Source organism: Achroia grisella, unplaced genomic scaffold, assembly GCF_030625045.1.
Source record: "Achroia grisella isolate CSIRO2021 unplaced genomic scaffold, CSIRO_AGI_Agris_v1 utg900, whole genome shotgun sequence".
Taxonomy (NCBI): Eukaryota; Metazoa; Arthropoda; class Insecta; order Lepidoptera; family Pyralidae; genus Achroia; species Achroia grisella.
The window spans coordinates 3502311-3574399 of record NW_026713059.1 but is presented as its reverse complement, the minus strand read 5'-3'; the positions used below and the strand labels follow the sequence as shown (position 1 = coordinate 3574399).

General features: G+C 31.3%; 7 protein-coding genes across 7 annotated transcripts in view; 1 reads left to right on the top strand and 6 right to left on the bottom strand.

Annotated features, from left to right (window-relative positions):
- Positions 1-26727: 26727 nt before the first annotated feature.
- LOC131853307 (lipopolysaccharide-induced tumor necrosis factor-alpha factor homolog) lies at positions 26728-31291 on the bottom strand. The gene is made up of 3 exons (XM_059204165.1): positions 31212-31291; positions 28029-28169; positions 26728-26943 (listed from the first exon to the last, which is right to left on the bottom strand). Exons 2-3 carry the CDS (start codon positions 28160-28162, stop codon positions 26841-26843), a joined length of 237 nt encoding a protein of 78 aa, XP_059060148.1. The 5' UTR covers positions 28163-28169; positions 31212-31291; the 3' UTR covers positions 26728-26840.
- A 4152-nt stretch (positions 31292-35443) lies between these two features.
- LOC131853352 (lipopolysaccharide-induced tumor necrosis factor-alpha factor homolog) lies at positions 35444-39087 on the bottom strand. Its single transcript, XM_059204220.1, has 3 exons — positions 39072-39087; positions 36994-37300; positions 35444-35546 (listed from the first exon to the last, which is right to left on the bottom strand). The coding sequence occupies exons 1-3, from the start codon at positions 39085-39087 to the stop codon at positions 35444-35446; spliced, it is 426 nt and encodes a 141-aa protein (XP_059060203.1).
- Positions 39088-43510: 4423 nt separating this feature from the next.
- Positions 43511-47095, bottom strand: LOC131853413 (lipopolysaccharide-induced tumor necrosis factor-alpha factor homolog). The gene is made up of 3 exons (XM_059204295.1): positions 46729-47095; positions 44734-45064; positions 43511-43634 (listed from the first exon to the last, which is right to left on the bottom strand). The coding sequence occupies exons 1-3, from the start codon at positions 46739-46741 to the stop codon at positions 43532-43534; spliced, it is 447 nt and encodes a 148-aa protein (XP_059060278.1). The 5' UTR covers positions 46742-47095; the 3' UTR covers positions 43511-43531.
- Positions 47096-51889: 4794 nt separating this feature from the next.
- On the top strand, positions 51890-52699 carry LOC131853351 (uncharacterized). The gene has a single exon (XM_059204219.1). The coding sequence runs from the start codon at positions 51890-51892 to the stop codon at positions 52697-52699; it is 810 nt and encodes a 269-aa protein (XP_059060202.1).
- A 7236-nt stretch (positions 52700-59935) lies between these two features.
- On the bottom strand, positions 59936-63157 carry LOC131853415 (lipopolysaccharide-induced tumor necrosis factor-alpha factor homolog). Its single transcript, XM_059204297.1, has 3 exons — positions 63083-63157; positions 61199-61505; positions 59936-60348 (listed from the first exon to the last, which is right to left on the bottom strand). Exons 1-3 carry the CDS (start codon positions 63093-63095, stop codon positions 60246-60248), a joined length of 423 nt encoding a protein of 140 aa, XP_059060280.1. The 5' UTR covers positions 63096-63157; the 3' UTR covers positions 59936-60245.
- A 1655-nt stretch (positions 63158-64812) lies between these two features.
- On the bottom strand, positions 64813-67242 carry LOC131853414 (lipopolysaccharide-induced tumor necrosis factor-alpha factor homolog). The gene is made up of 3 exons (XM_059204296.1): positions 67170-67242; positions 66130-66436; positions 64813-65035 (listed from the first exon to the last, which is right to left on the bottom strand). The coding sequence occupies exons 1-3, from the start codon at positions 67183-67185 to the stop codon at positions 64930-64932; spliced, it is 429 nt and encodes a 142-aa protein (XP_059060279.1). The 5' UTR covers positions 67186-67242; the 3' UTR covers positions 64813-64929.
- A 2448-nt stretch (positions 67243-69690) lies between these two features.
- LOC131853417 (lipopolysaccharide-induced tumor necrosis factor-alpha factor homolog) overlaps positions 69691-72089 on the bottom strand; it is a 4482-nt gene continuing 2083 nt past the window's right edge. The window contains exons 2-3 of the mRNA XM_059204300.1: positions 71311-71524; positions 69691-70520 (exon numbers count right to left, since the gene is read on the bottom strand). Of these exons, the coding sequence (XP_059060283.1) occupies positions 70418-70520; positions 71311-71524 (317 nt within the window). The 3' untranslated portion in view covers positions 69691-70417. The remainder of the gene's footprint in view (positions 70521-71310; positions 71525-72089) is intronic.

The window sequence follows — 72089 nt, the reverse complement described above, 5'->3', positions numbered from 1 at the left end:
CTTTTAATAGGTTGACTTCACTAATAACTTTCCAGTATGCATCACGCTGGTATTATTTTGTATTTATTTATTAGTTTTCCCAAGAACGTACGTCAGTCGTACATTATAATAGTGTCCTTATTATAATGTACGACTGGCGTACGTTCTTGGGAAAACTAGAGAAGAGACACTGTACTTTATAAGAGTTGATTACATTACATAATAATGTTAATTAATACAGCCTATTTTCCACGAGGCCATTATGATTCCATACTGCCATTTTGAATACTCACTCATATTAATGTAAATATCGTATTCTTAATTTGAATTATTTATGACTGATCCCACTTAATTTTCTCATGGTTGATATTAATATTTTTATGGAATAAAATGTTAATTATAATAAAAGTAATACGATAGAGAAATTTACTGTTTTTTTATACATCATCATCATCATCATCGCAGCCCGGAAGACGTCCACTGCTGGACATAGGCCTCCCCCAAAGATCTTCACGACGATCGGTCCTGCGCTGCTCGCATCCAATGCCTTCCAGCGATCTTCACCAGATCGTCGGTCCACCTTGCTGGAGGCCTTCCCACGCAGGCCTATTTCCCTTCTTCCTTCTTTTTTTATACATTTTACTAAAAATCATACGTATGCACATTATGTAGATATATTATTTTATAATGCAGAACTAAGGCACCTTTATATAACAAAGAGGTATTATTTAATTAATAATTCGTTGAAAGCAGAAACAAAGTACTATAATCCTGTTAGAGATACGCACGCTTTGTGTCCGCGGGTTTATCTGGGTTCCGTAGAGAGGGATCACTCAGCATTAGAGAAGACCATGGGGGTAAAGAGGGTGTACAGTCAGCCACCAAAATACGTGAGCAATTATTTGTGAACAAACAATTTATTTAATTATCGTTGCTGGTCTCTAGTAAAAGTAACGTTCAAATATTGTATTTTTATGTGCAGGTGCGATTTTTTTATTTAAGCGTTAGATTATTATTATTGCCATAATTTTTATAATATCTTTTTATTAACATCGTATGTATATATTTTTTTTTTAAGGATGATAATGGAATGGTACCTCCGCCTGCGCTAACGGTTTACGCTGGCGGGGCACCAGTGAAGGATGATAAGATGAACATGAGGTCAGGTCAGTTAGCTCATCGTGACAAATTCACCAAGAATTTATCACGATGGTTTACAGGGGGAACCGCGTGGAGGTCAACGTGACAAGGTACATTATACATCAGAGATACGGCAGTAGGCTCGCCAAGGGTAGATTCAAATATAGCCTGCGAAATATGAGCAATATATTTGAATCTACCGGGCTATATTTAATATTTAATTATAATCTATTCAGTGTTACGTCAGTCTACGACGTTGTTAAATGACAATACCTCAAGCTGCTCCATTTGTTATAACAGCCGTATAAAAAGCTGTATAAAAAATATTGTTAAACATTCTTTAATATACACAACGTATAAATTTTGTGACTCGATTCCAAACAATATAACCTCCATTTACCACCATATATATTGGGTATAGTTTCCGCTAAATGTTGGGTTTACTTGAGTTCCCGAATGTACCTACCTACCTACGTTAGATCTGCATTAATATTCTAACTTCGTCGATTGTGTTTTGTTTTCATGCGACAGTGTTTTTGTTTTAATTAGTTCGCTGTTTCGGACTATCGCTTTGGGTAATCGAGTCTCTCTAATTTGGATAGGGTACGCTTAGATTTGAATTGTTCAATTTAAAATTCAATGACTGCTATTTTACTATTTACATTAAATTTAAGTATTGCAATATGAACATCCAATATTATTATAAGAATATCGATACTTAAAGACTAAAGTAATGAAAAATATCGGGCCCATTGGCTATATCTTCCATCATCATCCACAAAACTGCTTGTGTGCTCGGTTGCTACATAAAATAATTAGACTTAGATACGTTTCATTACGTTATTCAATACGTTTCATTTTATATACCAATTTCATTCTGCTTGTAAAATGTAAAATAGAACCTTCACTTTTAATTGAATGTATAATTATATAATAAAACCGCAATAGATATATGTATTTGTATAATGGATCTGACTTACCTAGAAAAGATAAAGGTCCCCAAAATACTTAATTTTTAATACCATAGTTTATTATTTTCTGTCCATCTGTCCCCATCTGTTTTCTGAATAACCTGTAATAAGTACCTACTCTAATGTTTCACTTTTAGTTGTAGGAAAAATGGCACTTTTATTTTGAATCAAGAGGCAAACCTCGCCACGGTCCCCTTTTTCATGGATTAACCGCTACAGGTACCACCTTGGGGTAGGATAATATAATTACAGACAATCGATGGCTCCTCCCTCAAGACATCGAGGACTGAGGGCCCGAGATGTCGTGCTGTGATATTTATAAGTACAATTTACCAAGTCACGCGGGGTAGCCGACCATAAAATTCGCATTTTAGCAGTTTTTATAAAAAATGTATCATGTAACGCCTAGTCTAATTAATGTAGCCGATAGAACAGATCTGCTTAAAGTTAAAAAAATATTTTATTTGTGATAAAAAAAATTAACAGTTTCATTCAATTTCATTTCCAAGTTTTTATGTATGTATGTATAATAGTAGTATAGTAGCAAAATAATTGTAAAATTATTTTCTATAATGATAAAAGGAAGCAGTATAACAATATGAAATGCATCATTTCATATTGTATTTGTATTGTATATTCATATTATATTTTTAATTTAAATTCCTGATATGAACATAAGTTTCGTAACCACAATTTTGCTATTTCAAACTGTCAGGCGTTTGACAGGAACTTCTAAAAGCTTAGGCTATAATTGCATAAAAACATGACAACTGAAATAATCTATTGTCTGCTTTCATTTCTGGTCACAAAAGCGTATTTCACACAATCACTATGTCTATATATTATCACTACATCACACAAAAACTCACTATTTTTATTTTTATTATAAGCGGAAATTTCAGCAGAGATCATGCCGCGGAAATGCGACTTTGAAAAGAAAAACACCATTCATCATAAGAAGAGGCTCAAGGGATTCTCGAGAATATGCATTCAGAACGGAACCAAATCTTTTTCCTCCAGTGGTTCACTTCGACATTGTGTCGTCCGATGACGAATGCGAACAACTGAATAGGCGCCAGTGAGTGGTAAGTAATATGAGGGCAGGGCTTTTTCGTATAATATGACGTTTTAACTTATTCATTACATTTGATATAAATACTAAACGTATTTTAGGTACATACGGTTTAAACTTATTGTGGAATCACTATTTACCTATGTACCTTCTTATTTTACTATCAATATTCATTAATAGATACATGAATGTACTACACGACTAATTTGAAATAATTTAAGGTATGATAATTTATACAAATATTTCAATTCTTGCATATATGTTAGTCAATTATCTGTTAATTATCAGTAGGTATAAATAGGGTGGTATGATATCTAAACAACCAGCCTTTTTCTAACATAACCTTTTAGCTACAGTTCTGTCATGACCTAACCTATCCAGCATACGATTATACACAATCAAACAGCATTCACTGTAAATGACGTTGTACATATTCCAATAGATCGAGGGATAGAAGGGGGCCGGCTGTTATGATAGCACCTTGCTGAGTCATTTCCTTGTAGACCCCTCAAGAGGTCACTAACCTTGACATTCACAATGCAACTGAAATGTCGATACACAGTTTACAAAATGGAAAGCTTCACTGAAATCCATATGGTTTAATCAGTCTTATAATATCTTTTTCAAATACCATAAAATCGCTGCCCCAGCCAGACGACATGTCCAAATAAAAGGGTTGAACGTTGAAATCTACGTTATTGGTATACGAACCCTCTAAGGGGGGTTGAAATCCAAAATATACGACCGTTTAGCGTTTTCATTTAATCCTTTATTTACGTTGTTCGTCAGTCTAAATAATTTTCACGGGCCGGACACGCCGCAGGATTAATTTGAGCACAGAAACCAAAATGGCGGCAGGTGGAGTGAAGTTTCGAAGGTGAGCCAACGGTTGCACCCCTAAATGAAGCCTAGATTATCACGTGTTGCATAATACAATGTTCTTAAGGGAGCTCAGACCTGTTTTTGTTGCCTTTGTATTTAAGTTGTTTAGGATATTTGAAGATATTAATTCACTATAGAATACATAATAATAAGTAATAAATGTTACAAATAGTATATTATCTTATCTGTGCCAAATAGTGCCAATAGATACACTTTTTAGTTTAGTTTATTGCTTTACGACACAGTTGTATTTCTACGTTAACTATAAAACAAACAGACAAATAAAAATAGTAATATTGGGGGTCAATTATGTAACGAGGTTATTAGGAATTTTCAGTTGTAGTAGATTACAATGTTTGTGAATTTAAGTGTTAGTGGTTTGATTTTCTATGAAACACATGAGAATTACAAATGCGGGATAAGTGGTACGGTTAGCAATTGTAATTGTTAACATGTCCGTACATAACTGCAAAATTGCAGATTTATATCCATTATAATTGAGAATTGTTAATATCTAGTTACAAATTAAGCACCTGATACAATATAAATCTATAACAATTTCGAATAAACAAATGATGTTAATAACGATTCTGAATGTATTCTTTTAACGAACATAAAAAGAGATAATTCTGAAACCTTTGTTCATGTTTGCCCCTTTTGTTTTGTTTATATTTATTATAGAAAAATTATGTAATAAATTGACTAAATAACTCACATTTCCACTAAGTAATAACACAATGCAATAAGTAATATCTCAGAAAATCTTGAATGGTGTTTATGTCTAAATCGACAAAAAATCGTCGCAAGTGTTCGCCTCCCCTTACTTAGGGGTCCAAGTTACCCCAGTGCGACACCTGCTGCTAGCAAGATGTTCGCTGATGTACTAAGCCGACTTACTTTTTGTTTTCGCCATTCGTGCAAGTATCCTGTAATTTTCTTACCAACTTCCTATAAACATAAATGAAAAATTTCTCTTTTTTATTGCTAAGACAAATGAGATAAATTCTTACAATAACAATTTTTTTTTTTTAATTATTATGCTGGACGCATGTTAGGTCGTTTGAAATGATATGGTGATACAAATTATCTGGTGAAAATCTTTTCACCAGATATTTTAAAATTTGCAGCAGATACCACTACAGGCTATAGCACTATGGACATGACGTCATTATGTGATGCCTGCAATAATTCATGAGGACAATGATGACATGCCTCTTATCCTGTAATTTTACTTTGTCTCACCTTTAAGTTGCTTGTATGAATATACTAGTATATTGTACTCGTTTATTGAACATTAATTAGTACACCCATTTACACTACTAATGTCCATTATCAACATTACCTCCTCCCTTATCTGCACTTTAAAGCGATATCAATTAACGTTTTTTATTGAAAGTCTTCGCACCTATTTTAATAAAATTCAAAGATGTTTTAAGTTTTATCAACATTAAATAATAGGTATATAGTCAATTCATATTTGACGGCCTCAGCACACCGCTTTACTACCGATGGTCGCGGGTTCGATTCCTCACACGGTGCAAACATTTGTAATCATGACTATAGTTGTATGGTTGTTTGTATCGATCTGGGTTTTATCTATATATATATATATATATATTATGTATGTATTTACAAAAAAAAAGAGTATCTAAGTATCTATATCAGTTATCTATTACCCATAATACAAGATCTGCTGACCGTGGTACAAGTGTTAATTGGTCAGGGTTATTTATTACCTAAAATCTACTACATACTTTATTACTACCAGCAGTGCCCGCGGTTTTACCCGCGTGAAATTTATAACTTATATGTTATTCTGAGGTATAATCTATATTACTGTAAAGTTTCATCAAAATCCGTTGAGTAGATTTTGCGTGAAAGAGTAACAAAGATCCATCCATACTTACAAACTTTCGCGTTTAAATATTAATAATATTAGTAAATAGTTTGGATTTTGGAAAAAAAATGTTCAGGTTATTTTAATATCTTAGGCATAAGTGCGTACAAATGTACAGGATGAGAGAAAAAATATTGTTCAGTCCTCTACAACCGAATACGGTGCAACCTTAGTAGTTCCATGTATACAATGGATGGCTGCGAAGGCGTTGCAAGTGCAATTTTCGCACCCTCCTCTCACGTAAATGATACGGGCTCGTGATTTCCTACTGGTGAAAAATTAGTTTGAATATAAAACAATTGCTTATGTAACTTACGTTCATGATAATAATTGAAAATCAGTAACAAAACAGGCAATGTGCTCAAATTTAGATTCATTCTAATAACGAGTTTTTGTATCTATGAATATAATTTTCTTATTTACGAGTGTAGTAGTAGTGTATGTATTTACGTATTGATACCTAAATATACTCGGTTCACTATAGAAAATTGACATATCATTTTAATTATGTAGGTAATTAGATTTCGTAATTTCATTATTCATTAGATTATTTCTTGTAAAGTGCATGTGTTTTTAATCACAACAAACACTTAAATATTTATTTTATATTATATCTAATCATAATACTTACTGTAGAAATTAATATAAAACTTGTCCCATACATCTAATTATAAATTTAATTCTCTATTTTGCAGAGAACAAAGGCAAATTAAACGACAGTTTAATTTAGTAATAAATAATACCCTTACATATCGTATGACTAATGAATTAAACTCAATTTGCGGCTGCCTAATTAATAAAACGATTATCTGTAATGATTAGAGTAATAAATGGGTATTATCAATTTATTGCTTCCCACTAAATCACTACACGTCACCTGTATTCATTGGACCAGTATAAGTAGAGCTGGTTATTTCCCGCAAGTATTAAATTTGTTTAAAATTATAAGGATCGAGGCGGGCCTCAATAAAGTGGCGTAGTCGACACCTCTGCTGCGGTATTAATGAAATTAATTAGTTCAAGATAGCGCCTCAGCCCTCGGCTATATGCATAACAATTATTTATAGCTGTACAATTTCTTATATTTCACAAATACATTTTCAGACCTCTCATTTATAAATGAGGTTTACTCGAAGATAACCAAGTATTTTATATCTTTTCATTTCAGACAGAGCAATATCATTGGATTATAATAACATTAGCATTACAGGATCAGCAAGTTAGAATAACGAAGGGACCTATAGAGTGAAGAACCATTAATGCAATCCCGAACAGCCGGTTTACCTTGTAACTCTAATCCAATGACATTGGATTGCGCGATTTCGTTTATATTTTAAATTTATATACAAGCAACGTATTTATTACTAACGTCGTATTTACTGAAAAAAAACTAATTTAATTTGTTTGAGATTACATTTCAGAAAAACAATACAAAAAAGGATTGAAATGAATCGATATTACAATTAGACTGCAGAGTGAACCTACTGGTAAACAAAACTGTATTGCAATCCTCATGCTATTTAGCATCTACGTCAGACTTATTATAGAGAGAGAGAGTAAAATTAAATAAACCATAAGCATACATTTAAAAAACATTCCAATATTTTATCAATCATATCATATGGGATTTGCTATAAATGAAAAAAATCCTAAATTGGACTAAGTTTTTTATGCAACCAGTTGACAGTCATAATTTATATGTCATAATTTTTGTATAAAATGTCTTATTAGATCGACAGCTCTCTTATGTACAAAATCATACTAGATGGCGACGAATTACAAACTTTTTAAATCAGCAAGGAGGATCACATGGTCAATCCACTCATATTGTCATAAAAACTACGAGTTTCAAGAGCATGCACTTAAGAATGTTCAAATATCAAAATCAAAGTCTACACTGTATTATTGTAAGAGAAATTTACTCTTTCTCGATAACATTCATAATTTATCAATTTCCCCTACTGCACACTCCCGATTGCATTGTCAATCACCGCTTCGTGGGAAGCCGTGGGGACTATCACGAATCGTCATCAACTGTATACAGTCGAATATTTCCGGCTCTCTTACACTTTGTAGTGAGAAAGAGACGTGTATACACCAAAACGTGTTCAGTTAGCACCGGATATTTGTTCCGGATCTTATTTACTGCTCCAACAGCTTGTTGACGCGAAATTTCATTTTCATGTGCATATTAATGTGTGTGTGTGTTAACATCTGAGTTTGAAATGTTTACATACGTTGCCGCGGAATATTGAGTTGCTATTGTTAATATTAATTTGATGTCGCCTTCAAAACTTCTGTCGATTCGAGTTAATACTATTAAAAATGTGAAGAGATTTATGAACATTAAATAAAGTATGCTAAGACGCTGTTCCTATGATATTTCTGTTAGCAAACAACTAGCCAAAACATGACTGTGTTATATTTCAGAAACAACCAATTGTTGGTAGACCTATGCTATGGCTATGTAATGGGTACCATTGGCAGTTGAGTATTTTCAGAGAATCTGAAATTTATTACCGTTGATATTAAGATATTAAAAAAATAAACAAACTTCTATCTTAACATAGTTTTCAAAAGTCATTAAACACAAATACAATTGATGTTGAAATATTTGTAACACAGTTTTTGTAAAATCATCAAAAACGCGATACAAACTTCTTTTCCAACACGGTTTTCAAAAAAGCATTTTATTAAGAATTGAGCTAAAAAATCGTAACCTGGCATTAGAGGCCTAAGGACTTTCTTAGTTAAGAACTTCCTTTACTTCTTCTCTTTATATATTTTTGTACAAAAGTATAATACGTAGTATTTGAATATGTTACATCTTCAGAACCCTCGGTATTCGAGTTGAATTCGCACTTTGCCAATTATGGATATCTCAAGTATCTGTACGCAAAGTTAATAAATAGTACCAATAAATGATTTTCAGTAAACAAGTCCAAACAAGCTCTCTAACAAGCCCGCAAAATGACTGGGACCAACTACGCCGTTAACCACTGTTTGTAGAAGAAAATAAACTTCAGTTACTTACTCGGTGCAACCGCGAACTTTTCTCTTTTTTACCAAGTTGGTCGACGCAATCATTGCTCCTTTGGAATTTGTAAACAAAAATAAAATACATTCCCTCTAATTGCCTATTGATATTTTTGTATTGCGTTGGTATACTTACGTAAATTAATGTTATTGATATTTTTAGGCCACACATGGAAGAAAATTCTCTATAGATAACAAGATATTTAGAGTGGTTATTATATGATTTTGAGAAGTATATATTGTATAAACTGATCATCAAAGTGAGGATATTTTGAAAGTAGCGTACACCAGGATATATAATAGATATACCTGCATCTGACTAATTCTATCTATCTGTAGAATATATTTTTATTTTTCCTGAGGTATATTTTATAACAAGTCCTAAGTCTCACTATTTCTATTTCAGCCAGGAAGCAGTATTTTAGGTAGGATGAGATTAGACAGTGAAATTACAGGCCATGATATCCGGAATGGCAACGTTTAATATTGGGTATCATATAACAACGTAGGTACTTGCGTGGGCCTGACAAAAGCGTTGCTAAATATTATCAGATGAATTTGTTCGATATTGAAAAATAAATTTTTCAACCGAATCTTATGGTAAATCTAAAGGTATTTATTTTACCGATCTCGACGTTTCGACTATATTGCACTAGCCGTGGTCACAATCTAACTTCAAAAAAATTTTTTTTTTTATGTATACTACGAGTATGCCATATTACAGTGGTACCATACCTTTACTAATAGAATGCAGAATAAAGCAAACAACCACGGTTGCATTCCATATATTTCTATGGGTGCCCATCAAAGATGTTTTTAGAGTGCACAAAAAAGAAAAAACGATACCCTCCCTTTGTGGACCTTGTCGGTCATGGCACTGATACATAGTCCGTATTCAGCAATGAATGCACTGACACGGTACCACTTGACGGTGACTAATTTAAGTACGAGACTAAAATGTGAATACATTCTTGCTATGCCAAATTTCTGAATTTGCAAGTACCAATTCTATTTTTTTTTTGACGTAAACAGACTATGTGTAATGTTTTATAGTATTTTTAAAGATTATAGTTTTTTAGTATTATATATTTAATACATTACGCTATTAATAATAACAAATTATGTGTTTTGTTCTTTTTGGGTCTAGTTATTCTTAAATCAATAATACCAATAGAAACCGTAGCAGCGGCTCCCAAATCTCATTTAGATAAAGTTAATAGGTCTTTTATACGAAAGGGCATAACATTCTACAATATGATACAAATTAATATTTTGGATCTACGATTTAATAAAATTTTTATTAAGTATGTAATTGCTTAAAAAGTATTTATTATACTGTAAACTTTGTTATTTGGAAAATTATTGTCCATGGTTATTATGTTAGTCGTTTAGGCACGATATTTTTAATACATAAAGTAGTCATATAAAAAAAAATATTGGTGCTAAGTTAAACAAAAGTAAATAATTAATGAACAAGTAATATTTTTGATAATGGTCTACCGTGAGTAAACATTATTAGTATAGTTAAACTTTTTATTAATGGGAGATAATAGATTAGTATCTATTATCTCCCATTAAAGTAAAAATAATGTTTTTGGGTTGTATCATGGTTTATCTCTTATAACTTCCATATACAGATGGCGAACGGTTTCATTTTTATTATATGTATTATAGTATAGTAGGCAGTGTTTTGTCATATTTAATCAAAGGTCCGTTAATCAATCCGCCGCCCGCATACATGTAGGTAATCAGAAAGTTCAGTGCCACACGTGTAGCATGAAACGATCAATAATATAATTTTTTCCTGTTGTATTCAGAGTTCTTTGACTTTCATAAAACCTAATTGATAAGATTATCTAATAGTATTGATAATAATAGTTGTGTAGGTACCATAAATTAATATCAAATGATTAATACTATGTACGATTGCCTTCCTTATTTACCATTAGCATGCATAATTATAAAAATTAGTATTTTCCATTACGGTTACAGATAAAATAATATAGGATTAATGTTTAAGAGATTTTTATTCCCCATACTTTGACGGCCTCAGTGGTCTAACGGTTTATCACACCGCATTACTTTCGATGGTTGCGGGTTCGATTAGTACCTAAATTCTTGTAGAATTCAGTAAGATAGGCTAACCGACCTGACTTCATCCTATCATCCTCTATGTGATGTAATTATTTGCGCTACGCTAACTATATCAATATATGCATAATAACGTTAACAAGGTGTTCTAATATTCTATATATAAGTACATAAATACTGCCCTCGTTATATTTAAGATGTAAAAAATACTACCTTTTTTGGTGTAAACAAAAACCATAAATGACTTGTAAACAGCAGCTGTGAGCATTACAAGGTCCATCATCAGAATGACTTACAAGCAAAAAGGTGTGATGTCGTAAATACTTATATCGTTCGACAGTAACCGTGTTCAACGACATAAAAATCGTCGTAAAATCGTGCAAGAAACGCCACACACTCTCAAACAGTAAAAATTCACGAGCACTCGATATTTGGGACAGCATCTTTTAAAAGAGTCGAGACAGCGTCGTGGCTTTGTGGTTTACCTACTGCCTATCATGGATTCCAAACAAACTGACACCACAAAACTTTGTACGCACCACATAAATATTTTCCTCTAACTTTGCAATAAACCGAAATTAATTCGAAAGTTAGTAATAGCCTTGCTGTCTGTAGCGTTAGATTCAAATATATCTATTTGTAATATAATTAGAGGATCTTAAATGTTTCGTTCACCTAATTTTTAGCTTGAATTGCAAACAGATCGCCCGCTTGGTGGTAAGATATAACCGTTGCTATACATGAATAGCATCACAGACATTATATTATTTATTTTATTACATAAAGCATCCATTTAAAATAAATATTATACCTTCATCTTCGTCCCTAAGAAATTATGACAGATCAAATCCAAGGAGTGAGGAGATTTCGCGGTTTGGGCTTTTCACGACGAGGATGCCGAATCCCTTGAGCCTTCGTTGGAAAGGCGAGCGGTGCGTATTTATTCTCCCCCACTTTGCTTAGAAAAGTTTCGTTTTCGTTCGCTTTTCCCGCTTTCACGCAATCACCTTCGCGGTAACATCGTTTGCGATTGATAGCCTGTTTAAAAATCTCTTTTTCTTTAAACGTTTCTTTTTCTTCTTGCGAAATGTTTGAGGATATCATTAATCAATGTCCGGCGAGTTGGTAACTAATTTGTTTAAAACAACAAAATGAATGCTATTTTAGATTTCTAGTAGATACATATGTATGTTAGTCTCTAACTTGTATTTCATATCGTTGATTTCAAAGTTTTTCAGTTATCTTCAATTGGCATAATGCCTACAAAAACATCAAATCAAATAAAAAAGTCTTTGATTTAACGTGTTTTTTACGAAAGTCCAGTTTTGTAATACTTTTTGTTCAGTTCCCCCAAATCAGTCCGTAGATTCAATTGAATTTGTTTTTATTCTTTGGAATAGTTAGTGCCAGTTAGTGAATATTGTTTACTTGTGTAGGTGTATAAATTTATATGAAAATCTCATACATTACGATTAGCGAACAACTACTGTTATTTAAGTAATCGTTTAGTGAGTAACAGGATTTGCTCAGTGAATATGATTCAATAGAAGTTATCGCTTAGATAAATAGATAGATAAAACTTTTATTTGCTGTAAAGAGCAGACACAGAAGGTGTAGTAATATATATAGAAAATAAATACACATCGACATTGATTAGTTAATAGTTACAGACAGTTCTTTGTGGAAAATTTACCAGGGACTAACCACAATGGTTTACAAGGTTCACTACTAGCAATGGAGTCATTATTTTGAAAAATCACTTAAACACATAAAAAATGTTGTATACTTATTGTATATAATATCTGCCAATTGTATAAATATATATAAATCAATTAATCAAAATGTTTGAGTAATAATTTCTGACACAAAACAAATATTGTTACACCTAGTTTATAATGTCAGATTCAGCGATTTGAGTTCACAAGATTTTACCTCAAATCATAATTCCACTTGGGAATGGCACGATAACAATATCAGCGAAACACGTAAGACAAATAGCAGTGGGTAGAAATGAAATAATGCTAAATAAGCAATATGTAAAGTGTCGGAGACGGAGTGCCGGAATCAATATTAGTCTACAGACTAAGTGATAGACGTCAGCGGATCTGTGCTGTTACTATAATTGGACCACACTGAAACCAACTACTACAGAGATACATTAGAAACAACAGAATGGACAAGCAGGTTGATGATGTATATATTTGATTTTTTTAGTTTTAAATGCTGTTGGCCGTAGCTGTATAGTATCACGTAAAAAATACAAGATCTTAATAGAAGTTTTGAGAGCAAGCAGTGGTTGGTAGTTTTGGAATGATGTTTGAAAAGGTTTGAACTGACGCTCTGTTCAGAAGTGATAACTACGTGTCCATGTTACAAATTGATAATAATAAAGATAATAAGTTAATAAAGTATATATGTTACACATTCTTGGAATAAAATAAAATTAATATATGCATTTAATACAGAAATATTCAGCCAACAAATCTAATGTTTTTAAAATTAATTTTAAAATTTTAAAGTAACATAATTTTGAAAATTTAATATGAAATATTAATATTAATAGATAGATAGATAGATAGTATATAATATAAATTGCCTTAATTCTAAGATTTTTTTTCTTATGTGTTTAAGAATTCATGATAAAGTCTCACAAGATCTACATTTTACTTATTTTTATTATATTATACTGAATATTACTGTTCTTAATTTTAATTCAATTAACAAGAGCTATTAATATTACCTATTGTGCGTCTTATACGCAGCCGCCTCTAACTTGAACCAAGCTCCCAAAGGTTAGGTTAAGGGTAAAGAAGCAAACAGCTCCAGGGTAAGTAAATACGCTGACGAAGGCGCGGGTACACCTCACTGCTTATATCCAGATCCAGGCGGTTTTTATCTGTCACAGCCAGCTGAAGGGACAACGTTTTAGTAAACCCTTTGATAATGTTGATTTTGTGATTTGAATACAGCCTGCTTATTTGCCAGTTGACATTGGGATTCCTCCTAAATCATTCATTAATTTTAATGTCCTTATTAAGGATTATCTAATAAAGTGTCAAAGAAGTTGTTTATAATCTTGTATTATGTTATCTGTTATCTTACTAATCTTATAGATATATATGGGAATTTGTGAACGCAAAAACTACTGAATGGATTTTAATGAATCTACGATAGTATAGGTTATACATCAGAATAACACAGGCTATAAATTTCACGCGGGTTACACCGCGTGCTCTGCTAGTCTATAATAATATTTTGTCTATCTATCTGCCTGTATGTTACCTTTTCACATCTTAATAGCCGAATAGATCTTAATTAAATATAACATATAGACAGATTATATGACAAGGGTACAAAAATTTGTGCAGACGATTAGTGACTAATCGTATAATATATATCGTATAGTATAATAGGTAATTAAATAATTACCGTATTCCACAGCATATCCGTATGTAGAAAATATTCTACGTACTCTCCATTAAATTTTATTCATACCGGTTTAGCTATTTAATCCGTGATTAAGTAGCTAATATTATGATATTCATATTGTAATATTGATTTGATATATTGTCTCCTTAGTTACACTATACACTCGTTGATAGGATATTAAAAATAACCTATAAACAAGTGTATAGACTAAATATTTGTAAATAGAGTAAATATCGACGAAAATTTAGGTTAGAATTTTATTAGATTCTACTACCCGTGTGAAGTCGTAGCGTCTCGCTAGTATATAATAAAATTTATGACTCAAATCGTAAGTTAAGGGCTATCAGAATCAGTACAATCATCACTAGACGTCACGTCAGCAATATAGAACGAGAGGGAATGTCAACCCTATCATAACGGCCTATTTTGTAGGAAATTCGATTGGGGTGAATTGCTTTTCTATGTTCTACCGATGGCTCGTAGTTTACTGACCAAATTAAACGTGCAATTGTTATTTAGGAACTTATTACACTAACGTCAATAAAAGATCAATGCCTAACTCATATTTCTATATAATAAATGATTAAATACTACACATTAAATTTGAGTAGGTTGTTAATGAAGTAAGATTTTTTTCTCCATATTTATTTAGGAGCTTAGCACAATAGTGAACATGTTAGCTACGTGTTTACTTCTTAATAAGTTCATTACATCTAAAATTAAAATTACTGTAAAGACAAATATTAGCTACCTTTATCTACAAATTTGTAAATTAGTACAGATTATTTCGATACAGGTTCTGATAAAATACTCTGAAAGATTCCTAAATAAATTTTAATTAAATTTATTTTTTTCAGTAAGATTTGTCTTTCAGTGTCATTCATGACGTATAGTAATGAAATATAGTAAGTAAATGATGAATACCCGACGTACTCGTAAGTCGTCTATTTTATGGCAGAGGAAATTTTTGTATGAAAGTTTTCCTTTATCATAATATAGGTTGAGTGCGTGAGTACTTCTGTCGTAACAATAAATTTTAGACATTAATTTTCTGTAAATTTACCAAATAAAATAAAATAAATTATATACGGAAACTTATATCTTAAAGTCACACTATCAAGCTGGAAATAGAAAAATGATCTCACAAAACTTTCTACCCCAAAAGGTCCCACAATCGATTCAAATACATACAGTCGCCGGGGTCAATGTTTGAGGAAAGAATTTTCATTAGCAAGTGTAAGAATGACCGCTGTACCCACGTCACCCCAATAGGTATGTTGTCCTGAGCCATTACTATACCCTCTGCATGTTTTTATACCTATGAAGTAAAAACAGCTTACGTATTCTAAATTCACTTTTGAGTAGGTTACCAATTATCTCATGCTCACTCCTTACTTGTCCTATTACAGGATAGTGTTCTAACAGTTATTCCTGTTTTTGAGTAGCTAAATTACCGATGGGAATTCACAATTAACTACAATTTTAAATCGCTTCATACCACGAGCTTTCTTTTGCATAAGTTTCAGACAAGGAAATGTAATTCTGAGCAAGTAGAATATACTTGCTCAGAATCCCAATATAGATTATGCTTTGTAATTCGTAAGTTTAGACTAAAAGGATAGCGAAAATTAACTCTGAGCAGGTCTATTCTTAAGTCCTATCCCAATACTTGCTTTGTAATGCGTAAGTTTCAGTCTAAAAGAACAGCGAAAACTAACTTTAAGCATGTTTATTCTGGAGTTTAATCCGAATATAGATTCTTGCTTTGTATTGCTTGAGTTTTAGATTAAAAGAAGAGCGAAAACTAACTCTGGGCAGGTCTATTCTGGATTCTAATCCCAATATAGATTCTTATCCGATAATTTTTTGTAATATTTGTACTATTCTTTTAAATTGCAATCGAGGTTAAAGTGAATAAAGCAATAAATATCTCTGTTACTTCTTTTGTTGTCACGTAATATGGAATTCATACATTGTGAGTATACAATTCAAGAGTATAGAAAGGTGAGATAAGGAAAAGGATGAAAAAAAGCATTGGAACTAGTATCTAGAGTAGACTAGCAGGTAGTTCATCTGCTTATTTCGTATTCCAGTCATGTGAAAAACGACCGTCATAAAATGTTATTAAAATTTAGCATCTAATAAAAATAAGTATCGTGAATATTGATAAGTAATTTTATATTCCAAAAACCTGTGTCATTCCAAAAACTTTATAAATAGATTAAAGAGTAACCAGAATAAAATTAAAATAAACACTGTACAGAATTGTTAATTAAAAAGGTAACGAAAGCTTATTTTGAAGTAATAAGTTTTAATTAATTTTCAGACAACTTACATTAAATCGAAAGTTTGGTCTGAGTATGTGAGCGGCGGTGTTTGATCAACTAACAAACAATATTTGCGATGGTAGCACAAGTTATTCTATCGTGGTCTGCTCGACAATATTTGGACTACGCCCTTCTACGATATGATTCCGCTATAGGAATATCGAATAAAACACAACACTAGCCGTATATTTATTTAGGTAGTATTAAAAATACTTTCTTTGTAAACATAACCATTTTATTATTTCTCGTCTCATCTATATTTGTTTCCTTATAGCATTTATCTTGACGTTTTGGATGTACATTTTAGGATTGGTATAGGATTATGATATTTTATCTACGGGATCAGTACAAAACCTGTAGAGAGATTGATGGACAGTTGGTCTTTTAAAAATTCGGCAGCGACACGAGAATATTATATATTAGACTAGTTGGTGCTGTGGGAATTGTTTCTGTTGTTATAAAATCACCTGTTCTCTTAAGGTATATATAAACAGTGGATCTCAAGCAATATGTCATTAGTAATCGATAATGACCAGCACGTGCCTAATGCGTATTCAAGCCGACCTAATTGGATTTGCAAACCAATTAATACTGAACATTCTCCTCATTATGTGTGCACACAGGTATTATAAAGTCAATAAGTACGTGGCAATTATATTAATAATTGAATCATGTACGTAAATAGAATACCTGTGTTAGTTTTCCGATATAGGTACATATTATATTATTACTTTTATTTGTTCGTAATGTAAAAATCTGAAAATTAGAACCAATTATGAAAATTATAAAATAATTATCCTTACATATAATAAAATCGGAACGAGACGAAAACTTATATATATGTATACATATATGTTTGTATATATGTATACAAAATTAATGTCACGGTACAATTCTACATGCATAATATTATATATTTGTAACCGTTATATGCATTGCAATGCTGTAAAAGCAAAAAAAGTCTTAAAGCAACTTAACGAGACATTGCATTTATATTTTTCAATCCATTTTACATCATCCTTAAATTTACCTTCAGGCCTTTATAGGTAAAATAGATTCTGCGAAATGCTGTAATCATAAAATGATGTTTTTCCGCCGTTGATTTGGTGGTTTTTCCGAACTATTCAAAGGCCGTCATAATTGATACCCGTTTGAATGGGACAGGCAGTTGATATGCGGACGATATATTCTCTCTGCTACTTTATTCATCATAAACAAATATATACAAAAATGTAATCTTTTTCCTTATAATATGCACGTAGCATATATATTCATATACTAATAATTGCCTACGTATTAAATAAATCACCAGAAACTAGCAGGCTGAGCCTATAGATTCAAACAGTAATGCCTAGCTTTGTTCAATCACCATGGACTTACCAAATGGCGAGCAATCAGCTATGAATAGTGCCCTTACACTAATGACTTGAAAGCATTGGTCCTGCCTAATCAATATATTGTATACGCCACCATTAGTTTGTGTTCGTATTTTGATCCGTATTGTATACTTAATACACTGGTATTATACTCCAGCTTTGTGGCAATTAAATAAGTCCATTCTGTAATGAAATTGAATAGGTATTAATGACTAGTCTTGCTTCGCACATAATAGGATATTCCTACTGTAAAATGGATCCTGTATTTTATGTTAAACCATACAGTCGTTTCGGCTGATCACTTACCTATTTCAACCGCCAATCAGATCGCTTTGTGAGATTCGGTTGAGGCAGTGAAATTACAATATAGGAGTCATGAAATCTTAATCTTCCTGAATATCAATGCTTGAGTGGTATCACAGTATTTTAATTATATAAAAACAATTACACCGACAGACGGGGAAAAAATATAAAAATAGTTATTTTTCCGTGCATGAATCGAATGTGCATCCGAATCTGTTAAGCCGTTTTGGGGATTAGCTTGCACAAACGCAGGGATAAAGACAGAAAGTTTCACTATGACTGGTTTGTTTCTATTAAGTATTTTGATACAGTCCTCCAAAAGTATTTTATCTCATATGTCTTCCATAGACAGACAGCGATCAGCTACATTTTGTTATATGTATAAAAGTCATTGTACAGCTCGTTTCTTAATACAGTAATAACCTGTATTCATAGAATTCAGACTACATGCAGAAAAAAGGATTAGGCAGGTATAATTATGTAATTAATGATGTCATTAATACAAGTATATTCATACATACCGACCTATATTGCCTTTATTTTTACCTGCTAACACCTCAGTTATATGATATATAGGTATGTTTAACAATATAAAATGCGATAGAACTAATTCAATATTTATATAGATCGATAAAATAACCTATACAGTTAAACGACCTGATAAAGTTATTGTAATTATGTGAATTGTAGACTTGTACCTTTACTTTAATTCACAAAGTTATGAGTACTCCGGGAAGCCAGGGAGAATTTAAATTAAATTAATTTAAATTAAAATAATTATATAAAGGTTTCTTCTTATATTTATATATTTGGAATAGGTATTCATTTTCCTATATTATACTATACGAGCTTCCGGCTTAGTACATCATGTATAACTTGTATAAATCAGATGTTAAATATTAACAACTTGTAATTTACATAGGTACGAGTATAGTATATGTATGTTTCCATGTATTTATGTTTGCTAATTAACATATTTGCCCCGGGACATGTTTAGAGAACGCCCCATTGTGATTATCATGCCGTGGTTCATAATAATCAAGAACCTCACATCAACCTACTGAAATTTATTGACATTAGTTGCAAATTCCACATATGTATTATGTAGACGTAAAATATTCATATTGAATTATTAGGCGAATTCCTGGTATCAGTAAAAGTGATGTAAAGAGTTATTTTGTTATTTTTTCTAAAATATCTATTTTTAGCTCAAAGATCGTAGTTAATAATAATTATCTCTGAATCATGAAAAATATTAATGGCGGCATATAGGAATATACTAACATAATAAATCTGAAGAGTTTGTTTTGGTTGGTTCATTGAATGCAATAATCTTTGGAACTACTAGGAAATGATTTTATTTTTGTGTTGGAGAACCCATTTTTCAAGAAAGGTTAGGTATAACATAAATATACACAAAATACCCAGTAACGATGATTACAAGCCTTATTAATAGATATATAAATAAGCTTCATTCAACACTTGATATTAAAACTTTTGAACAGTCATACTTTTATTGTTCTACAACTCATTCGGGACACAGACTCATCACAAGAAAAACCACCAGCTATAATCTTGCGTGTTTGCTTTTCAAATAAATGTTGTTCAACGTACTATGTTGAGATTATATGTGAATACGAACTGCCAAATAGCAACATTAATAAAAGTAAATAAACAGCTACTTGAGTAACAAAATATATACATATAATTAGAGCAGACCAGGTCCCAAGCTACGAGTATAACGGTTCAGCCAGCCATCATTGCACTGAACCATATTTTAGAGAGCCCAAAGACCCTCCCACCACGCTGCCACATGTCTGGACATTTAAGAGAGCATGACTGAATCTTGACACTCTACCGTCGTGGTACATGGGTGAACGTGGACAACAAGTGATATTACTAAAATATAACTAAACTATGTGATATTTACACAATACATACACATTAATAAGGAGGAGGCATGCGATAATTAACTATTGACGAATTCGCCACAATTGAGTTACTGATTTCGTCGTCATCCTATCATGCTTCAATGATACCGCTAGTGTATACTGTTAGCACAGGTTAACTTCCATAATTTATTTATAAAAAAATATACAATATTTGTATTTCATGCTTACAGTTACTTTTTATGAGTAATATTTTTCATATATTTTGTTACCCAAATAATTGGTGCTGTTTGCATAATTCAGTTCAGTATTTGCAACACAGACAGTTGCATCCAATTTAGCAAATACCTTCAAAAATACCATCAAGCAAGCCAGCCATGGAGCTATTGGTATGAGTAAACCTCGTTCGTAGTTGATACAAGCAATTATGTGAGTTCAGAATCGCTTCATCCATATGAGCATAGTTTGAAATTGAGTGAAGTTAGTGAATTTTTCAAGTCGATTTTCCTCTTGTACAGTATGGTTAAGAGTTTTTTTATATTTTTGAGGTTCTACATTCAGTAAAATTTGTATGTATGTATGTACGTGTATGTAGTTATATTTATATATGTATAATTATTTATTTATATTATGTATTATAGTTTATAAGTATATTCGCATATATATTTATATATAATTATACTAAAGTTATCTTCTTTTTATTTTAATATTTCTTAGATTTGTATTTCCATTTTTTTAATGCACCGCCTACATGTTTGCCCAATGGTTGACTGGGAGAAAATGCCTCTAGGTGTTAAGTCCGCTATGTGCACCTTTGTTGTGCATTAAAGTTTTAATAAATAAATAAAATCAAACATTTAAGAGCAATCGATAGTCGTTGCATTTTCTCATCATCATCATCATTACATATAATAGTATAAAACAAGTCCCTGTCGCTGTCTATCCCTATGTATGGTTATGTCTTTAAAACAATGCAACGGATTTAGAAGCGGTTTTCTTTAATAGATAGAGTGATTCGAGAGGAAGGTTTATATATATAATACATACACACCTGGGCGAAGCCGGGGCGAGTATCTAGTATTATATATACTTTCTTGGTAGTGCTGTAGAAATTATATATCTAATGGTATTAGGTGACAGAAAGTGGATTAGTAATGGGGTTGACCTTCACCTGGTTTTCTCTGTAAACAATTATAGTTAAATCCTTCTGAATTGACCTCGATGGACTAATGATCTGACTCATGCTCATCCATTACTAGTGCCCCGCTAGGGTGTACCTTTAAGATAGGAGAGTGTATCATTTAATTATAATCAGAAATTAAAAAATGTGTGGATCCATATTTTTAAATATTTTTAACTTGGTTGGTTATTATTGTATTTTTGTTTCAGGTTCTCAATAGACATTAGTACAGTCGAGCCTCTGCTCAGATGGTTTATCCGTTCTATTCGGCAATGATAGTGAGAATGATTAGTCATAAATCTACAACAATACACATTATTGCACTTGTCTTACGACTATTCTTATAAAAAAATACAGTAACCGATAAACTTTTTACAATGTGACCTACACTAACGGCTGCTTATTGCAATTGTTTTAAGAATATTTTTGTTATAATATAATAATAATCTTACATTCATTTGTCTTAGGCCCATTCTCGTAAGTAATAACTTACAAGAATTATCATAAGAAAAGTCCATACATTAACTGAAGAAAACTTTATAAAAGTCATCCGTTTATATACTTCTATCTCATCTATATTAGCCGCCAAGTAGCTTATTTTTTTAAATACGTTTCGGTTTTAGTTTGAGATATAGTAGTAAATTTAATTAAACGGTGCTGTTATATTATAATCCTCCCGAATGGCAACTATTGTAACCGCCGTCATCATATGATAACGTGATATTTGTATGTTGTACCTACTTATATATTTAAGCGACAGTCAGTATTTGTCAGCAGGGTGACCATTAACTTGTTTGTCATTCCCATTATATAAAAACTTATATAGGACTGTGTAAAAAGTATAATTGATTATTCTGTAAAGTTACACATATATACAAGATGAAGAATATAGAGAGATTTAAAAAAATAAGTTTGTAATGAATATATAAATATATATATATTTGACACTAGACCATAATTTTTTAAAAAGATGGTTGCTAAGTACTTGTCAACGCCGAATAAAAATAATGTAGAAACTATTAACCAAGTCTTTATGCGCTTTCTTTATACCTAAGATCAGTTAATTGTCAGTATTTCAATTGTATTAAGTGCTTTAGTGTAGTATTATATTGATGTATATAAAATGTAATAAATTATTGTTCAGCACTACTTCTCTAAACTGCATGTTTACATAAATTGATAGTAAACTGTGATTGGTAATACATTTAAAATTATTTAACCTTATCACATATTTTATTACTATTTATTAGTCCTAATATAAGAAAAAAAATTGAGTACTCTACACTAGAGGGTATACTGTCATGAAGATATGCCTAGTTAAGTGTAATGTGTGTGTATGATAGAACATGTAGGTACATGTAGGTACATATGTGTATGCTTGGCTAACTCCGTCGATCCAACTCTGTGAAATGATTTGGATAGCTATTTGCTCTGTCAGCCATAATGCATTCTGCCTTTGAACCAACAATAATGTTATTTGAGCATAGCATACACCAAGAGTTTCAATCCATCTTCAATGGACAAACTTCTCACTACCCAATTTAAAGTCTTGTGGCTTACATGAATGCAGTAGAACAACATTCATAAAATGTAATGCAATATTGCAAGTGCAAACTTCACTGTTATTTTCAGCTTTTACGTTAAAAATCTAACATGAAATTTGCGGGTAGTAATGGATGACAACATAAAAAGTTTACCGTAAGTAAGTTAAGTTGTAAGACGCTGGTTGGACGATATTTGTTAAATTTAGATTTAGGCCGACTATCATTCAGTGAAATCCATATATAAAATACGTATAATGTAATGAGAAATTGAGAAATTAATTCTTGATTTAATTATTTTAGAAATATGAAAGCGTAGCGGTTTTTGTATTGATTGCCACATGCATTCTTATGTAAATGTGAATACTATAACTATCAAATGGCAATTGTAAGTAGCTTTGACGTGGTCTAGTGTTTTGAGTAGTCATGCTCACTAAAATGTCCAGACTTGTGGCGGCGTGGTGGGCCGGGTCATTGGGCTCCCTAAAATATGGTCGAGCGCAGTGATGGCTGGCGTATCCGTCATACTCGTGAAAGGGTGCTGCTTGTAGGGACTGGTCTGCTCTAATCACTATGACTGATTTCCTCTTATCAATTGTTTAACCAGTTGGTTATATATTCAATATTTTTTCTATTTGAGTATTTAATTGAATTACTGCTAATTGGTGGTTTGTATTCACACACTTAAACTTAAAAATGTAAAGTAATAATAAAATTATTTAAAAGAGCAACACGCTAGTTTCTTCCTCGTTCCTCTTGTGATGAGACAGCTTTTCGAATGAGCGTTAGATTAAAAAAATATAATGACTATTCAAAAGTGTTTCAATGTAAGTTTACTTGAATAAATGCTTTTCTATTCCATTCTATTCTTTCAGAAACTGTCTAATGTATATTTTTTACCGATTTACGACTAAACATTGGAGTGGGTATTATTTAATATAGATAATATAGATTAAATTATGGGTATTAAGGCTACGTTTTAGTGATAAAAAAGCTTATGAAGGCACTGGTCAGATAATGTATATACCATTTCGTGCAACCTCATCTACAAGCTGATTTTTTCGTCAAACATTAGTTAGAATTCATTGAAAATTGAGCCCACAAGAGAAATACCATAAAAATGTTGGTTCCAAAGTCTATCTTTTATGGTGTCACTATTAACATTACATATCTTATCTATACTATTTTATACACAGACAACTATTTATATTACATATTTTCAACTACAACAGCGGGTGTGCCTAATAGATAAAACTACAGAGATAGATACACTATGTATTTTAAAAAGAAGACTCTCTAATAATAATTACCCTAAACAATCCATACAGTGCCAACTAGTCTCAAGCTAATCAGAGCTGGGATATGGGTACTAGACAACTGACATAAATACTTTTTTTTTGTAAATACATACATACTATACATAGCAAATACCCAGACTAATACAAACAATTATACTTACAAATAAAATTATGTACTGTGCGAGGAACTGAACCAGCTACCATAGAAAGCAAAGCGGTGTACTAAACTGCTAGGTCACTAAGGTCATCAATGTAAAAGATGAAAAAAAACAATGTTAGTATTTTATTCGATAAAATGAATGTCCCAATATTTGTTTGTTCGTTGCGATTAAGAAGACTCAATTGAATGTCAAATTTTTTAAATTAGGCTATATGCCAATTAGTTCATCTCAGCACTAATATATGACTGGTGAAACAATTAAGCGTAATGAACGGGGTAATAAATTATGGCCTTGATGATATTAAAAAGACGACATTAATTTCTCTTTGTTGGTGGAACAATCGAATGGAAATAGAAATGTACTCTTTACTGGACTTGTTCTTTTTTGCAAAGGGAATGGCAAACTAGCAAACTAGTAACCTGATAGAAAGTGCTATCCATCGTTTATATGTACAGATACATGAATTGAACTACGAATATCCCGTTATCATGTGATGACCTTAGTGACCTCATGTTGTTGCCATTCCCGAGAACTAAGATGTAATGTTCCACTTCTTCTACAGGATATAGAAATTCAGGTAGTATCTAACAAAGTCAAAGTCTACCTGAATATGGTAGTCGACAATCCATGACAGTCGTTCATAGGCTTTTGAGTGGTAACATTTTTTCCTACAAAAGGCACAGACTCATTGGTCTTAAAAAATGTCAGTATTACCTATTCAAAAAGACAAAACTTTTATGTATGTACCATAACATGTATAAAAATATGCTATAATTAGTTGAATTATTTTTTTAATTAATTATTTTTGTTTCATTTCCTACTTCTTTTAAGCAATGTATCGAGAATTTTATCCGTAAGTTTACATGTTTATAAACATACACTAATTCGAAGCAAGTTTTTTTTGAGACATCTCTGATCGAATCTATGTACCAAATCCATTCCATTCAACCGTTGAATTGTGAAAGGGTGCCAAAAAACGAATTAACAAACATACAAACCTGTTTAAGAATTATAAGTTATCATTTTGTATTATTTACTGAAAGAAAATTATATAAAATATTACTTAATTAGTAATCAATTTCTATCATCGAAGAATTCTATTAGACTGTCAAAATAATATTTACCATTGCTAATAATACTAGCAATGGTAATAATATTTTTACATAATTACAATTCTAAAAAAAGATTAAATGTTGATTTAAAAAAAAACTTTATTTTCTTATTACAATTACAATAATCTTACTTATTATTACAAATGCAGAAAAAATATAAGTACCAGAAACATTTCCTATAGGAATGTAAATAAATGCAAAAAGAATATGTATCAGTATATAATAATTTGAATCTTTTGTATCCTTCTGACTGCTAAATTCGATCTTATTCGTTATAAGCACAGTGTCTAGAAAATAACCACTAGTCCACCACGCTAGTTTAATATCTAACATGTCAATTGACAGCAGATTTCCTAAAATATTATACACTTACTATATTATACATATTTAGTATGTGTATAATACCATTTTATACATACCTATAAGGCTTTTATTTAGTCACTTCGCACTGCTCTACGAAAATTACCGTAGTTTTAAGGTTAGTAGTGACTTATATTTTTAAACAGTGTAAACTTAGATATAAGTTTATACTTAATACTGAATACCTATGATTTATTAATGCATACCTTTATTAACTCGGACTAGATCAAAATTCTCATTTGCCAATTCACCAATATTCTACATTGATATAGTGTAAAAATACCAATATTAATTTAATTAAAAAAGTTAAAAAAAAATTACTAGTACCTAATAAACGGCATAATAGTATTTCATTAATTATAATTATAAAAACTTTCGGTAGAACAAATTTTGCATATCTAGTTAATCTTTTTCTTATACCACGATAGCATACAGCCCATCGAATGGTAAACAGTTACCATAGGCTATGGACGCCATAAACACCAGGTTGTTTATTCCACAACATTGCGGAATCTAACTAGTGAAGTTTCAGATGATGATGATACCATCTCTATATCGGGCTGCTTACAAAACAATTTTGACTAATTGTTTTATAAGATAAGTAATCGTAATAAATTTATAGAGCGATACCATCTCCATATCGGACTGCTTACAAAACAATTTTAACTAGGTGTTTTATAAGTAATCGTAATAAATTTATATCAATGTGAATTAATTCATTAAACAATGCAATATTTATTCCAAAGTCTGTGTACTTAGTTAGTTTTAAGAGTAGACCGGCGGTTCTTGAATAAATCTAGCTCGAGTAAGTGCCAAGGTAGGAGTTACAATTTGGACAATAATGGTTAGCATTCCGACACGTATTCGTACAATACGGAATACATACACATGGCCAGCATCTGAAATAAAGAATTTAAATTTAGAATCAACTTTGACGTCATTATTTATTACTATAACATATATGCAATGTGCGATATACTCAAAGCTTATGGGAATTATAAACTTATAAGCCTAACTAATGAAAATGTATGTATATTATGTTGATATCACGTTTTCAGTAAAAAATATATTTATCTTTTCAACTGTCTAGAAATGTAAACGCAGTTGAAATCGTGGGCACCACAGGTGTTGTATAACAAGTTCGAAAATTTGTTACATTATTTTTAATGCCAATAAAAAACAGGGCAGTGAGGATAAACTCTATTTATATTCTATTAATAATGACTTAAAAATCATCATTATAACTTAATGTTATTTTATATAATTTAATTCTAATTGTTTAATTAATATGATATTTAGCAAAACGTATCCGCATTTATCTTGGTAATGTATGGTAAAATAAAAAATGATACAGGAAAATTATTTTATTTTATTATAAAATTAAATTGACTTTCTACGTTAAAAGGTACAGTACTAAAGCGCGAAACCAACGTAAACAAACAAATTCACTTTCTCAATTAAAATATTAGGAAGAACGTTAGAATATCAGATACCATTATAATTAACTTAGGTTAATTCATAAGTCCCACGTCTTGAGTCATAAGCGCGGTTCATTCATATTACTAAATGAAGATCAAAGAACAACCGACCAAATTAAGAATTCAATTCATATTATCATAGACCTATTGTGAAGCTGTCCTTGCTTCAAGACCTTGACGTGAGGCGCGTCAATGTAACAAATATCAAAGAGATACTGATCTGTGACTCGTGTTAACATTTTTAGTACTCCAAACGATAAAGGTAAAACTGTACGCTTTAACTGGCACTCTAGCTTACCTGATTGTAATAATAACCGCCTATATACTACTATATGAATATCGATATCACATTCTCATATGATGCCTGTGATACCACTCATCTGTTTTTTTCTCATACTTCAACAGAAACATATTTTACAATACAAGCTGTTTGGCGGCTGATATATAAAGATTGGTACCTAGGCAGACAACTTTGTAAAATCAGCCTAGATTGCCGTAATACTTACAAGAATAGACACAGGACTAGTGCAATAATGTGTGTTTTCGTTGTTGCTTTGTGAGTGACCTTGGTTACTATCGTTGCACTACAGGACGGACAAACCAATTGAGCAGGTTGCGGCCCGACTGGTGCGATATTCATTTTAGAACTGAAACAAAATTAAATAACTAACCAATTATATACCAATAAATTCTTACTTCAGAACTACGATTTAGAAAATGATTTGTAATTCTTTATTTGTAAGAATTCTAATATTATAATAATAATACTACGTACAATTTACACAGCGCTATTTAGTCAGTAAAAATACCCAGAACAATATTTATAAACAAACATAGTCGAACCCTCGGCACCCATATATATATATATATAAATATCATTCACGATATGTGGTTTTAAGTGCAAAAAACGGAAACGGCTGAATAAATAAACTAAACTGATAGAAATGTATGTACATAGACTGCCTTATCAGAGATAAGATTACCAATGCTTCTGAGGCACCTATAGTTTTAATTATTCCTTAAAAAGCTCGATACATAGTACAGAAACGGTCTCATTGCATCTTCTAACGATGAAAAAAATACTTATATGGGATTTCTCGCTATTATTTTATCTTCTGTTTCGGTATGGTCAAATATCATGACTTCAGTTAATTTTTTTTCTTTGAAGAAGTTCCGCAGAAATTTGTTTTAAAATTTATAATTTCATAGAAAAATAACTATTTGCCTTCGTATATAGAGAAATTTACCTAAATACTTAATTTACGGCCTCGTTGGTATAACGGTTTAGGAAATCGTGCTACTTAAGACGGTCGCGGGTTTGGTTCCCTGCACTATACAAATATTTGTATTCATGAGTACTTTATATTCATCTAGATATTTTCTATGTAGATATTTACAAAAAAGTATTGAAATATTTATATCAGTTTTCGTACCTATCCATAACACAAAGTCTGCTTAGTCATAAAATTCTTCCAGTTTACAATTATGATAATGAATTTAATAACATGTGTGTGTACACATACCATAAATAAATCACATCACACGTTTGTCATAGTGTGATATGGTAGAAGGAGACTATAATTTTGTATTGTCACAACTCAAATCGTGAAATTAAAACAGGAAATTTTAACTATTATCAAAATATTTCCATAGTATATCATGCAAAACTTGTGACTTTACACTAGAGATGAAGGGAGTCTCACAAATAAGCCGGCTGTGACATGGACGGAGAATAGTAAAATCTTTAAATACTTTTAATAATAGTCGTATTCTCGGAAAAAACTCATATCATGTTGAGTATATATACAAATGAGTCAGTCAGTTCTAGAATTTTATACTAATGTAATAAATACATCTTAACTGTTATTACAATAGTAACATGACGCATTGCCGACTTAGGTTTTAAAGATATTATTAGATATATATTTACGAACTTGAAAATATATATTGTTTTCCTTGGTTGTAATTTAATTTAATATAGATTTACTTTCCTTGTTTACCACAACGTGTAATGAGGATAAAATTTATCAATGTAGTAATAGACATTACAGTAAAGACGGAATTTATTTTAGTCACATATTAGCTGGGCCTGGGACATTCAATGCTTTCGTCCGGTGAAACAATCAAAACTAGCTACAGCTAAAAGTTTTTTTAAACGGATGATAAGTGAAATGATAGATTGTTGTCCAGACATCATTAGAGGATGGTAGTGTGAGCATGAAGACACATCAGCACATTACCAGGAATGAAGAAGCATCCACGTGGTTTCACCAGGAGATTCCAAGGGCGACCAGGAGGAGGAACCTACTTCATAACTATTAACATTTAGAGTGCCTCGATATTTTCTTCGAACGAATGAAAAAGACTAAATAGTTCAACAGTTCAAGTCCCAAAAACGCTTAAATGTTTTGGTACAATACAAATTTACTTTTAATTTATAGATACCTATGTTTGTTTTGCTCAAAATTTTTTGTTGAAATGTTTAATACAAAAAAAACACCAGGAAATTACTGCAAATCTTCACTCAGTTGATCAATGCCATTTTTTATTTTGTGTTTTTTATGTCTATACGTAAGGTTTGTACGAGTCAGTTGTTGGATCCATTATGGTTATAGTGATTTGATATTATCATTTATAGGAATTTCCATTATCGGCTTAATTAATATGTTTTATCTTTATGTATATCCCTCGATTATTCATAAATGCTAAAACCTCTCGAGAGTATCATGGAATAGTTACTAACTCGATGTGTAACTATTGCGGACATCTAAAAACTACGCGTATCAATTTATATTCCCGACAGCATAGAAACATGATATCAAATTAATAAAATATGTATATTCTACTACTTCTACATAACTCGAATTAGTTCTTTTAGTTTAAAGCGTAAAATTCGAGATTCTTTAATTTCAGCAAAATAAGTAAAACAAATTATTATTATAGATATATGTAATATGGAACAAACATCACAGTTCAGTATCAATAGGGTCAACAGTCCATTTTCCTAACAATCTCCTTTCCTCTAGTAACGGATGTACTCTTGTATCATAATTACAGTGTTACTACAGACCATACGGAGGAATTGAATGTAGTTATCTACTGCACCTTAAGGCAATGAAAATGGGCACAGAGCACTAAGTTTAGACAAATATATATATTTATAAACAAACACTTAAAAAGTTGCCTAGATATCCAAATTACAAACTGTACCTACAAAATTAAAAACCTTATCTTTCAGGTACAGAGTTTATATTACAGGTCTTGCGTTACTAATTACTCGACATTATACTACTAATATTACTTATTGAAAAGTTCTAAATATTTAAGTATTTAAAATATTGGATTATTCCCAGAACGATATTCCACTAAACATGTGTCCTCTACCTGTTATATAGTAGGTATATAAAAAAAACAAAAACAAAAAGTAAGAATAATTAATAAAGAATAATAAAAATACATGACTTGCTGATTATTGATATACACATAAATAGTAATATTGAAATTTATGAAGAAGCTACATAGAAAACAAAAACAATAAAATATGGGTAAAATTTTATACAAAATGTAGTAGGTACTTCTTGTGTTTTATAATAAAAAATCTATTACTACACAGATCACAAACAAACACAATGATTAAGTAAAATATCGAATAAATACATAAATTTGAATAAATTGAAATAAAAATTTACCGGTTTTGTATATAGGTTCCACAAGGTAAAGAGAATTGAAACAAGCACTTGTAGTCTCGACGCGTTCAACTGTTACACTGTGGAATAATAACTGGGCAAGTGATTCATGGTCAGTAACGCAGTCAAATTATGACATGGTGTTTATAATAAATTATCAGTACTAGTAACACAGAATTTATATCTAAGATAATGAAGAAAAAATTTTTTTTAATTTCATTTTTATCGGAGAAATGTAAATTTTATCTATCATTAATTGTTAATAATAATTCTCTAAAGTTTGTAGCCAACAGGAAAAAAATAGCATACAAACATTACCTCCTCCCGAACACCTTCCCCATAACCTATGAGTTTCTCGAAGTGCAAACTTAGATATAAAACTAGGACGATGTGTCATGAGCTTCACATGACAACCCGATTTCCTTAAATATGTTTGAATAAACAAGGGAAAATAATAAAAAATAGGTGACTATTCATACTTATTATTAAATGAGCTGTCAATTTATTTGACATTTACAATTTTAAAAGTTCATTATACTTGGATTAACAAAGTCTTTTTTCCAAAGTTGAATTTCTACTGACTCTCTATAGAAAGTATATCTAAAATAGATTATAGAATGAATAGGTACTGTAGTAAATAATACCAGCTACTCGCCCTGGCTTCGCTCGAGTGTACATGTATTATTATATATATAAACCTTCCTCTAGAATCACTTTATCTATTAAAAAAATCACTTCAAAATCCGTAGCGTAGTTTTAAAGATTTAAGCATACGTAGGGACAGACAGCGACAGCGACTTTATTTTATATTATGTAATGATAATGATGATTGTAGGCTGTAATTATAGGTCTCCCAATATGTCGGATTTAAGTGTACTCATCGAAATGTAGTCATGTCAAATGCTGTGTTCACCACGATATAAACAATCGACAATGTTTCTCTAACTACTTCATTACAAAGTCCATCTAGTACATATTCCATAGGCGATTATTATATTTTTTTCCGGCTAAATTCTAGCTAAAAGTAGGTATTATTATTTGATAATAAACTGATTCTATCCTATTGTATGAACTGATGATTTCATCTAAGCACACTTTAACCATTAACATCCGTGTTCACAATAGATTTCTATGACCATGGAACCTGTCAGTTAATTCTTTTTATTTTCATTATGCCATCAGATTGAGCAAAAAATTTGGTTCATAACTTGTTATGAGTATTTCATCTCATATCTGTTGTTTTTATGCTATTAAGTTATTTTTAGGAATTACTAGTATAACTAAGATTTAGTTCTGATACTTTTCCTTTTACACCTTCACGCCTTAATGCAGTGAGTATTTATTTTTGTTGTATATTATATATATTCGATAAATATGCAAACACGAAAACATACCTTGATGTCTGTTATCCCAGATGTAATAGTCAGAGACTATTCAATAAGAGAATATTCAACGCAATACTTGACATGCCCACATTTCACTAAGTATATTTGAATACAGAAGATCCGCCACCTGTCAGTTTACTTTAGTTTGTTATCGGTGTTTCTATCGGTCTAAGAGTTAGTCAGAAATATAAACTGATAAACAAAGTGTTTTTTTATAAGTTTGTATAAGTACATAATGTGATATTTTACGATAAACTTTAAGATTTTTTTTAAATAAGTATCGTTGTCAAAATTGGCTTCGACAGTTTTTGTGTATACACAGACTAAAGGTTTATAAAATTGAAACAAAACATCCTGTCAATTGATTAAAATCTAATAGTAGATATCAGTATTAATGGTAGTTTCCTCCAGAGTCTGTTAATGCTGCCTTCAAAATGAAAGGTACACACTACGTTCATGTTTTCACCCTGTATATATAATGACATATACTTAGTACTTACGTAGTTCGTCGTTCGATTCCAAATTATTAACTATTTTTATCATACGGACACATGAACGCTTATCAGATTTTATGTTGACTTAATACAAGTTATTTCATTGATCTGTTGTTATGGTTGAAGGGAATCGAGGTCGACAGTGCCTCTACTAAACGACCATTGGATGAATAAATCATCTATTGTAATCTTATCTTACTGAATAATTGTTACAGGCAAGTATTACATGATTATGTACAAGAACATTAACATTTTAATTCATAAACACCTGATTTCAATAATTACAGGAAACAATTGTCTAATGCGTGACAAATTGAGATACATAATTTGTTAACCTTAGTCTGCAGGAATGGCAACATATAATAACATTAAATCTGTACATATACACATATTGATACTCTCGGTGGTCTAGCGGTTTACCAATCCGCTTTACTACCGATGCTTGCGGGTTCGAGTCCGCGCACGGTACGACCATTTTGAACAGATCTTAATGAAATTTTTCATTGTGAATATGGGCTTCATCTCAAAAAACCAAACGAGAAGCGGGAAACAACTGGTATTTAAGAAATTGAAACAACATTGACACTACACAATATTCATAAATATTTATTTATATTAAAAATTGAGGCATCATTATTAATACAATAATCACAAAACAAAGGCAGTCATATTATAGTCATAAAAATCATTAATTAGTTAAAATAGCACAATTTTATTGTACATATTTATGCATATAAATCTCACAATAAAATATAATTTTATTAGTAAAAACTTACCGCAGCATTTGTACTTACTTGTAAAATATACAAATGTATTACAAAAGCACTTAAATTTCAATCATAGGTATATAGTGTAGAAGTACCTAATACTGAACTAAATATTTAACCTTGCTGTGTTATCTTCAACAAGATTCATATCAGTATCATACTACACATAACCATGTTTCGACACTTTATGGAATTTCGTATTACTTATAGTTAACTTAGTAAATAAGCTTGTAAAAGTGAGCTTATACTTTATAAAAATATTCAGGTATAATAAATAATAATAATCAGCTATCAGTAGTTACATCATTATTGTTATATTGGGACTTAAATCAATAGTTAATACGTATAATAGATGTATTCTTCTTTAAATTGACTCAAAGCTGTCAGATCGAACTGACTGTTATATCACATTCTGAATCTTATCATTAAAACATCTTGTTAATAAATAAATATATATAAAATATTAACAAACAGTAGGTATACATTTTATAAAGCACCTTCAAGTAGTAATTATGTACAATACTTATTCTAAAATATATAAATATGTATTGCATATAATAGCTTAAAAATATCAGAAATCACTTCACATAGAAACGTTTATTTGTTATTCATTTTCAAAGCTAATCAAATGTAAAAATTATATCTAGCCTAAGGAATTATTCAAATGGAATTGCGACGACTAGAGACGGAAATCATACAGGTTTCGATAACAATCTGTTGCCACCATATGATTATACTTATCGTATCATTACTTCGTTTCTTGTATCACGTCTTGATTACAGTTTCACAATCAATTCATAGAATGTCTATACGTACATATTGTAAGAAAGTCTTGCAATTCTTCGAGACAGAATTAAATAGCCATACATTTATACCGACTGACTGTTTTCCATTGGGTGAAAGTTAGGGCATATATGTAATATATATAATTAAAAATGTATAGAAAATACAGTAAAAACTTCCCTTACCCTTGTCAAACAATATTATAGTATTTTTTAATTATATCTAATTTTAAACACTGTTTAGACAAGAAAATGCCCTGCCAAATAAATAAAGTAATTGTATTATGAATCAAATTGATTTCATGTACGTACCCACTTATTTTCTAGTTGTAAATAGCAATTTGTAATTTTTTTCAAATGTTTGTAATCACTGTTTTATTTTGTACGTCAACATAACGTATGTATTAATAACTATTTTTCATCGTGTTCATGCACAAAATCCTCATTTGAAGATCCAAATGGCGGACTAAACATTGCCATTTTTTCTCAGTAAACTATACTGCGAACAGAGATTTATGTACGCTAACCATCATTCACAGCGATTTATCATTATACATATATGTTTATAAGTAATTAATCGTTTATATAATAAATATTTAAATAAATAGGTAAATGATTTCGAGCCTTTGAAAAATTATGTGAATAAAAACTGGAAGAGAATGAGCTCAATTGGTACACAGTAATTGATTTACTACTATGTTTACTATAAGTTGTACTAATAAGTTTGAAAACACACTGAAAAGTAAATCTAATTTTGTCTAATGACGTCATATTCAAATAAGCGGCAAAATCTTACATCAACATGTGTTAATTACGATACGTACCCAGATAAGCGTCGCAATTTGTACAATAATGATCCAAATTCAAACATGTGTCAGCACAGTATGGCAAACATGCGCAGAACCATAACCTGAAATTACAATAAAATGGAATTAAATAGCAATAATGCACAAATACATAACAGCAGACTCCATGACTCACTATTATGAAACTTGACAATTGTTTTTAAACATTTGTAGTAAAGTTACATGCAGTTACCGACAAATTACTTAACAGGAAAAAATAATTACTCGACTCGGCTAGTGTTTTTACTGTAATGTTTTAAATAAAATACAATGCACGCTATTAGCTAATAATGTTTATTGGTAAAAGGTTTCTGTACTAGTTTCAGTTTTTTATTCTACACTAGCTAACCGCCCTGGCTTCGCACGCTACATGTATTGTACATATAAACCCTCCTCTTTAATAGATCTACCTATTAAAAGATCAAAGCGAACAGACAGAGGAAGCTACTTCGTTGTACACTATGTAAAGATGCAAAAAACTAAGCATTTCCACATCATAATACAACTCCAACTAGGTAATGTTACAAGTAAAGTATTGAGAATATGTACACGATCTTCGAAATTGCCTCATCATCGCAGCCTGTATCTATCCTCAGTGCCTGGTACGATATAAGTTCCTTCGCTTTACGCTCCTGGAATAGTTGGGTAGGACCAGCTATGAGGAAGGCTTATAATACTTTTACATCTATACTTCTTCTGTATACGCATTACATTAGTCAGGTTCTCCAAACTTACGACTACGAAACTACGACACTTACCTATTCGAGACCCATTAAGCCAAAGCGCTCCATAAAATTGATAATAACCCAGGGCGGGCATACAGAGCCTATTTAGTTCCAAGCTATTCTGAGCTTGTGCTAAGTGTACTAAAATACTAATATCAATATTTAAATGTACTGTATAATGTATGTATTTTGTAAATATATACATTATACATATAAAAAAACGTAGACTAATACAAACAATCATACTCATTAAGACAAATGTTCGTTTCGTGTGGGGAATCAAACCCGCGAATATTGGAAGTAAAGCGTTGTGCTGACCAAATAACCTGCCGATGCCGCCTATATAAAATTGTACATTACTACACCTATACAACTGTAGAGAATAGTCGTCGTATGTCTAGTTCCTGCGTATCAAAGAAATAATAAGGAAGGAACATACTACCCAATTTATGATGAGACATGCAACACTTATTAGTATGATTGAACATAAACAATTTAAACCATAAAACAAGCACAAAAGGTTTAGTTTGGCTTAGCTTTTTTGATCTCATTATATCTCCTAATGTATGAAATTCTCGGGTCACAGGTAACGTGTTCATACTTCATTAGGTCAGTAGGTCTAAGAATAGATTTATAATTATGTGGTTTTTATATTATGTGTCATTTAAAATACATACATCCTTAAATTATCACCCTTCTACTACCAACCCCTATTTTTTAATAGTAATACTTATTTATATGGCAAAACGTTTGCCGGGACATCTAGTATTATATTATATATACTTACCCGAACACACATAGCAGTATGGCCATTAGATGTGTTCGTATCGTGGGATTTCTTCTAACTCTTGTCGTTGTTTCCTGATGGCATGATCTACATATCAGTGTAGAGGGTGTCGGACCCAACGGTTGATCGACAATGACCGTCGAAGCTAATGCAATTGGAGTCACCACCCTCTCTGGAGTTACCTGGTATAGTACTATACCACCTGGGGACGCTGGACGGGACGGGAGTAGACCAGGGTATGGAGGTGGATCAGCTTCATTTAAAGTTGGGTAAACAGGCTGGCTCTCAGGTACATGTTCTTCTTTATCTGAAAAATCATAACATTGTCAGTAATAATTTTAGGATACTCCAAGGGACTCCTCAATAGTACATATATTTTGTATTATACATATATGTACGTAATACTATGTAATACTATGTTATTCTATGGTAAAAAAAATCTTGTCCTTATTTAATAGTATTTAATACTTAAATATTGTAAAACGGAATACTATTTTATGTAATATTATAATATATAAGTTATCTGTGGTAAGAGAGAACTACAAACCCCGACAGGAGTTTTGCAGGATAGTAGAATAATAATATGTAAAATTTGAAAAATAAAGCTTTTTATCTATCTCTCTATCTATCTGTGGTAATAGTTTATGGAGGCATGTTTATTCTCAATGTAATGTCAAGGAACAATGCATAATTACAAAAAAATTATAAAAAATAAAGTTTGTTGATGAAATCCTAACTGATATAATAAATGAGACAGTAATTCTGTTTGTCTGTCTGTCTGTCGCGCTTTCATACCAAAACGATATTTTTTATTGTGCTACACATAGGTGCCAAATTTCGTAAAAATGTAGTCTAGCCTGTGAAAAATAATTTTTTAAATAAGCATAAGCATAATTTTAAAAAATGTTGTTGATTAAATACAAAAAAAAATACATTAAAATTGTGTAAGAAAAAAAATACCCATAATATAGGGATGAATGTTTGTATGGAAATTCTTAATTTTTCAAGCTAGAACGATGAAACTTTTTTCATTGGATTTTCTTATTTGTACAATAATTAGCGTAAGTAATGAAATGCAAACCAAGGTCATTTTCACGCGAATGAAGTCGTGGTAACAGCTAGTTATTTATACTTTCTTATTCGAAATAAATATACGATACGCACACTATACTTGTGACCAATAAATAATATACTTAATTATTTCCTGTAAATAATTAGGTATATAGATGAGGAAATAACACCTTCTATGATAATTTCTCCTGGCAAGACATTTAAACAATTGTCACGTCATAGTATATCTATATATACATACATACTCATATTATAATTACTAACTCAAAATACCTGAACATTAAAACACTTTTAATAATACCACAGATAATACTGTAATACTGATCGACTTGGTTTTAGTCCCAATTTTCGTTCTCTAGCACTAATGTATTTGTTCCCATTTCCGTCTCTTTCTATCTACTTACGTCATAAGGATGAAAAGAATAGCAACATATCGTTTTCCTTTTCTATTACCTTAAAAATATTGAATTGGTGTATACAGACGATTCCCAGAAATTACTGTGAAATACTTTACACATAATAATAAATTTATATCTATAGTACATGTATGTATAGACAGTTTCAAATATAATCATCTCAATTTTCGCCGCGTTTTTTGCAGCTCCTGGAGATCGATTCGTGAATAATTAAAAACCTTGAACAAATGTTGAGAACAGGAAAACTGTTCTTTAATTTAGGTACCTATATCTGTAATTTTTTGTTTTGTAATATAAATATAGATTTAAATTACAGTATTTGCAGCTGTATTCTAAAAAAAATTTGTATTCTAAAGAAAACATACACTAATTATCAATCAAGAATAGCAATAATAGCAGTAATAGCTACAAACATGTCATAATTTTTACAAATTTTAACATTTATCAATGGTCAAGATAATATATAGGACAGAGATAATTATTACCTTATACATATCTATAGTATAATACACAACTGAAGATTCACAATCTTATTTAGAAGTCATCTCTTTAAATACAAGTATACGAAACTCAGACCAAAATATTACTTACTCTCTTCCGGCTTCATTTTGCAATATACTGAAGGCGCCAAAACTAAATGAGATATCACAGAAAATTCCCGTGGAGTTGTGACCTGAATGAACGAAAAGAAACGACTAACGTATAGTATAGTTTATGGCCCAGTTCCAAGTCAGGCAGACATGCCACCCCTGACAAGGTCGTTGGGAAAAAATCAATTTCAGCAACAGTACTACATGGATCTATCCAAACTTAAGGGAAATGCTCCACCATAGAGCTTCCTAGCGTACGTATTATCTTAGGTAGGCACAATTCTATAACATTATACTAACAAAATTTTACTGAATTAATTTTATTATCCCTTACAGTTATTTCGTATTCACATTATATCAATGTCTTTTTTTCGTTAGCCGATGCTTGTACAGAATTATTTTGTTAACTATGTTGTTCGCTCTCTCGTTTGGTAAATGCTAGATTATATAAAACAGAATATCAATACAAGTTTCGGTTCTTAGAACAGATTGGACATTGAAATTACAGAAGATACATGACCTATTAGTCTTATAGAATGACAACCTCGTTCTCTGGAATGACACCTTAGTTCTCAGGAATAATTGATGAGTGGTATCTTGACTGTCACATGATAACCTGACGTCCACAGTGGTATTCTGTGTATACGGTGACGGTTACCGCTTGCCGTCAGATGAGCCGTCAGCTTGTTAGGCTATAAGTGTCACGAGGGTGAAACCGCAGGTACAGCTAGTTTATTATGAATATACTGAAAATTTGCTTAATTTATTTACTCTAAATTAACATATTACATCAATATATCTAAATTCTTTAATACACAACCTTTCTACCACACTCACTTCTTCTCATGGGTTTCACATAGTTATAAAAACTGTTATACAGTCTACATTAAAAATAATGAATTATACAACTATAGCACATATAAACATACATATATTTCATATTTAAAGATATATAATATTGTACTGTATAGTCCCGGAAAGAGCTTAGATATCTGTAGTACAGGTTTCGACCTAATTCAGATTCCAGTTTCTCACAAGGATTAACTGTTGTTTACTTATAAATGTAATTTATTTTAAGGCTTCTTGTAAGTCGTAAATAAAGATTATTATTATTATTCAAACAGTCAATGGCCATAGGCTATTTTAGTTCGTTATATCGTCACATAATATGAAATCGGATTGGAGAAGAGTGGCGGAATAATTGAGATTATATACACCAATTACAGCAATAAATTCTTTTAGATAATATATAAATAATACTATCATATAAATTTTAAGCAAAAAGAAAATTTTGTACATTTTAGTGTTTTTATACATATAAAATGTACAAAATTCTCTTTCATTCTACTACCACCGTCAGGGCAAGGTAGGACAATTCCATAATATATTTAAAATCCTATATAATTTGAAAATTCCTCTGCCATTTTGCCATTGCTGTTCAGACTTACTCTTACTGTTCGGAAATAATTCTAAGCCTTAACTATATCAATCAGAACATATACATTTATTCGGACAGTCAAGCTACTCTTGTAGTACTTCACTCGTACGAAAAAGGGCGAGCACAATAAATCTATAGAGGTCGCAGAGCTACAGGTTTTAGAACCTGCCAATAAATATGTCAAAAAAATGCTATTCAGACTACAATCGACGTAGATCACAGATTTTTAAACAAAATCTTGGCATTATGGACGAGATATAAATAAATAAATATTCAGAAATCTGGACAGAATAAAAAAACCGTAAGGAGGGAAATGTATATGTTAAAATTAAATATATTACGAACCCGTGTTTTCTATTATAGGTATCAGGTTCAAGGTATCATGTGTCAGTATCACAAGCTAATGTAATTTGCCCTCTAATTAATAAACAGGTTTTTATACCACAAGGATATCCAACAACCTAGCTGGAAATCAGCATTTGCTCCCTGGACAAATTTCCACTGAGCTACGGCCTTTTTGCCCTGCTACAACACATAATCTATCTACGAGTATATACTGGTTGATATATATTTATCAACCAGGTACATGCGCGTAGCAGACTCTTTTTGAAAAACCCATACAGTAGTAGTATATCCTCAAAGGAAAACCACAATTTGAGTCCTCCTATACATAATGCAATATTACTAAAATGTGCTAAAAACATATGAGTATAAAGTAAATTATACGTCTGGCTTTTCCTGTTCCAATTTTCTTATTATTTCATAATAAATTATTCTATATTACTACGAGTTATATGTGACTCTGTTTGCCTTCTTCTACAATAAGAGATAGCTTATATCCTTCCTCATGGGATATATATCTTTATGTTTTTCATTCAGATCCAATTGGCTTCTTAGTGATAGTGAATAGTTAATAAACAGATAGACAAATATACTTTCGTTTTTATAATTTTAGGATTAGTATGGATGACAAATATGAATTACCATAATTGTCAGGACATAATTAAAAGAACATTGTCAATTATTGGCCATAATTTATTTCTTTATAATGACTATAGCACCGCAGATAACATCATATTATGTCAGAAATGTAACTCAGTCTGATTAAATTAAAATAATAACGGTAAGAACATTATTATTTTAACTGTAAATAAGTAGGTACTTAGTAAACTATTGTGTTCTGAATCATGAGTAGTATTAATATGCACTTGTACATTACCAACTGCACATATGTATATATTTTTAAATATAAGTGTATTTTTTACAAATGTAAGAATATTATGTGTTCCAAATTTTTGTGATAATAATAATAAATAATAAACTTGTATCAGATTTATATTTCATTATATATTTAATTTATGTAGTACAATTAAAAGTATTTAAAACAGAAAATTAGGTAATCGTTTTTGTATTTCGCTCCGTTAGTTATTTTTTTTTTACTGGTTCACTTAAGTTATCAGGTATTTAATTATTAATGTTCATATTTATAGTTTATATACTTATATAGCCAACAATATTTATATATCGTAACAAATGAAATGCCACAGTAAATAAAAAACAAAAACAATACTTAAAAGGTCTCTCATAATGTCAATGTTACTGTGACAAAGTACTAACTTATTTACGTAATTATTATTGGAAAATACTTAAACATACATTAAATTAATAATATACTACTTTTCCTTGTTATACTTAGGCAAAGAGTAACAAATATCGTAATTATTTAATTAATTATTCGATTCCTTGAAACATTATACTTATTTTTCCTCTTAAATTACTAGGAAAAAACAATATAATGTTCGTAAATTTTTTACCATATGCATATTACAGTATTACAAAAAGTAAAGTTACCACATTATAATTATCACGAGCTTAAAAAATGCTAATACGAACGAGAAAAAAAGACTAGTGAAATATCTATACAATAATTTCTAAAAATGCACATGAATACAACTAAATATTTATTTCTTTGTTATAAAAAGAGACAGCCTTATTAATCCTAATATATATTTAAAAAAGCCCTTTAATTATTATATTTAATAATATTAGCTCCTTTACACTTTAAAACATCAAATGTAAGTAAGTAAATTGCCGATACTATATTTTTTATAGATATTATTACTTTTTATAATTTGACATATTTCATAAACAAAAAATTATATAAAGAACTAAAATAAAAAAAAAATATAAAGTTTAATTCTCAACAGTAATATAGTACCTATATGTAATGAACCTATTTTCTTTATTGATCTATTTCGTCTCCTTTTTTCAAGAAAATTTTGTGATTTGAAGATAAATAACAGAAATTCACAACTTTGATATGTCTATTCGTAAGATGCTTTGGTTTTTTTGCATTTGGTAAGTATAAGCTAAAACTAATCTTTACTTATTACCAATTAAAATACTGTTCAGACTTGTACAAGGATATTTTTTTAATTCCAATGAATATAATGTATTTGATATAAATATAAGCGATATCAATCATATTGATAGTTTATTAGAAATGTTCTGGTAATCATTAATACCGTTAAATGTAATTTTTGTCCCGTTATTTCATTTAAAAACTAAATTCTGATAAAAAAGAAATATGGGACAAATATATAACTCCAACTAAAACATGATTTTTACAGAAGATGTAGTTCATAGATGACGAATATAAAAAAATACAATCAAACATTTTTACCGTTCTTCTGTTATTGAAGTCAGTTAAAACATTTCAATTGTGTTGATCCACCAATGTTTCTACAAAGAAATATAATTATGATTCAATATTGAAGTACTATTATTATACATTATTAGTATTAAATTCTTTCCTTGCCATTTATATTTCTAATTGACCTCAATTATTTTTATCATAATTATATGTATTTCCATACCTAGTAGGACAAATATGTTGTTTTATGTATTTTATTATAGGAACTAATTTGTACCCATGTTTTTATAAAGTATTCAATTGGATTGGATTGAAGTAAGATACCTATAATATATGATAAAACTGATAATTATAAACAGTAAGAATGATCTTAATTCTGATATGTGCCGACATAAGACCCGCAATTTGAACAATAATGGTCCACATTCATACAGGAATCCATACAGTAAGGTATGCAAACGCAGGGCCACAATCTGAAAACAGAAATAGTATTTTTACACTAAAATACAATATTAAACACCATAGGGATCAATAGAAGAAAATGACATACTGCGCTGACCCTAAATAATGTCCAGGCAATGATGATGATTATTACTCATCAATTAATAAAAACACAAAAATAAATTTCTCACATCTAGTATGCCTATATAAATATGTTGAATATGAAAATAAGTTATTTAACTAATTTATTACAAAAATGTTAAGTATGGTTTGATTTGTATGCATTCCACTTTTCAACAAAACAATACATCAAAAGGACAATGGTAGTTTGTTCTTTGTTCTATTAAGTTAAAATATGTCCAACATTTATTTGAATGTATTAATTGTTATCTTATTATCCATAATCACGACAGTTCACAATAGGTCAGAATGCTCTGTTTGGAATTGTAATTGTGAGGAAAAAAGCATACAATTATCCATAATTTACTAATTAACATAAATTGAATGATAAGCCATTATCAATATGATGACAATAGTAATAATATGAGTCATAACGCAAATTAGTTCTACGTAACATTTCTTATTATTGTAAACAATAAAAAAATTGCTAAGAGAATGTAAGGACGTCGTTTTGAACCCTAACACAAAAACAAGGGTTGATAAGTTTTATGAGTGTGTATTTTTCTATATTTGTTGTGTTAGCTCTTAAACGAAATGACCTATTATGAAAACTTTTTTTGTTTCTAATATGACGTGAGCGAGATTGTTCTTAGCAACAATTTGTGAGATTTTTTTTTTACATGTTTGTTACTTATTTTTAATTGCATACTTATAATTAGCATATTATGTAGGTTAAATTATTAATGGATATCTCTATCTAAGTACAATGATCTCTCCAAGTCATTATTTTTTTGATCTTTTCGGTTTTTTATTGAAAAAAGGTAAATGTTTGTTTAAGAACTTGTGTGTGATAAGAGTCTGCACGAAATATAAATGTATACACAAACTATTCTATTTCAACTGTCAAATTCGAACTCACTACATTACGGAGTGCCCTCTAGGGCGGGTGATATAATAGCCAACCACGGTCTTAATTTTAAATAATATAAAATTATTTTGAAATTTTCTTACCCAAATACACACAAAAGTAATGCCATCATATGTGTTCGCATGGACGATTTCTGTTCAATCCTTGTTGTAGTTTGTTCATTACACGATCTGCAGGTGACTCTTGTGGGCTGAGGACCAATATGCTGTCCAACGACAACGCCCGGAACTAGTCCGGGAGTAACTGTGACTACCGCTTGAGGTACCTGGTGGTAGACCGTCGGACCAGGTGGCATTGGAGCGGTACCTTGGGGGGCAGGGTATGGAGCTCCATAACCTACCTCGGGTCCAGGGTACGGCGGTGGGTTTATAGGGGGATATAACGACTGAGGATTATTCACAAATCCAACTTTACCTGAAATTATGATAAGGATAAAATTAATAATTGCCTTAAATTACCTAAAACTATTTAAGAAAAATTCCCACTGGTAGATATTTATAACGCCTATGATTTGTCTTTGGAGTTGTGAAATAATGAATAAATCATGATGTAAAAGAAATAAACTACGTGTGATATACGTACGTACATGATGAATATGTTTATACTATTTTTATTTTAAGACAAGGTACCGGGTTCTGTTAATCAGCGCCATTATGTATCGAACTTTCTTGTCAGATGCCATATTAAAGAATCTCAAAATTGGATAGGTTTAGTGTTAAGTGCAGATGGAGACAACTTCGGGGGGAATAAATAACACAATAATGCAGGTAGGTAAAACAACTAGTAAACAATGCAGAAAAATAAAAAAACTCCAGAATCTATGCTCTAAAAGAAATTACAAGTTTCTTTCAGGAACTGAAAAGGAGTCATCAGTTTCACGAATCTGTTTTTGTTTAGACAGGTTTTAAAATAATATAGGAATTTCCAAAACACTGCGCATACACATCTGTGTTGGAGTGATTTTTCTTCAAAACCGGATTTTTGGGGGGAAAGCCAAACAGTTATAAACAACACAGCGTAAGGGGAATAAAGCGCATAAGTGAATCAGGAAAATAAATTTGTACAATCACCTTACAATGTTTGATCAATTATTATGAAATATTCAATATTTCATAACATTAAACGATCTGTATTCACAACAAATGCTACGGCATGGTGACATCATGTGTATATTGGGTAGTAGATTTTTTTTTTAATAATAGGGACTAGTGGTTCTATTGTATATTATATATTTATTATTACTATATACGATACCACGTGGAAACGCCCATAGCCTAATTGCTGAACAAAAGTTCAATACAACTAAATAATCTGCACACTAGGTATATACCTACAGTATGAAAAAGTAATTTCATGAAATTTTTCTAAAGTAGGTATATGTATATATATTAAACATACAGACGAAATATGATTTACATAATACAAACAATGTTTGATGTTATAATAAGTTGTTCCTATTTTAAAACTTAATTATGTTAAACAATATTTACCCATTTATACAAAACAAAAACATTATATAGTTTGTAATTCATATTATATCCAAAATTACTTTACCTTACCTTTCCACGAAAATAAGTAGGTAGCTACAGAATTATAATTGACTCGGAACTAAAACATTACTTACTGGCTTACTCATCTCCACTTACTACTTACTTGACATCATTAGGTGTCGACTCATTTATATCTTTTTAAATTATGGCCTATGTATTATTCAGATGTATAAGGTATTACTGTAAAGAGTCATCAAAATTCGTTTAGTAGTTTTTGCGTAAAAGAGTAACAAACATCCATCCATCCTAACAAAACATTCGCATTTATAATATTAATAACAACATAATGTTCTATTTTTAAATATTTTATTTATATAATATATTTATATTATTTATTTATATATTAAACACATAATCAAATTTGAAAATTTAATTAGTAGGTATGAATGCAGTATTATTGTACTATACATAGATTCGTTATGAAGTACGAATTATTTTAAATATTATAAAATTCTATAAATTCTACCATATAAATAAACATATCTATACTATTAGCACAATTTTAATCACTCAAATCAAATAACTTACCACTTGTATCCATTCTGAGAACTATTTACTACCACAGAATAAACAAATGCTGTAAGAGGCAAATCTAACTCGCACGATAGACTTTTACAGACTGACAGGTACAGTACTGAACACCATGCGTCATCAGACGATCGTCTACGCAATTTGTTGATAACAGTAGTTTTTTTTCTAATTTACGCTTATGAAACGCTTACCGACACAGATGTTTGGTCTAAATTTCAATGTGTATAGATTATAATATTAAAGTCATCGCGTCTTATGAACACTTAAACAGCATTAAGTAATTTAACGTTCTCGGTGTTATTATGGCGAAACAAGTAAAATCGTCATTATAGGAGTCACCAATGTACCCCCTTCATAGTAGTTACTGTATTTTACATGTGCAAATGTAATAGAAAAGAAACAGCAAAATTTTAACAATTTTAATGATACTAAATGTAATAAATATTTAAAATAAAAATGGGTTTACAGTCTGCAAATACAGTTTATTTTTTTTTTAATAAAAAACAGAATTGGCAACCTATTGTCATTTTCCTTCAGGTGGACTGTTAGGGCCAAAGCAACTACCAAATATCTATATTATATCTATATATACCTAATATGTAATCGAAACATTAACAGCACTACGAACATCACCCATGGACTAAGATGGTATAAAACCTACATTATTAAAATTATAATAGAAAAGAAAAGATCCTATGATTTTATACGAAAATATCACAAATATGAAACTCATAGGACGCTTCAGAATCTCCATGTACAGTTTGATAAGCAACACAACTGGCTCTGATAAGAATATGGATATGAGATATCACTGATAAAAACAGATATACATATTATATGTCAACTATTTAAGAGCTCGTTGTTACGATAAAATAATTTATATCACATCTCTGCAATATCATATGATTATGTTATGATATATGATTATTATTATGTTCTAAAGTGACATGATGTTCATTTGTCTCAAATGCCACCTGTTTAAGTTGTATATGATAATTCTATTTCCATTTAGTAATAAAAAAGAAGTATGTTATTTTTTCTTTAATCAAATATGGTGGAAAAAAACACGATTAGTTTACTGACAAACAAAATATTCTCATCAACCTCGGACTTATTCATTGACGGTCCTTTTAAACTTTTTTTTTTATAATTTAAAAATCATTTATAAAGATCTGGTGCATGCTACACTGACGGTATACTTGTACACTTGGGTAGCACTAGTGGATGATGATGGTCAGGTCAGTGAGTCCACTGTGGTGAATTTACAAGAACTTCATCACGATGGTTTCCAGAAGGACTCGCGTGGACATTAACCTAACAAACCCATTGCTAGCCCACCAAACCTTCAGTGCTGAATTTATCTTATTTACAATACTGTCAATAACTACATAGACAAATTTAAAGTTAAAAACTATCAAGAATCCATCTTTTAATATAGGTTCTCTTCTTCAATAGAATACGATTTCTGCAGCCGGGAGTTCTAAAACCAAGAATGTCTCTTTGTATTTTATTTGGAAACCGTAGCACGTAAGATGTCAAATTTGTTGTCCTCGCTAGTTCCAGTCTAGACTTCGTGATTGGTAACTTAATTATCTTCAAACCACCGTTTTGATGCTCTCTCTTTTTGTATGTTAAGTTCTCCTTTCGTATATAAGCGAGACAAATATAACACTATTTTACTGGAATAACAAACAAACTGATAGGAATTGAAATAAAATCGAAACATGAAAACATCAACAAGTGATGTAGTGTTTAGTGCTGCTCTCTCTTTGTACATATAAGGTTCTCTTGTCGAATTAATATTTGTATACTCGTCATATACAACAAAATCATAGGTTTCTAAAACATGTACAGTTATTTTTGTCCCCTAATTGGAAGTAAACAACCTGATAGCTTTCTTGAAGGATGGTAACTATCTAAACATCAACGAGCGAATAGCAAACGTTATGTCGTCGTATAAAGAATCTCATTTGCTGATGGCTCACCTGATGAAAAGTGACAAGCCACTGTAAGCCACTTAAGTAAAAGTTAAAAAGAGTACTTAGTTAGGAAACTAAAGATGACAATACTCAATACTTAATTTATCTTTCAATTCTTGTCCCTTACGGTTCTAGGAATGAAAGTCTGAAAAAACGGGCGACCACAATAGATCTCTGTAGGTCGCTATGTTACAGGTCCAAAACACTTTGTAATAGGCCCAACCCCTTTAAAAAAGGTGATATCATTAAGGTAAGGTCTCTTCATGTTTCTAGTTTGTCACTTTCCAGCAGGTGGTCTGTTACACAAAATAAACTCATTCTTAACCTGAGTATATATTTTCTTATAATATAAGTCCTTTACAACACTTATGTTAAGTACTTGTTTACCTGTAAATGGAATGTACAATACGTCAACTTTCCAAAGTACAGTTTTGTTCACAGACATGAGTAATCTAAATAAAGATAATATACCGGATGACTTTGTTTATCATGCGGAAAAATATGACATAATATAATAGATACATAAACGTGTTTCCATTAATACTAAAGTCTTTTAAAAAATTGACAGTTTATTTACTGCCTCGACAGATTAGTGGTTTAGCACACTAACTTCCTTCCTACGGTCTCGTATGTAAGTGTTTGTATCGGTCTGGGTGTTTTCTCTGTATATTTTTAATGGATTATAATAGAATATTGTTGTGAGCACAAGGTCAGATCAGTTTGCACATCGTGATGAATTCACCATGAATTTATCATAATGGTTTCTAGCAGGAAGCACATGGAAGTCAACCAAACAAGGTACATTGCTAGCAAGAAGATCAACAGTTCACATTATTAACAATTCCATTCTTCCCATCTATGTATATTAGGTGTGTATTTACATTTTTCTTGTACCCATAACACAACCTTGTCTAAGCTTGGTACTAGATGTCGCTGTGTGAGATACTGTTATTTTTTTACCTATATTTTAATGTTTAAAAAATTGCAACTTTAGACTGTAATATTTTTTGACAATAAATCAGAAATATGATATATACGTATGTATAAACATACAAACGTCCATACTCACGAACTTTTTAGTATATAATTAAAATTTCTTATATGATTAAATTTCAGATTTATAATTCTTGGACTACATTGATTATACTAATAGCATAATATAATATAATTTTCTCCGAACAACAAAGAATGAAAATTTGGTCCGGTATAATAAAAAAAATCAAGTTTGGAAATATGGACAAACGCTCAAGTCACAAACAAGTGCTACAGCAATTATGAAATAATCACCAAAAAAATCACGACCATCGCAATGCTGTTATTAAGTTCAAGGTTTTGCCTCACATGTTTTTTTTTGTTTTTTTATATACATACTAATATTATACACGCGAACACTTTCGCGTGTATAATAGCAGTATGTCTGTACGTTATCTGTTGTTACAACTAATCGACTAATTAATTTGATATCTTGGTAGATTATGAGGAAGCCATAGATATCTTTTATCTTAAAAAATACTCTGTAAGAAGTTAAATAGGGATTGAAAATGTATGCGGATAAAGTCAGTAACAGTCAATATTTCATATATTAGTATCCCATTTCAATTTTTTCTTCTCGAAGTCTATTACAATCTTATTTTTTAGGCTATTGATTAAAATATAAATAATGAAAAAGTATTGTAAAGAATTAAAAGGACGATGAAAGGTAATATAGCACAATTCTTAATTTCATAATGATCGTATAAATCAATACATACATATCTTTGCCTTTTTTAGCTTTGTCCGCGAATATATAGTTATAACATATAGTCATTCTTCTAAACATTTTAATGTTTTTTTTTAATTGTAGAAAAAATAATCTTTATTCTTACGGATTGGATTCCAATTATTGATTCTAAAATTGAAAGTATATTTCAAGAAGTAATTAAAAATCCCATTATCTTATCTATATAAGTCCAACTGTAGACTATAGCGGGAATCGAAATACAATGACTTGAGTCAATTTTTAAAACCCCAGTGGTCACCCAAGTCACACTAAAGTCATACCCATCTGTCACGAGTTAGCCTTTAGCCGCTCCATAAATCCTTCCACAGGTTTAAAGTGCTATCTGCACTCGCTACCTATCGTTCAGTGAAGCTATAAAGACCAGTTTCGGTAAACAGGGAATAATTCGAAAAAAAAATTCTTAGAATATTATATTGGTCAACATGGAACTCCTTTTTGTGAAAACTTGCCAATTATTTGAAGTGACCAAACCAGGTAAATTATGTATTTATAGAGATTTTTATCTACGTTACTTATCACTGTTAGAGAATAACTGGTTATACACGTTGTCAGATAATACTGTATAAGTAAATATGGACGTTTACGTACGTTTTTATCTACTTGTGACAATATTATCTGTGTGGAACAGATATGTATTTTAAAAACATAACCTAACGGACATATTCGTCATCACTCGGGTATACGTTATTATTTTTATAGCCAGTTCTGTGGAAAATAATTATCCATTCTCTAGTAAAAAAGTTTAAATCAACTTGTTTTAATCTAGTTTTTACTATCGTCTACTAAATACACTTAGAAACTCAAATAGATTTAATTAATATTTAAGTAAAGGAAAGCCTTTTTTAAGCCGGATACCTATCTCACAAACAGATTGACAAAATGTGATCGTCTCGTCTCTATTTAACGATTACTTACATGTAATGAATTATATGTACTACCCAGCATTGACCCTAGACCGAGTTTGTATTGAAAGTACCCTATGTGTTACTCTGAGACATTATAATCTATTTATCTACATTTACGACAAACTGTACAAAACAAACATACAAACATGCTCACACACTTTCGAGAATGTATTATTCATATACATAATATACATATTTCAGATTATCATTGTTGTATTAATTATTTCCAATTATTCATGTAATTTGCAATACTATAGGTAATACTTTCATAAGCTGACTCTTCGTTTGAAAACTATCTGATGTTATTAAAAAGATATTGTTTGTAGATGTGGTTTTATTCATTTATTTGTTATTTTTAATTCTGTTATTATATACACTGTCATATATTCAATATTTTATTAATATCACTCCTTCTGTATATCAACACGCCAACCATAACCACACTGGTGACACCCTATTGAACATTATTATTTGAAAAATTTTGAAGATAAAATATGACAGAGAGCAGCACTACATCTACAGTACGAGACGGTATGTCATCTGAAATTTTTAAAGTAGCAATAAAAGTACCACCCTTTTGGCCCGAAGAGCCGGAAATATGGTTTGCTCAGGTGGAAAGACAATTCGCTATTTCAAAAATTACCAATGATTTAACCAAATTTAATTACGTAATAGGTCAACTCGACCAACAATTTTCTAAAGAGGTAAAAGACGTAATTATCAACCCGCCTGTAGAGGGAAAGTATGACAAGCTCAAATCAGAATTAGTTAAGCGTCTCACTGCATCAAAGGATAAAAAGGTGAAACAATTATTAATGCACGAGGAGCTGGGAGATCGCAAGCCCTCGCAGTTTCTAAGACATTTGCAGAGTTTAGCTGGACCGAAGGTACCGGATGAGTTTCTTCAAACGATTTGGACCAGCCGCCTTCCTGCACGTATTCAGACCATCCTTATAGCACAACCTACGGCTGATTTAGAAGTATTAGCGGATTTAGCTGATAGAATCATGGATCTCACGCCATGTTCACCCCACGTTGCTGTCATGAGTCGTGATGGTGCAGGCCCTAGTTCCAGTAATATGGCGAACGAAATAGCAGAGTTGCGTAAACAAGTGAAGTCACTCACTATGCAATTGGATCGTCGTCAGCGCTCTAGTTCTAGGAATTCACATTCACAACGTAGCCGATCATCATCAAGGTCCCATAACAATTATAAAAAGTTTCCCGTATGTTGGTATCATCATAAATTTGGTAGCAAAGCGAACAAGTGCGTAAAACCATGCGACTATAGTCAGGAAAACTAACAAGGCAGTCGACAGTGGCGACAAGCGATTGCCCAATTTCCAGTAGTCGCCTTTTCGTTACGGATCGGAATACAAAGACTCAGTTTCTCGTTGATACCGGAAGCGATCTCTGCGTCTTTCCTCGATCACTACTACGAGAACGTCGCACCAAGACCAATTATCAACTGCGTGCCGCCAACGGAAGCGTCATCGATACCTACGGCTACGCACATTTGAATCTGGACTTGGGACTACGTAGGCAATTTCCATGGAGATTTGTAGTTGCTGATGTAACTAAGTGTATTATAGGTGTAGATTTTTTATCATTTTATAATTTAATTGTTGACTGTTATAATCAATGTTTAATAGATAATACCACTACACTTACTGCGAAAGCTACACATTCACATCCTTCCAACACAATTCAATCTATTAAAGTTTTAATAGGTGATTCTAAATTTCATAATATTTTGGCTGAATTTCCTGAAATTACTCGACCAGCAGGTGTACATAGAACCATTACACATAACACAGTTCATCACATACGCACCACACCTGGTCCACCCGTTCATTGCAATCTTCGACGTTTAGCTCCAGACAAGTTAAAAATTGCGAAACAAGAGTTTTAGTCAATGTTGGCTAATGGTATAGCTAGACCTTCAGAGAGTCCATGGGCATCCCCATTGCATTTAGTAGCTAAAAAAGATAACGGTTGGCGTCCTTGCGGTGATTATCGCATGCTAAATGCCAGGACGATTCCTGATAGGTATCCGATTAGACACATTCATGATTTTACTCATTCTATCTCCGGTTGTAAAGTGTTTTCTACTATTGACCTTGTTAAAGCGTATAATCAGATACCTGTCAATATCGAGGACATACCGAAGACAGCTATTACAACTCCTTTTGGTTTATACGAATTTCCGTATATGACCTTCGGGTTGCGTAACGCAGGTCAATCTTTTCAAAGATTTGTTGATGAGGTGACTAGGGGACTTGATTTTTGTTATAGTTATTTAGACGATTTCCTTATTTTCTCCCGATCTGATGCAGAGCATGAACAACATTTACGTACAATTTTTACTAGAATGAGAGAGTACAGTATAATAATCAATACAGCTAAATCAATTTTCGGTGCATCAGAAGTTACATTTTTAGGTTATCGAATTTCTGAGAAAGGTACAAAGCCACTTGACACTAAGGTGAAAGCTATTAAGGATTTTCCTCCACCAAAAGATGTCAAGCAGCTTAGACGGTTTTTGGGCATGATAAATTTTTATAGGCATTTCTTACCTCATGCTGCTCAAACACAGGCACCCCTCAATTCTCTTTTAGCAGGTTCAGTTAAAGGTTCTAATCCTATAAATTTAACAGGAGATACTCTGAAAGCTTTTGAATCTTGCAAAGAAAGCCTTTCCAATGCTACACTTTTAGCCCATCCTGATTGCGAAAGTAATCTCGCGTTAGTGACTGATGCTTCAGATACAGCTATAGGTGCAGTATTACAACAACTTAAGAATGGCGTTTGGGAGCCTTTAGCATTCTTTTCTCAAAAACTCAGTCCATCTCAACAAAAATACTCACCATATGACCGGGAACTGTTAGCAATCTATGAGGCAATAAAATACTTTCGTCATATGCTCGAGGCTAGACATTTTATAATTTATACTGACCATAAACCGATCAGTTTTGCTTTTCATGAACGGAAAGTTAACTGCTCGCCTAGGCAGTATAGGCATTTAGATTACATTTCTCAGTTTACCACTGATATCCGTCACATATCCGGCAAGAATAATGTGGTAGCTGATACATTATCTCGTGTTGAAGAGCTTCAATCACCAAGCAGTTTAGTGGCTATAGCACAAGCACAGGATACTGATTCTGAATTATCTCATTTCTTAGTTAATCCAAATTCTTTGCGTCTTGAAAAACGAGAATTACCTGGAAGTTGCGTTTCCTTGTATTGTGACATCAGTACAGCAACTCCTAGGCCGTTCGTACCCAAGACATTTCGAAGAGAAATCTTTAACAGTCTGCATTCTCTGAGCCATCCTGGTCCTAACGCGTCTGCTAAATTAATAGCTCAGCGCTTTGTTTGGCCTGGCATCAGAAAGGACTGCAGATTGTGGGCTAAGTCATGTATAGCTTGCCAACGTGCTAAAGTAAGTCGTCACGTATCCACTCCATTAGGCACTTACGACTTACCTCGAGCACGATTTAAAATAGTGCACATTGACATTATTGGTCCTATGCCTTCATCTCAAGGTTATCGGTACTGTCTCACTGCTGTTGACCGATTTACAAGATGGCCGGAAGCAATACCTATAATGGATATTACAGCAGAATCTGTCGTTAAGGCGTTACTTTCTGGCTGGATTTCTAGATTTGGCTGTCCTGAAGAAATTGTTACAGATCGTGGTCGTCAATTCGAGTCGGCAATGTTCGAACATTTGTCTAAGATGACCGGGTTTCAACACAAACGAACTACAGCCTATCATCCAGCTTGTAATGGTCTTGTTGAACGATTTCACAGGCAACTTAAAACTTCAATCATGTGCCATGCAAATAGTTCTTGGACGGAATCACTTCCGTGGGTATTATTAGGTATTCGAAGTTCTTTTAAGGAAGACTTACAAGCTTCTCCGGCAGATCTTATTTATGGAGAGCCGATAAGACTGCCTGGTGAATTTTTCGATCGTTCTTCAGAAGGATCGACCGATGTAACAGATTTTCTTGCACGTTTACGTACATTTGCAGATAAAATTAAACCTGTTGCTGCTTCACGTCACAGAAGTGACAAAATATTTATTTTCAAGGATTTAGCCACTACCAATCACGTTTTCCTCCGAGAAGATGCTTTGCGTAGTTCACTTCAACCAGCATATACAGGTCCATATGTTGTAACACATAGAGGTGATAAAATTTTTAAATTGCTTGTAAAGGGTAAAGAAGTCACTGTGTCTATCGATAGGCTTAAACCCGCTTTTATTCTCAGTGACCAACACGAGTCTACCAATCAGGATTCCAATATTACCACAAATCGTACTACTAGTTTTGGACGTCGTGTACATTTTCCAGACTTTTATCGCCCTTAGCCAGGTCTCAAGGGGGGAGTAATGTAGGCTACCAACCTACTTGCATAAACTAGCCATATAACACAGACACATTTTAATAAAAAGTATATTGTCAAAAAAAATGTCAAATTAATTCGCTTGCAAATTACTGATCTAAATGAGTTGTAAAATTAATTATTATTTGTTATTTTTAATTCTGTTATTATATACACTGTCATATATTCAATATTTTATTAATATCACTCCTTCTGTATATCAACACGCCAACCATAACCACAAATAAATTACTCGCATGAAAGAGTAAGTATATATATTTTCCTTTCCAATCATTACAAAGAGCATTGTATAAACAATATTATGTTAATTGTATGTTGTATTATAGGTAATGGATTACCAAAGTTATTAATAAAATATTTATATGCCTTAAGGAAAGCCCTATTTCAGACCTTAAAAACAATTTAATTTCAATTTACTTTATGACCAAATAAAGTCTAATTTCATAATTACTACTATAAATTAAATAATTATTACAACTAAGTATATTGTTATGTTGACTAAGTAGCAGCAGGTCACGTGGATTAAAATATTGTAGAACTAATAAATATTTGCACGGGAATTTGTAAACTTCACTGAGAATTGGTTTGGTATAGTTTTCCTCTAGACAATATATTTACACATGAACAAATAATAGAATTTAATAAAAGCGTAATAAAGGACTGTAAATTTCTGCAAATTACACAATATATGTATAACATCTCGAATGAACAAGTTGTGAGTTCCCGATTTCCATCATAGTACAACCGATAGCACAAATGAAAATTTTGTACTGTCTATCTGGATAAATGGCAATCCTCCACGACTTACACACTTAACTATTTTCTTAGTTATCCGATTGAAATAAAAGCACATAGCATTTTGAGTGAAATTTACCACAATACATTAGTGAAAACCACATTCAAATCATATATACAATCAGTTGCATTTTTATAAGTCATATGTAGAGCTGCCCTCGTATTTGTAAATGAATTTGTATTTTATAAATACAGCATGTTTAGTACCCATAGTACTACCTCTAATTTAGGACTGGATGACGCTAATTAGCCTGTGTTACAATAATAATAATAATAACAAGATAAAAGCTAAACCGCTAGACGTCTGAGGCCGTCAATTAATGTTATATACAAACTTCTCGTATTACAATATACAATATTAGTTACCATACTCCTCCGAAACGGCTTAATCGATTTTTTATGAAATTTTGTATGCATATTCAGTACGTCTGAGAATCGGCTACTATCTATTTTTCATACCCTTAAGTAATAAGGATTCTCATTAACATTAACTTCTAAAATTTTTTTTATGTGTCAATGAAGTATTCATACAATTCAACTCTAAATTTTTCCCTTCTATTACCAACCCCTATTTTTAAATAGCGATGTTAATTTATATGGTAAAACAACGTTTGCGAGGTCAGCTAGTCAATTGTATATATGTATGTATATACATATTTATATATTATATTATATTATACTTACGTTTGATCACAACGTAAAATCGATAAATTTAAAACTTCGGCTGCGTGTAAAAATAGAAACCAATAGAGTTTAATGTTCAAAATAGACTTACAAGAATCCAGATGCTAGTCTGTATTAATATTGTGGTCCTCACTGACTGACTCATAATCGACATTACCAGCTTCATAACAACCAAATTTAAACACTGCAAAACATACTTGTAAATATTTGTACCCATTGTTATTATAATTGCGCGGACAGATGAGTATCAAATTTCGCACAATTACAGTTTATATAGAGAAAGAGTGCAGAATGTACTCGCATTCGGCACTCTTTTTCTTTTTTTTTAATTATGTATAAAAAAATATTAAATCAATATAAAAGACAATCCACACACTACCATGTATTTAACACAACTTTGTGGTCAAATTGAGAATAAATTAATATTTTTTTGTCTTTAATATAATTTGCCTATAGTCTTACTGAATGTTAAATAGATTATGATCGAATTTTGATCACTGAGCAATTATTAGTTGTTATAATTATAAAATAATTTTTTCAATGCATCTTAGAATTTTTTTTTTAATTGGGACGGGACGACTTTTTTGATGTGACAAACGAAACGTCGTCCAACTTGACGGTAAATGCAACCGTAACCTATATATTAGTATGAGTAGTAGTAGAGTACGCCTTATGCCTTATCATTCAGAATGACATAGGTATTCTGCCTCCGCACTCTATAACTTCTACCCAAACGCAGCTTACTAAAAGCAGCATGCGGCTGGCTGATATATGTAAGATAGAAGTACCCACGTAGACGACTTTTAACTACTATAAGGGAAAAAAAAATTTTTAATAGTTAATAGTGGAATATTGCTCACGCCTTCGCTTGGCTAATATGACATAAAGGATGAATTCATTCTGCACAGTTTTCCGATAGTGATGTATTCACAAATATTATTAACCTCATTTATTTACTAGATAATTAGTGTTTACCAATAATTGTTTGCATTATTAAACCGCTACATGTAGGGGTAATAAGGGATATCTGTAATTTACATATTTTAATACGTTTTTTTTTGTTATTTTTAATTAAAATCAACTTGTTATTCTCTCTACAAAAGTATTAGTAGTAATATTGTACTGTTATATATTACTGTTGGTAGTATTAGGTAGGTTAGTAGTACCCTACTGGTATTTAGATAATAATAAGAAATTGAGTCCTTGATATAAAATAAAATCAAATATTTGCAGTAAATTTATTGCTTTCAATTAATTGCGTATTATATTAATCGATTGAGTGGTGTAAATTGTGAATTTACAAGAATTTTGAACACAGTTTTTTATTTCATTTACATAGATTTAGAGACACTAATGTAAGTACATAGAAAATAATGCATCTTATCATCTATTATTAGTACTCGTACTATGGTAGATTTTACACATAGAAATATTATTGCATATTTCTATGAGTAAAATCTACCAGAAACTCATTTTAATAAAAACGATATAAACATATACAATTACATTATGTTAATCTTAGTCTAGATAATAATATTTAATTAGATTGTCTAGCATCTATTTTAGGCTTATAGCATCAACAGCCGCAAGAGTATCCTATAACTGGGCAAAAATCTCCGTCTTGTGGGTGCCTCTAGATGTGCAACTATGCGATAACCCAAACTCATATGACAAGGTCTAATTCGAGGTGACGCAAAATCGAGAAAAATGCAATAAATATAGGAGAGATTTGCACAGCAGTAGGATAACATAGGTATTTTTAAGTAATGTGAATGGCATACTAACTTATTGCCACTCGATCGTAATCGGTAATATATAGATACATGGATAGCACTACGAGCATTAGATTAACATATGACACCCGTGATACCACTCTTATACCGTGATACCGTGCTGCGTTGCTATTCCAAAGACTAAGATGTTATGTCCCTCGCCTTTATCTTTCTAAATAAATAAAATATACAAAGAGAAAATTGTATACTGGCCAAAAGTAATGTCTGATTGTATCCTCTACCGGTAAACAGCCGTAATAAACAAAAATTATATTATTTAGCATTGATAACACCCAACAGTACACCGTTTATAAATATTATCTTTTCCCAAATTTCATCGTCTTCATATTTATGTACCAGTTGTTTTCGTCTTTCCACATTGGAGATATATTTGTCTCTGTTCTCTATCTATAGTTACCATTAGAACTATTTTAGACATCGTATAAAGTGGCTACAAAGAAAGCTTAATAGTACAGTTTCGTGAAATTTTAGATTTTTTATTATATATTGAACCATACCATTCAGTCATACTTCAATAAAGTATTTGGTCATTCACACACTTAATCGGAAACATATCAACTGATAAACTAAAATAACAAAATATTTGAGTAATAGAATTTAAAGTTAAAATACAAGTACTAAAGTCGATTTTTCAAGTTTCATAGATACCTATATATTTTATTTCAGTTTATTTTATAACCTTCAGTATATCTAAATTGACATATAATATAGATAATCATTTCTCTGAACTAGTCACTGCACTTTTTCACACGAATAATATTTACTACTAACAAGCACTAACTTTATATATAATGACACATTGTGCTTTCGTTTTGTCTTTTTTTATAGCACATTCTTTCCTTAATTTTTTTTTTTTTGCCCACCAGATTAAAATTTTTATTAAAAGTGTACAATGATACAATTAAAGTGACCATTTATTCCGCTTTGGGCAAAACAATACCGCTTTAACGCTATCTTGGTGAAGAGACTATTACAGATATTAGTAAAATTATTATTAGTCGAATCTTGGATAAGAACGTATTATGCTACTAATACTAGCTATACACGCTATATGACCTGAATCAGGATCGGTTTTTCTTTGATTTTCGAATTTGAAAATACTATAGAATTTTTTATACATAAATAATATATACATGTTGTTACTTTCTTCCCTTAACTTTTTATTTCAATATCGGTAAGTACCAACAAACGCACCGCATCTCGTGCAGTAATGATCGACGTGTAAACATGAGTTCATGCAGTATGGGATACACACGCAAGGCCAACATCTGGAATAGAGAAAAACATTATATTTTTAGAATGAAATTATATTAGTTATTGGGAACGATTTGGTGTAATTGTTGACATCAAACAATTGTGTGTTAATTTATATTTCTATCCATGTTTAGGTTAGTATCACCATGACGTCGCCAGTTAATGCTGCGGACTGGAGAGAAGGGCACTGTTAGTAATGTGGACTTTTTCCCACATTGCTAGCAATGTACTATGTCAGGTTGACCTCCTCGCAGTTCCCCCTGGTAACCATCATGATAAATTGCTGCTGAATTTGTCTTAATGGATTAACTGACCTACTCAGGCTTGCGGTAACCTATACCGTTATTGCAGACTGATGCACCATTCCATTTTTTCAATGGATAATCCATTGAAAACAATGCCTTTGGCTGGGAGAAATGACGGATATAATGTGGAGTGTTGACTCCATCCCTAACAAGTACACACTAAGTGATACATTGCTAAGGAATGAATTTACCATGATGGATTAACTAACCTAATCTCATGCTCATCTTATCATCCTCTACTTGTGTCCCGTAAGCTCAGGCTGAAGCACCATTCCATTATCATACATAAACAAAACCCTTGACTTCTATATCTGACAGAAGGGACATTAAAGTAAATCAGTGACCTAGCGGTTTAGCACCGATGATCATGGGTCCGATATTCATCGATTCCAGTATAGACATTTGTATCTATTATTATGGTTTTTTGTGTTGGTTAAGTTATATTATCAATGTACAACATATATTATGCATATATTTGTTAAGTATCATCTTTCACCATTTGATAGTTTGTAATACTGTAATAGTTAATAACACTATTAGCTAGTTATAAACAACTTACCCAAGTAACAACAGCAGTAATGCTGTCAAGTGTGTCCGCATTGTTGGCCTCTGATCAGTCCTGGTGACCATCTGTTGGTTACAAGTATTGCAGACTGCTATAGCAGGTTCCGGTCCCATCTGTTGACCGATTAGTACCACAGCAGCAGCAGGAGGACTAGTAACAGTAACAGGCGCTGGTATCACGTGGACCTGTGTTACCGAAGGTCCAGCAACAGCAACAGGTGGACCCGGATAGGGAGGCGGACTGGAGATCGGCCGATCTGCCATTCCCTCAGTCATCGGTTGAGTTTCGGTTACGTTTTTAGCTGCAATAATAATGTTTTTGATTGTTATTGATAACTAGCTTTTGCCCGCAGCTTCGCTCGCGTTAATTTATCCCCTTAAGGGTGGAATTCATGAAAATCCTTTCTATGGGGATGCCTACGTCATAATAGCTTTATGCATGCAAAATCTCAGCCCGATCGATTTAAAATTGACAAAGTTTCAAATCAAATCAAAATCCATTCTTAGCGGATGCCTACGTCATAACATCTACATCTACATCTACATATATATTTAGATTGGCGACTGTTTGATTGACTTCGGAGACAACGTAATCCATCCATCCTGGTCCAGTACTGGTTGGAGAGTGAACAGAAGAGTTGGAGAGTGGAACATATAGCAGACTTAAAAAAGTTTGCATTAGAAATAGAAATAATCTTTATTCAACTAAATTTAATGATAAGCACTTTTGAATAGTCATAATATTTTTAATCTACCACTCATTCAGAACGCATACTCATCACAAAAAGATTGAGTTTGGCTCAATCTTTTTGCATGCATGCAACTTGCATGTTGTTCTTTAAAATAAATTTTGTACTCAATTATATTTTCAAGAATTTTGTGTGAATACAAACTGCCAAAGGGTAAAGTTTACATAAATAAATAAATAGTTACTTGAGTAACAAAATAAATCAGTCATAGTTATCAGAGCAGAACATTCCAAGCGCCACCCAATCATGAGTATAACGCTAGAGCCAGCCAATACTGTCCTTAATCATATTTTAAGAAACCCATTTGGGATAGGTTGCTTAAAATATGATTGAGGATCCATATCCAGACTGACGATGTCGTGGTGGGCCACGTCATCGTCAATCTGTATAGACTGAGAGACAGCATGACTGACTCATTACTTAATAAATCATGTTAAAAATATTCATCTCAGGTTTAGTTATTAGGCCTCATTTTATTATATTGTGTTAGCAAAAAGCTGTCAGTTTATGTGATGGAAAATGGTAACTCTCACATATGTATTAACAAAAACAAGACCATGGACGTTATACGATAATGTGACATCTGTGGAACCTTAAAGCATTACGATTCCTAAGGACAAAATTCATGCCTTTGCGACCCTTAATTCTTAGCATTTATATTTATAAAATAACGCACCTCTCGAAGAATTAAGTAGTATCAAAATAAATATGTATATACGTTAATAATCCAATAGATTAATAATATTGGGTCAAAAACGTGCAGATTATATTTTTATGTACTTGTTTATTTAAAATAGAAAGGTTCCAATAAAAACAAATGAGTGTCCCCTTGCATCAAGCAGTAATATCATGTGTATAGGTATAGACGAGTAACAATAGATGCCTACATGTATACATAGGGTAGCAGTACGGAAATTGGGTGTGACGCTCCTATTGTACTCCTAATACCTTGTCATTCCTTAGGAATAAGGTATCCTATGAACATGTTTTGGCCTTTCAGACAGACAATTTGCGTGATTTTTCATACGATTTCAAAAGGTATTTGTAACAGTTCTACTACAATTATTAGAGTTGAAATCAGTTTATTTATTAAACTTTTCTATAAATTATATTATTATAAGAAACCTTACCGTCTTCACTCATTTTGGCACACAATTTTCCAATGAAGGTCACAACTATAGTACTTCATTAACTCACAGTCAGGGCGAGCAGAATAACGACTGTATCGAAACCGATCGGCTTTATCCGTATTATCGCATATTTATTTATGATAAAGTCCAAATTCGATGATAAAGGTTTTGTGTTGCCGGTAAAATCGCCTTTAAGAATAAATACTTAAAGTACAATAAAATTTAAACATTCGTTCCATAATGTGGTTTATTGAAAAGAAATAAAGTCATTTTTATACTTAACTGATATAATTTGAATAAAAATGTGAAGATCAGCAAAATTTATAATTTATGTATCTCAAATTAAAATTAGATATCGTATTATGATTTTTAGGGTTTATAAATAACCTTTTAACTGCAAAACTGAAATGCCATACCGCTTGCGCAGAAATATTTACCGGCAAATATTTACTAAACATCTATTTGGCATATAATTTATGTGATTATATAATAAAAATATAGCGGTATGGCATCGTTAAACCTGGCCTACATATTTCTTTCAATCTTATCAGATTTTATTAGTATCTAATTTTCAACTGAAGTATAATTAGAATGTAATCATACTTTAATGATAAATATGTCTATACTTATCAAATAAAATTAACAGTAGATATTTATTTATTGATGAATCGAAATAGTAATTTATTTTGCTTCTTCATATTACTATTACTACATTCTATGAATGATAGTATAAAGAGCAATTTACCGACTCCTATTTAGGATTATCAATTAATTCTTACAAATTAATACTTCTTCCACATTGCCAGCAATTCAAAGACTCTAACCAAAGTATACGCAATAAAAAATTTCATCTCTATGACAGATAATTATTAAGAGCTATTTACCGTTTCCTGTTAGAATTTTGTAGAGAAACCAAGATAATGGATATTGATGACGCAAATATTACAAAGTATTAGTTGCTGAATAAATTCAGTTGATAACGAAATGATTCATTCTACCTATATTTATTATTTATGATATAGTATTATGAGTCATATATATTTGTTTGTGTTTAATATTCTCAATTTCAGATTTTGAATTTTTTTCAGGTTGGTACAAAAACATAATAAGCGGCCTTTGTAAATGAATAATATATATATGTCAATTCATTCGTCCATTTATTTGGAGCAGAAATAATGCAGACATCATGTTTAATTATACTTAAATATACTTACTTTTATGTTGACACCATTGATGATAGTGGACCATATTGGTCTACTGTTTAGAATAGTTTTAGCTCATATTTTATTCATTCAGCTCACTTGACACTCTTAAAATATTTGTATGGATTGAAAAAATATGGTTTATTACTTACATGCAAAGAACATTTCTTATAAATTTATTGGCGACTCTTTTAATCATAAAAATTATTCAAACGCGGAATTTATTAACAGCACTGACAGTAGGTATGTAATTTTTTTCAATCATATTTAAATTAAAAGTATTTAAAGACAAATTTATTTCAATAATATTTATTTTAAGATATATAAACATAATTTTAAATAAAATCAGGTACCTATGGTAAAGTTATAACACAAAATGCAAATAATAAATAATAATAAAAGAATAGAACTTTGCTATAATTATTTATAATATTGTATATATAATAATATAAATATAATAAGTTCACATATTTTTTTAAATATTATTAATAATACATTATAGATATTGCAATTCTTAATGTCGAATCAATTAACAAGACCGTGTGAATATTGTACTTCGATAAAAACTCTCAGATCGCAGTCTCAGCTTTAAATTTTTATTTGTTGTCTATGACACCAAAAACAAAATTAACAGTCTATGGTAATTTAATTTTGGTTATAAGATCCAATATAAGCACCACATGTTGTGCAGTAGTGGTTTGTTTGCATGCAGGAATCCATGCAGTATGGGAAGCAAACGCAACACCAGCATCTGTAATTGTAATAAATATTCTGTAGATACAAAATAAACTCAACAACTAACGTAAGAGATAAATTTATAAATTGTAGGTAATAAGAATGACATACTTGTCAGACCACTTGACAGAAAGTAATAACCGTCACCAATATATATGAACAGCATTACGGATATCAGGTTATCATGCAACGCCCGTGATTACCACTTATGTTGTTATTTCAGAGAACTAAGGTACGAACTAACTAAAAAAACAAACACATATGACAATGTATATGGAAGAGCGGGATGTACCTGACACAGGCATTTCTACACTCACTAGGTCATCCCAACTATTATCCTAAATGTTATTGTAACCGAATTGTTTTTTAAAGAAATAAACAGTTTTCATTTTCGTTTCATTTCATACTCTTCTTATCCCGTATCTTTTTGTAATGTGTTTAGGCAGTGAGCCTAAACACACTGTACGGCGCAGCTTATAAAGCAGGCTGTTTGCCTTTGGCATGACATGAGCATTCAAATATACCCAGCGAAACGTGGGAGTGACAAGTATTACGTTACCGTGATATCGATAGTCGAAAACGCCACTCATAATCGTGTCTTAGTTAACAGTCGCTGTACTATATTTTATTCTTCAAAAGTGCTTACATGAAGTTTATTTGTATAAATGATTTTCTATTCTATTTTATTCCTTACTAATATTATACTAGCGAAAGTAACTCCGTCTGTTTGTCGCGTTTTCTTGTCAAAACTACTAAACCGATTTGAAATCGACACAGATCGTCTAGACCCTGAGAAAGCACATTTCACATTAAAAAATATTTAATTAAGAAAATGGTTGAAGGGGAGATGAAAGGTTGTATGGTGGTATCGTCATTGTCAAAACTAGAAGTTTGAAGCTTTTAGGCTGAATGGGGATGAAACTTGAACTTGAACTGATGTTTGAGTTAAAATATTTTTCCTTAATTTGATCAAGGTCACTAGCAGCTTACTACAGCTAGTAATTTATAAAACTTAAGCCATTGGTCTTCAGATCTTCATCTAACTGTCATAATATAGCAAATTCTAGGTTAAATATTGAGTGCACAATATAAATTACACAAAAAAATTACCCCAAACCGCACAGAAGAAGCGCAAACAAATGAGTCTTTAACGTAGGGTTTGTTTCAACTCTGGTAGTCATTTCTTGATTACATGTTCTACAGACTATTCTTGAGGGTTGGTTGCCCATTGGTTGACTAACAATCACTGGAACCGCCACGGAAGTAACTGGTACCGCAGCTTGCACCATCGGTACCTGACGAACCACCGTGACTGCAACAGGCTGGGTTGCTATTGGCTGTACTCCAACAGGTGGCCCAGGGTATGCAGGTGGTGCAGTCATAGGTACATCTTGGAAATGCACTTCTCCTCCTTTGGCTGAAATATCAATTATTTGCTAAACTTCATATATAATTTTTAATTAAGTTGAAATGACCTACAAGTTTTTTATGTAACTTGAAAGCAAATAAGCCAACGACCAATGTGATGGTAAGTGGTGATCGTCGCATTTATACATGATATGACAGGAGGACATTATGGCATCTTGTGGCAGCCTGTGATAACTATCAAGCCTTCCACACATCATTAGTTTATGCAAACAGTCGGAATATTGTTCTATGTGACTTGTGTATTTGGTCCATTTAGCACTCGCCAATGCACGAATCGGATCAGATTCGTACAACAATCGTACGGCTGAACCTAATAATATGAGGCCAGATTAATTAATAAAAGAATACATAATAGTTTCCAATTTAATGTTCTAAAATTACAAACCGTTCCAAAATAAAAATAACAACCTAACTACTAAATGGGTATGTTCATTTATAGATTTGAACAAAGCAAATTTTTATCATTACTGAATATACATTTTTTTGTGATTACCTATTATATACACTATATAATTACTCATATATTTAGTATACTATTTACAAAGATATTATACATTTCAGCCGTTTATAGACCCACATATTAATGAAAACATATTCTATGTTTTATAATATTACTAAGTAACTTACAGATTTGTTTTCATGATTAATTTCAATTCGATATTAATACTTAACCATTAACAGAATGTTAAAAAGGTTATTACATTATTCAAAAATCAACAAACCTGTTTCCGGATTCATTTTCGCACTAATATAAATGTACTTGTTACTACAATTCCAGTCGAACTATATTCTAATGGATTACTGCTGTAATATATTTATGAGCCATTCTGTTTTGTGTGTTTTATCTGTTTTTATCATTGACCAGATAAGAATAAATAATACCTCTGATAACAATTACAAAGCTGATGCATAGGTACATTGTGAAGCTAAACGAATAATTAAATTATCAACTATCAATGAGTACAATAATCATTTTTATTGCCAATTTTATAAAACAGGCATTCTCATAAACTATTATATTCTTATTAAATACGCAGGGTACATTCCAGATAATTTACTACTAGTATCTAAACTAGTCCGAGCCCGTGTGATAAATAGTTAGATAGTTTTTTCAAACCATAAATAAGTCATCCTTAATGGAATCATTGTAACCGTCAGGCAGTTGTCCTTTAGCCGATAGTCCATAAGTCCTTCCGCGGGTTCGAATGCCATCTGCACTCATCCCCTACCGTTCGGTGTGAAACTGCGTCTAACAGCATCTTCTTCTTATGCATTATTCAACCAATTTTTTGGTGTAGAACTCGTGCAATCCTCTACATTTTATTTTGGGTAATTGGTATCTAGCCAAAATAAATTGTATCATCTTGCCACCTCATCTGTATTCTTTCTATATTTGCAGTCTATTGCATCCTTTAGGTCTCCAATACGTCCTCACATCACGAATATGACTTAAAGGCTACACTACTCTGTCCATTACTATTTCAACATCGCCACCCTCTTAGTAGTATCATGCCTTTTGGGCCACTTATTTGTTTTCCTACATTTAAGAGTGCTTACAACTTTTGCAAAAAACCATCCTAGGCTAGTCATCCTAATCTTATCCGACTGTCAATTTCATTGCGCTGGTTTGCCTTGCATATTCCGTAATCAACAGGGTTTCGAAAATAGACGTGTTTTATTTCTCATAAGAAGCCTACTCATTTTGTAGTTAAAAAAAAATATATATTTATATAGTGCTACAGTCTGTACTGATAAAATTACCCGTTTATTCATATAACTATTAATTAATAATGGACTGTATTCTATTTTAAACAATCTATCTTCGTCAGTTACCATTGTTGTTACGGCCTCGGTGGTCTACGGTTTAGCACATCACCTTCCTTCCGCGGACGCGCATTGGTCGCGAGATCGACTCCTTGGACGGCACAAACATTTGTATTTAGAAGTAAGATGTTTTGAATCTGAGCGTTTTCTATGTAAAATATGTATGTATTTACAAAAATATATATATATATAAAATATGTATGTAACTAAGTATTTATATCAGTTCTCTACCCATAATACTAGCTCTGCTTAGCTGGGGACTAAATGGCACTATGTGGATTGTCCTGAGATATTATTATTAGTACATAATTATATCAGTAATCAAATTCTGACCGTTGTTTAATCTATATATGTTTGATCTATCCGCCCATATGGCGACACGTGTTTCGCCTCTGAATGAGGCATCATCAGGCAATGAATAGAACTCGGATATAGCTTGGAAGCCTGGTGTTGATAATATAAATCCATTAAGTAAAGGACCGCAATATTACACTTTATTTGATAAAATATATACAATATATATTACTACATAATATAGTTTATTCTATATTAATACATAGCTGGTGTATAATTCTAGAATATTCCAATATAATTAGATTGAAATTAGTTTCTAGTGGTGACCTGGTCATGATTAACAAGATGGCGGTAGATATAAACAATTAATACGAACAGCTAAATCGGGCTATGAGCTATCCGAAGTTCTTCAATAATTACTTCCCGTTTATATAAAGTGTACAATAGTGAAATACCATAGACGGATTATTAACAAAATCTTTTACTGATGATTCTCATCAGTAAATGATACCTTCTGGTGATAGATTGACCGATAATAAAGGGAGAGAAGAAAAAAAACGAAAGCATTACAAATATATCAAATGTTATTAAGTTTATTGTATTACTATAACCATCAACACGTTCATTACACATTAATAAATTTCCTAATTGTATATTAGTCTTTTCACTTGGACATAATATTAGGTTATTTACAAAAAAATGTACATTAAATAATAAATAAATTTGTATTCTACTAAAAATATATATACATAAATTGATAATAATTTTACTAAATTCTTTATTAAATACATTCTGAAATAAAATACACACACAAGTAACTACAGGTATAAATGACGACCTAATATTATAAATACAAGAAATTGTCTATGTATAATGCTAGTAAATTACTTTTATACTTACAAATTCATCTATGTTTTAATAAGTGTTTGTAAATCTTGCAATTTGTACTGTAATCGTCTTATTGTATAAAAACAAACAAGATATTAAAATGTATTATATGTTATATCGGAGGAGATTTATTGTGTGTATTAATATTTAATGAAGTCATTATTCAATTTTGTTTTACTTTATCGCCTGCAGTATTAATAAAATTATAATAATATTCCATGGCCTATTATGTATATGACATACGTTATTAGTGCCTATATTATAGTACAGAAGATTAACAATATTATAGAATTGTAGTACTTGGCACAACTCTTAATTACATTTTTAGGAAACCCAATGAAACACTGGCAAGTAAAAGCGAAGCTTCGACTGATACTTTGGTTTTAAACCCGTAATAGTAGGGAAAAAATTATAATACAAAAAATTTGATGTTCAGATGCGGCTATTATATTCTACATGAATAAATGATTATGTATTAGATTTGCGATATCACGGCACTGAGTTTGAACGCTAACAGATGAAGATGAGCAGAAAAAGGAACAACTTGTTCCCAACAAAGTAAGCAAAATGTAGTTATTAAAGTTTTGTTTACCCTTTTTTTTATGTAATAATAATGGTCAGATTTATTTCTATATTTTAATATGTATATTATTTTGAACGTTTCATACTAAATAGATCCTGTTTTTTACAATTTTTGCACTTAACTTCTTAGAGCTTTTCTCTCAATTTATTATTGGGAACCTAGAGTAGGTAGGGTAGGTTATTAAGACTATATGACTAATCTTGTATGTGTTTTATCATAATTACTGATGAAGCTAGCGGAAGTTAAAAGCAGGGTGCTAATGCGGATTATGGTACTCAAATTGGTTCATGCCCCGGCTGACTTAAACGGCGCCTTGTTGTTTCTGTTGTACTATGTTATTGTTGAGAATATATAAATATATATATTCTACGGAGAATGAACTTAGAAATTATAACTGCCTATGTATGCGTTGCAGTTAGGACAATAATGATTGGCGTTGTTACATGAATCCATGCAGTACGGTGCACACACGCAAGGCCAGCATCTGAAATTAATATTTAACATGGTGTTAAAAAAAAATATATAAATACATATGTATTTGTATAAATAGCTAAAATCCTTACTAATCAAATATTATTATTAAAAATGAATGTATGTCTGTTTATTGAATTTTCGGGACTAAATATCGGACGAATGTTAATGAAACTCGACATAAAGATAAATAACACAAAAATGAATATATTTCAAAAAAATATCTGGAAAGAGAGTACAAATGAAGTCGCCAGTAATAGCTAGTGTTCAATATTAATAAATGTTTTTTGTGTTTCAGTAATATGTTACCTACTGAATATATAACTATGTAATATTATCATAATTTATTATGTAAATAAGCTACTTCTGGGAATTCTCGAATGAGTTCATCACAGAGGTTTTCCCTAAAGACTGTAATGTGAGCACGTCAAAATATTTATTCTAGATTAACAACACAAATAACATCCTTGGTATTATGTGCGTCTAAAGGTTGCAGTTTAAAGCTTTAACCATATAGCAAACCGTATGCTGAATAGTATATACATATAAAAACAAGTTTATATGTATACATAGTGAAACATATAGAAATACAAGATGTAAATATCTCTTTATTTTTATAAGATCAGATAGATAGCTCAAATAAATAATTTTAATTGATTTTACTAAAGCAACAGATTTAACAACTTGAAGATCAAAAAATTGGGAGCAACAATTTTTTATTATAAATATAATATACATATATAACTAACATTAATTTATTTTATTTATATATAATTTACGATATAATTTCAAAGAATACTTACATAAATAAACACAGTATACATGCAATAATATGAGTTTTTGGTGAAGGAGCCCTTTCAATTCTTGTAGCGATCTGATGATGGCATGATGGACAGGCCATGATTGCAGGTTCTGGGCCTACAGCTGTCGTCATTACAACTGTAACTGGGGGCGCTACGGGTTGAGGAGCATACGGAGGTGGAGGCTGTCCAGAGTTCTGGACATATATAACTGTACCTGGAAAAGATATATTAATTTACATTAACAACTTTTCCTTCCTTAATATAAAGCTGTATCCCATGGCTCACGACAATTTAGACATAAATACGTAGATGTATGTAAGTTATAAATTTCATTCAAATCAATCCAGTTTACACATTATTTATACATTAAGTTGTTCTCACAAAATATTCCTATTTATAATAGGCCCAAGGACCATCACCATTCATATTACCTGCGCTACTTATATACGATAATAAAGTACTAGTTGAAAGTGTTGTAGTTTTATTTCATATGTACATATAAAGGTAAGAAAATACAGAAAAAGACTTGGAAGACGGAGATATATCTTAGGACTGTCAAGTTATATTATAATATAAACAAGAGTGTACAATATGAGAAATACGAATATAAAGACAAATTTAGAATAAAAAATACATTTCTGATTAGCTAGTACAGTATACAGTAGAAAAGGGATCAGCCGTCTCGAGGGAAGCCAGTGCTATACTGGTCTAATTTAGCACTCAATCAGATGGCTAGCGATAGCTACAAGTAACAAGAAATGTGAAATTAAGCAATGAGA

What these genes read in the sequence shown, in the direction of transcription:
- LOC131853307 (XM_059204165.1), bottom strand. Translation starts at nt 28,162, where the DNA reads ATGAATATCGCACCAGTCGGGCCGCAACCTGCTCAATTGGTTTGTCCG. An exon ending in CTAGTCCTGTGTCTATTCTT is followed by an intron (nt 26,944 to 28,028) that starts GTAAGTATTACG and finishes TCTTTATTTCAG; the next exon opens with ATGCTGGCCATGTGTATGTA.
- LOC131853352 (XM_059204220.1), bottom strand. An exon ending in ATACTGCTATGTGTGTTCGG is followed by an intron (nt 35,547 to 36,993) that starts GTAAGTATATAT and finishes TTGTAATTTCAG; the next exon opens with GTTATGGTTCTGCGCATGTT.
- LOC131853413 (XM_059204295.1), bottom strand. An exon ending in TTACTTTTGTGTGTATTTGG is followed by an intron (nt 43,635 to 44,733) that starts GTAAGAAAATTT and finishes TTCTGTTTTCAG; the next exon opens with ATTGTGGCCCTGCGTTTGCA.
- LOC131853351 (XM_059204219.1), top strand. Translation starts at nt 51,890, where the DNA reads ATGACAGAGAGCAGCACTACATCTACAGTACGAGACGGTATGTCATCT.
- LOC131853415 (XM_059204297.1), bottom strand. An exon ending in TTACTGCTGTTGTTACTTGG is followed by an intron (nt 60,349 to 61,198) that starts GTAAGTTGTTTA and finishes TCTCTATTCCAG; the next exon opens with ATGTTGGCCTTGCGTGTGTA.
- LOC131853414 (XM_059204296.1), bottom strand. An exon ending in CTTCTTCTGTGCGGTTTGGG is followed by an intron (nt 65,036 to 66,129) that starts GTAATTTTTTTG and finishes TTACAATTACAG; the next exon opens with ATGCTGGTGTTGCGTTTGCT.